The sequence below is a fragment of the Passer domesticus genome, chromosome W (assembly GCF_036417665.1).
Source record: "Passer domesticus isolate bPasDom1 chromosome W, bPasDom1.hap1, whole genome shotgun sequence".
Taxonomy (NCBI): Eukaryota; Metazoa; Chordata; class Aves; order Passeriformes; family Passeridae; genus Passer; species Passer domesticus.
The window spans coordinates 41,954,864-42,026,952 of NC_087511.1; the positions used below are offsets into that span (position 1 = coordinate 41,954,864).

At 44.2% G+C, this 72,089-nt stretch overlaps 1 long non-coding RNA gene across 1 annotated transcript; it reads right to left on the reverse strand.

The window, feature by feature from the left end:
- Positions 1–18,703: 18,703 nt before the first annotated feature.
- On the reverse strand, positions 18,704–54,632 carry LOC135288970 (uncharacterized). Its single transcript, XR_010351773.1, has 3 exons — positions 54,384–54,632; positions 23,199–23,270; positions 18,704–21,785 (listed from the first exon to the last, which is right to left on the reverse strand). It is a non-coding gene; the product is annotated as an uncharacterized LOC135288970 (long non-coding RNA).
- Between the last annotated feature and the right edge of the window lie 17,457 nt (positions 54,633–72,089).

Consider the following 72,089-nt stretch of genomic DNA (forward strand, 5'->3'; position numbering starts at 1 on the left):
TAGATGCTGTAGTTAATAAAGTTTGTTTCCTTTACTCCTAAGTTGGAGCCTGCTTTACTCTGTTCCTGATTGCATCTCACAGAAGCCACTAGGGAAAGTATATTTTCATGGGGGCACTGGCATTGTGCCAGTCTCAAACCATGACAGTTGTCAATGCAGTGTTCATGGTTCAAACAAGAAGTGGAGTTTGGACCAAATTTCTCCCTGAGGCTCTTTATGAACCTCAAGAATTGGAAATTCTTCGCTCAGTGAAGATGGATTTCTGTATAGTATTTAGTCTTCCTGGGTGTCTTGGTTTGAAAAGACAGGAGCCTGTGAAGGAAGGCAAAAAGCCTCCTGTGAAATGGAGAAGGTAAACCCCCTCCCTCCGAATTATCACAACTTCAGAATTAAAAAGGGCTCTCAGGCAAAGATATGGGAACGGGAATAACAGTTCTTTACTAGGAAGAAAAAAACTAAATAACAATGTAATTTAGTACAAGCAAAACAACCACTGGCAGAGTGAGAAAAAACCTGACACCCTGAGAAGTCAGGGTGCTGATAGCAGTCCAGCCAAAAGGTGGCTGCTCCTCCTGGAGCGGCGATCTGCAGAAGGGTGTAGATCCCTTCCGAAAATGCGGCGAAGGAGCAGCTGGGCCTTGGTTCCTGATTCCTCTCGGAAATCCAGCGAAGAAGGCTGTCTGTGGTCTCAGAAGTGCTTGTTTTATGGTGGCAGGGATGCTTGGCTCCTCCCTCTGGGTGGAGCATCTCTCAATGGGATGATGTAACTAATCTTACCAGCCACAGTGAGTAATTCAATAGCCCATTAGCAGGACATTGTCTTCCTGGCAGTGTCATTGTTCTTGAAAGAGATAAGAAAAACTGCCTAACCCCCAACAGATGGCAAAAAAGAATACATGCTTATTTTACAAGCCAGGACATTATATAGCTCATTAGCAGGACATTGTCTTCCAGGCAGTGTCATTGTTCCTGAAAGAGATAAGAAAAAAAAACTGCCTAACCCCCAACAGATGGCAAAATAGAATACATGCTTATTTTACAAGCCAGGACATTATGTCAAAACAAAATAAGGCTAAAATAACAGGTGTAACCCCAAATCACATTATATATAAAAATGCGACATCTTGATGCAATTTCACAGTAAGGATGATCACACCGTCCAACAAGGTTCCATTGAAATTACTGCAAGGAATATTTTTCATTTGTGGGTACAGAATTTGGCCCGCAATCCCATCCAGTGTCAAAGGTGGTCCATGCAGCATTGGGAGACTTTCTTTACTGACACCCAACATGACAATGATAATGGAACAAAGATGTAGAGGAAAAAAATCTGTCAGTCGATACAACCCCAGTTGTGATGACGGTGTTAATACATGGAAAAAAGGCCAGAAATTTATAACAGCTCTGCTTTTGCCACAGGCAGCTGCAGGAACAGCCTTGAAGCAATTGGATCAAATGAGCTGATGATTGAGTAAGCACTCTTATGCTACCTCTCTCACACTGAGCAATTTTTTAGCTGATGTTCAAGGTGTCAGACAGGTGACTCTGCAAAACAGAGCGGCAATTGATTATCTTTTGTTAGTGCACGGACATGGATGTGAGGAATTTGAAGGAATGCGTTGCATGAATTTGTCTGATCATTCAAAATCTATTCACGAAAGCATACAACAATTAGAAAGTGGAGTGGCCAAACTCGGGGAAGAGAATGGGTCATGGCTGGATGGTGTGTCCAGTTGGTTTAATCTTGAACCAGCATGGAGAAAATTTTTGAAGATAGGTGTGTATGTACTGATTGGTGTCGCACACCTTTTAATATTTGTGCCATGTCTGCTTTAGCGTATCCGACAGATGATGGATGAGGCTGTCAAAGGAGTGGTTCTGGTTCAAAGAGAAGGGGGAGATATGGAAACCCAGGGCACCGGGAATATTTCTCTGTCTCCTCTGGGGTGCCCTGACCCCCAGGGGAGCACTGACTTTGACCCTCATTCATGGAGAAAGTTTCCTAGATTTCAAGATAGACTAGAATCCACAAAAGTGTGAAATAGATTACAGAGAGTAGTGTAGGTGTATCACTTGGTGAGAAATTTAGGGTTTGGGATTTTTAGTATGTTGTGGATGGAAGCAAGATGGAGGGCACAGGGTGTCATCCTGGGTTTCTTCTTCATGCTTTTTCTTCCTTCTTCTTCATGGGTTTGGGTGGCATTTTGTAATTGGGCAGAAAAGTCCACATTGCGGGCTCTTTGGGATCAGTTATTGGGTTAAAAGGGAAAATAATCTAGGTGTCAGTTCTTAATTGGATAGTTTAGTCTTAAGAGACCTTGTAACAAGAGATTGTTAGCCATTTTGTGCCTTCTAATGAAAAGCTGCTGAACTCACAGTAATGAGACTGTTTTACTGATAAGAAATAACAAACACTTGAGTCCGAACATGAATTACTGTCTCAAGTGCCTTCAATCCAGACCCAGAGAAACCGACAACTGGTACCGCCACAATGTTGTTCCTTTACATGCTTGCATCTTGTTCTTTTCTCTCACTCAAGGGAGGATTGAAGCAATGAAAGAGTTAACATGTCACTTCGGCCCTTCAAATGGTCACCTGACCCGCCGGTAACTTGGGAGCTGCAGCCTGGGTTGTGTCAGGATGGGCTTTATGGTTGGTCTTTGGTTTTCTCTGCGTTCACTTCCGGCCGCAGGACCACTCTGCACGGGCTGCAGGGCCGCCTCTGGTCTCAGCCGCGCTGGGGGGAGGGGACCTGACGGCAAGATCTTAATAGCCGTGGCCAGCCCTGCTCTGGCCAGGGCTCCACAACCTCCCCCGCCTTCCTGCCTGGCAGCTGCTGTGGCCCGGCCCAGCCCGGCCCGGCCAGAACGGGGCTCAGAGTCCCCCGGAGCCCTCGGAGAGGGGCCCGCAGCAGAGCCGGCCCGGCCCAGGGCCCAGCGGGCTTCCCGGGATCGGCCAGGATGGGACCCCGTGGGCCCCGGGCATGTTACCTTCTTGCCGACCAGGAAAGAAAGAGGAAGTTCCCGGGTTTCTTTCGTCTTTAACATGTGTTTTTCACAGAGGCATGTCCAGCTTCTCAGTGGTTCAACAGACTGTCAGTTACACAAAAAGCTTTTACATCACTTCCCTAAATTCCTCTCATGTCAAAACCATTACAATGGGGTAACTATGGTTCTTGTTAGTAGATCCCTTGAGGCGAATTAGAGTGTAATGACACTGAATGAATGACTGGTGTTTATATATATATTTGTCAGGTTTATTTCAGAACAATTTGGTTGCAATGGAAAGGAGGGATGCAGTTGTTTTGGTTATCTATATATACATATAAAGATATCACATAATAAAATATATAAAGAAAGGACAGGACTAGATAGTGGAGAGCAAAGATCTCACCACCCATGGATCCAGCAACAAAATATTTTTAGTGGCTGTTCCTTGACCCCAGGTTTTGAGTAGGCACAATGTTGTTGTTTTGCGTGACTTCTGCTTTGTTAGCCTAATCTACGTACACAGGGCTGAGCTAGCATCCCACTTGCCAGTTACATCCTCTATCCACTTCTTCAAGGCTACTTTCTTCCCTTTTTTGGTAAGAGTAAAAATGTTCTGTTCTACTGTCCTTATCATTAACCAGATCTTGCCTTCCCCAGGCCTGGAATTAGTGCCTTTTTGTTGCAAATCCCTCCCTTCAGAGCTTATCTCAAGTTCCTGCTGTTGAGCTTATGGCAAGTTCTTTCTGTGGCCTTGACAGTGTTTGAGACAGGTAACTGCTCTTTAACTCCTAACACCTTCTTGGGTGACCCCTCCTTAACATCTCTCTTCCCTCTCAGTTCACTGACATGGGCTTCCAGCTGAAAAGTAGGTTCACCATCCCACTTCCTCATGTCCTCCCCTTGGTCACACAGAAAGAACCAGAGTGGACCATGCAGCCTGCACTTAGGGCTTCCTTTCCCTCTGGGCAGAGCAGAAGGGAACTTATTTCTTGGACTGCTCCTGACAGCCAAGAACTGGCCCATAGGGATGAGGAGGTTCCAAGATTTTCTTCAAAGTTTTGGAGCCAGGAAAACACTCTCTATTGTCGGTGTATTCATTTCCTGGTAATACAATGCTGCTAAGCTGTTGGAATATGATGCAGGAGTACTTTGAATTACCTTCCTCCACATGGCTTGTGTGCAAGGGACATCTTCTGGATCTTTAGGCACATTATCACTTTTTAGATCACTGTAGATGACTTCCAGCATTGATAATTCTCTCAGGTACTGGATACCTTTGTCTGTAGTGGTCCACTTCCCTAGGGAGTTCACAAGATCTTCCTTAAATGCATATCTTGCCCTCACACTTGAGAGGAGCTGTCTCCAGAGGCTGAAAATTGCTCCTTCTTTTTCAATTCTTCTTTCAATTTCCTGATCTCTAGCAAGGGATCCCAGCTGTTGGACTTTCTGACCTTCTAACTGTTGACTGTTGGCCCCATTATCCCAGCACTGAAGCAGCCAGGCAGAAATCTGCTTACCTGGATGGCAGCTGTAATTTTTCCACAAGTCTCAAAGTTCTGATGAGGTCAGGGACCAGGTAACTTCAGTTTCCTGTTTGATTTGCCTCCCCCCTTTCTTTAATTTCTTTGTTGAAGGACCAGCTTCTTGATCCGACCTTTCCTTTCCCGATTCTCCTTCTTCTTCTTCCTCCTTTCTAATCCATGATATGGGCCTGTAGCTTGCTTTATCATTTTTTTCTTTTTCACTACTGGGGCAATTACTGTAGTTGCTGTGGTTTGAGTCACTGTCTCAGCTATAGTGTCCTCAAATGCAATTTGGGTTCCTGCCTCAACTATAGTCCTCTGAGAGTATTGAACTGTGGCTTGATAGGCACAGGCCAGGCCCAGCCCCAGCAGAGGATGAGAAGATGCTGATTTTCATTGGGGTAGGCAAGGTACCTTTCTATCAGGTGGCACATCAGTTTGTCAGGGTTAGTTACCTGTTCAGGGATGAAGTCCCAGGTGATGGGAGGTGATAACTGCCCTAGAAACCTCCCAAAATCCTTCCACGCACCCTGCCACCCAGGAACTGGATGACTAAGGGTACATTTCAATATCTCCTCTCCTGAAGTTTGTTTTCTCTTGCACCAGTATGACACCAGATTCCATAAATCCCATAGTGTGACACCAGTATTAATTAAATTACAGAACATTATTAATAGCAATATTTAATAGTACTGAACAACTCACTAAGGATTAACAAGGACTGAGGGAACCTGCATAATAAAACCATCCACATCAATCCAGGAAAGGAAGAAGGAGATGTATTCCCTCATCTTCTCCACAAAATAGCTCTCACAGCACAACAAGGTCACCAATCTAAGGGCAAAGCACAGAACCATTGTTTATATTAGTATGTTCCCAAACTCATCAAAATAAAGGAATAAGAAGCATAGCTGATAAACTCCATGTCCCATACAGGAGCTTGATACTTGATTACTATAGCTATAGCACGCTTAATACATAACTTCTGTTGTCTCGCTTCACGATGGACACCAAAAAGGACTGTAGTGGGTGGACCTTGGCTGGACACCAGGTGCTCACCAAGCCACTCTATCACTCCCCTCCTCAGCAGGATGGTGGGGAGAAAACAAGGTGAAAAATAAGTCATGTGTCAAGATAAAGGTAGTTTACTAAAGCAAAAAGCAAAGATTGTGCACACTCAAGCAAAAAAAACCAAAACCAATTATTTTATTGTCTACTTCCCATCAGCAAGTGATGTCCAGCTACTTCCCAGGAAGCAGGGCTTCAACATACGGAGCGGTTGCTCCAGAAGATAAAACATCCTTATAATGAATGCCTCCACTTCCCCCTCCTTTTGTTGCCTTTTTCTCAACCTGGAAATGAAACTTGAGATAATTTTAGTAAGGAGGTAATATAAAAGGGGGGGATCTTTATTTGAAAGCCTTCAGATGCAGTTGTGGAAAGATGTCCACACAGGGTGAATACAGTTTTTATAAGTTTTAGGAAATTAGCATAATTGATAAAAAGCACCAATTAGGAGGACAAGTGGTGATTAAATTTTCCCCCAGGTCAAGCTCCTTCTCTGGAGTGCCCCCTCAGAACTAGCTGTACTTTGTCCATGAAAATGTATCTCGAAAAGCTGTTCTTGGCCTTGGTTCCCAGAAAGAACTGAGATAGCACGGGGGCCCTGCACCTCCCAGGGCTTGGAGCTCTGGAATTTGTTTTGTCTTTCTGCTTAGGGAAAGGCCATGAAAAAGTACTGGGAAAACTAGCTACTAATACAATAGGCTACAAAGCTACAAATATATGTGCAAAGAATATAGGGAACATATAAAAGGAAAAAAGGCAAAATCCAAATGACATCATTTTCTCTTAGCTTTTATATGAGTTGATGTCATATGGTATGGAATATCCCTTTGGTCAGTTGGAGTCTGCTGGCCTGGCTGTGTCCCCTCCCAAGTTCTTGCCCACCCCCAACCTACTGATGAGGGGGTTAATGCTGAGGGACAACACTGCTGCTGTGCCAGTGCTGCTCAGCAGCAGCCAAAACACCAGTGCGTTCTCAACACCTTTCTAGTTCCTAGTGCTGAGCAGTGCTGTGAGGGTTGCTATGGGAAAAGGCAACTGCATCCCTGCCAGACACAAGACACAAGACACTCTTCTACCCATATATGTTGGTGTTGTCTGGGATTGTGTTAACTTTTTTCCCTGTGTCTAGCATAGAGCTATGGTGTGGATTTGTGCTGGAAACAGTGTTGATAATACACAGATGTTTTAGTTATCACTGAGCAGGGCTTACACAGAGCCAAGGCCTTTTCTGCTTCTTACCCCACCCTATCAACAACTAGGCTGGGGGTAAACAAGTATTTGGTAGAAGACACAGCTGGGATAAGTGACCCCAACTGACCCAAGGATATTCCAGACCATATGACATCATGCTCAGTAAATAAAGATGGGGGAAGAAGGAGGAAGTGGGGGATGTTTGGAGTTATGGCATTTTGTCTACCCAAGTGTCTTGGTTTAAAAGACAGGTGCCTGCCCAGGAAAGCAGGAACCTCCCTTGGAATGGAAAATATGACCCCCCTTCTCTCCAAATTATTATAAAATTGAAATTATGGGATTTTCAGGCAAATATGTGGAAAAAGGAATAACAGTTCTTTACTAGAAAAAAATATATATATAAAACAAGGCAAACAAACAACAACAACAGCAGCAACAACAAATAAACACACCACCCCCCCGCCCCATCCCTGAAACCCAATAACAGCCTTCCTTTGGCCATCAAGCCTTTTCCCCTTCGACTGCAGCCGGCAGGGGCACTGTTGGTTCCCAGCCATCCAGGGCAGGTGCGATGGTTCCCCTGCACCTGCAGGGGGTGCTGTGGTGCGAGCTCAGATGCCTTTTCACATGGCGACTTGTCTGGTGGGAAAGAGAGAAAAATATATATTGATACTATTTATAAATAATTATAATCTCTAACAACATGCAGACGCTAATACATAAATGCTAAAGCAAATATTATCTGGTCATTTTTCACAGAATCTAGGTTATATTGGATGGTTAGGACAGTTAAAAGGTTGACATAGAGCCTGCAAAAGGTGAGAGGCTGAGGGCTGAAGCCCCAATATATCCTTGAGGCTTGACTGGTTTGGCTGATCTGGAATGTTTAGCTGCTAAGTAAAGAAACACTGCCTGAGAGATGTGAGAAGCTGATTATGTCTGCTTGACAACAAGGCTTTTAAGAACCTTGTAGCAGGGCCTTTGAAGTTCGTTTATGGGTTGGTATATGGTTGGGGGTTTTATAAGTACACTGGTAGCAAGAGAAAATTTTAAGTTTGGGGAAACTTAGAGCAGTTTAAGATGATTTTTGGGAAGTAGGGCATTGTGTAACTGATAAACATTTCTAACAGAATATCAGAGCCCAACTCAATAACAAGAGTACCTTATTATTGTGTAAATGTGTGTGAGGTGTATGTGTATGTCCCTTGTTTCGTGTGACTGACAAGTATAACTGCTGGATGAATGAGACGGGTTCGCTCAATAATAGCTGCTCATAAATAGCTTGCTTGGATTTTGGGATGGTAAACTTAAATTAATTTTGCTTGGTTTTTCTTGCTAGACCATGATGCAAAAGGTGCAAGGGTTGATCTTTGCTGTTTATAGCTTAGCTTATTCATTGTTATTTCATCTTTCCCTTATGGTACTGTCCTAGGGTGACGTTATAATGCTTGTATCCCCAATCGTCTGTTCTGTTTATGCTGGATATTATATTCTGTGCCTTCGAGACTGGTTCTGAGAGCAAAGGCAGGGAGAAGAAGAAGCACAGAGTTTGTTATCAGACACTACACTCACTCCTCTACATTCAGCCCTGGGACTGTGTTGTCTGGGCATGGACGGAGCAGAACAGAGCACTCCTTTGCTTTTTAGTTAGTTTAGCTAGCTGAGGCAGAAAAGTTTTCCCTGGACTGTTTTTTTTTTCTTTCCCTTTTCCTGGAACTGTTCAAACCTGCTCTGGACTGGGGACCCGTGGAGCACTGAGAGCTTGCACTTTGTGGCCCCCGGGGCCTACTCTGGGCAGCAGCTTTTCCCAGTGCCGGAGGGACTGATAACAGAGAGACCACCCACAGGAGAGATGTTCTGAATTTGTCATCTCTTCAGAGCTGCAAATGAGTTTTGTCATCTGGTATTGTTCATTTTTTGTGCTGGGGGGTGCTTTGCCTGTTAAATAAACAGGTTTTTTTTCCACTTCTCTCTGGCTTAGATCTGTGGTTCCATTCCCCGGACGGCTGGAGAAAAGTGAAGCTTTTGCTATATTGTTTTATAATAAAAGTTTTGTGTTGTTTGTATGAGTGCAATTTGGTGTTTGAGTTGTGGACCTGGATGTGAGCCTTGTGTCTTGTATGAGTGTAAAACTTGTCATAAGAGGTGGTACTGTACAGCCTCTTGCAGTAGTGCCTGGTGTCAGGAGTGTTGTGGGGCAGAAATGGGAATCAGATTTCAGGCAATAAATTTCTTAATTTCTGTAGGACATGAAGAAGTAGGTAGCCCAAAGATAGGAAAAGCCTGGAAGGAAGCAGAAGCTGAGTCACGACAGGCAGAGATCATTAAAGTGGTGTGCAGAAGATGGTATTTACTTCCCAGGATTTGGACTATATCTGAGGAGAACTGGGAGAAAACCTGCAAAGACTGCGTAGTTAGATTCACTTAGAAACTAAGAAAGAAGAAAGGCTACCGGGGTGGTGTGGGAGGTGCTGGAACAAATGAATAAGAATGGGACATAAAGCAAGTAAAGAGAAAGCACCCATGGATATACCTCCCCATAGCCCCCTGGAAATAAAATTGGCAGAGTGGGAGCATAGGCCTGACATAAAGAATAAAAATAAGATCAAAATGATACATTATTGTATGATCGAGTGGATCAAAGAAGAGATAAGATCAGACCATTTATTCTGGCCCCTACATGAGTCTTTTGAAAGGGAAATGTGCCAAGCTTTAAATACTTATATAAATAACAAGGAAGCTGTCAGCAAAGAAGAAAATGATTATGCCACTTGCTGGGGTTGAAAAGGAAGTGAGTTTTCGGGAAGTTGTAATCAAAACCAATCAATAGTCAGATTTAAATATTAGCAGGTGGTGTAGCCACTGAAGACATAGACTGCCTCTCAGAACACAGGGGGTTAAAAAGCAGAAAACTCCCAAGAAAACTCTCTTCGTTCCCGGTCCGTAAAAGAAGTCAAACCTCCCCTGCCCAGCCGCGGGCTGGGCGGGGGAGGGGAAGCCATGTGGCCAGAGTGAGGTAAGCCGGAACCTTAGACAGAAAAAGAAAGTGAAGACCTTGCAAGATGGAAAAGTAGAAGAGCCCTGAGAGGCATCGGGCAGCCCCCCCGGGAGAGAGAGAGAGAGAGAGAGAGAGAAAGCAAACCTGTACCTGTGCTACCTTGAAATTTAATATCATGTGCTGATAGCAAAAAAAAAAAGAAAAAGGAGTGCAGCATAAAAAAGTGCCCGGCAACTGTACAAGTTCTGAGCAAGCAGAGTCCAAAATTTTAACCCTTTTCTGAGATAATGGAAACCTTACAAATACTGATCCTCCTGAATCTAAATGAGAAGAGAGAAAGATAAAACAAGAAGAAATGAGCAAGTGTAGTGAAAGTTTGTGCAAGTAAAAGATGTCAAAAAGAGTTTAAAAAAATCCTAAGTAAGAGAAGATAATGGAGTAGCCTTTAACTAGACTCTTTTCTTGTATAACCATAAACAGACCCATTTTCCCTATAACACAAAAACTGCATTTAAAGAGAAGCAATAACCTGAAGCCAAGAGAGTGTGGTAATGTTATATAAAACAGTAGCATGAACAAAAACGGCTAAAAAGGGTGTAGTGATGCCCTCTATCTTCAGTAAAAAAGAAAATCTCTGTTCTTGAAACCCCTCAGCCCCAAAGAGTGAATTTAAAAGAGACTAGTTCCCCAAAAGTAAAAGACTGTTACTTTTTTAAAACTAAGCAAAGCATCCTTAAAAAAAGAACCCTAACAGCAATTCTAGTCCATGCACAGTAGTAAAAACACTAAACATAAAAAGAAGAAATCGCAAGAACAAATGTTCTCCAAGCAGTGCCGCGAATAACATAAAAACAAAAAATTTCAACTGCATTTCCGAAAAAAGCCTGCAATACAAAAAAACCTCCTCTCTCCTTAATAAACTAAAAATTAATTACCTAAAAAGTAATAATAGACTAAAAAGTAATTATTTTAAAAACTAAATTAAAAATCTAAAGTCTTATTTCATGTTGTAGTAAAAACTAAAAAAAAAATGTTTAAAAAGTTTTCATTCTAAGTTCTGTATCTATTCCTTTTTGTATATTATAGTTAATAAAGTTTTTTTTCCTTTATTCCTAAATTAAAACTTGCTTTACTCTATTTCTAATCACATCTCACAACAACCACTAAAAATATATATTTTCATAAAAACACTAACATTGCACCAACGTCAAACCATAACATGGGGGAAAGTAAACTCTGGGAGAAGTGAAAGTGTTTCAATTAAAAGAAGACAAAAATTGAGACCCCTTAGACTGTCTTCCACCCTCATATCCTCCAGCACCTAATGCAACCCCTCCACCCCCTAACAGGCCTAGTCAAAATACCCGGGGAAGAGCGGCTCAGCAGGAGGAATTAAAAAAGGAAGACCAAGCAGTGTCACTATATCCCCTCTGGGAAGTTCCATTGGGAGGGGCACAAGGCGGGATTGGGTTTGTCACTGTCCCACTCAATTCCTCTGAAGTGAGAGCATTCAAAAAGGAATTAAGAGGTCTACTAGAAGATCCTATTTGATTAACAGAACAAATAGACCAGGTTTTAGAGCCTAATATTTATACTTGGGATGAGATGCAATCTATACTAAACCTTCTGTTTACATTAGAAGAAAGATGATTCAAGCTGCAGGTATGACAATATGGGAGAGGGAACATGTAAATGGACCCCCTGGGGAGGATAAAATGCCATTACAGCACTCTATATGGGACCAGAATAACCCCTTGGGAAGGCAAAATATGGAAGAGTACAGAGCATTAATTATCAGGGGAATTAGTGAAGCAGCTCCCTGTAATCAGAATGCCCATAAGGCTTTTGCAGAGCAACAAAAGGAGGAAACTCCAACTGAATGGCTGGAGAGGTTAGAAAAGAACATGAGACAGTACTCAGGAATGGACACTGATATGGAGGCTGGACAAACACTGTTAAAAGTGACCTTTGTCACCCATGTGTGGCCAGATATAAGGAAGAAGCTAGAAAGATGGGAGGATTGGCAAGACAGAGGGTTGAATGTCCTGTTAAAGGAAGCTCAAAAGGTATATGTACAAAGGGATGAAGAGAAAGCAAAGGCAATAGCTAAGGTAATGGCATCTGCGATAGCTGAAGGAAACCACAGGAATAAGTCCCACTTGTTTAAAGAGGTGAGGCCCCAACTGAGCCAAAACAGAGGGGGCCAGGAGGAGTTTAAGGCAAACAGAGCTCCCTGGGGAAGGGGACCTAAGGAGGAAAAAAGGGAATTGAACACCTGGGGCCCAATTTGTCACTATTGCAAGGAAATTGGACACTTAAGGCAAAGCTGCCTGCAGAGAGAAAAAGATCTGAAAGTTTTTTGTGAGGCTTGAGAAATAGACGAATGGGGGGTTAAAGGGCTCTATCTCCTGGGGTCAAAACATCAGTAGGAGCCCTTGATAACTTTAAAAGTAGGTACCCAAGAGGAGGAACTTGAATTTTTAGTAGATACAGGGGAGGGGAGGACATGTATTTGTGAAATTCCAGAAGGGTGTGAAAAAAGCCAGAATACCATTCAGGTAGTAGGGATGAAAGGGGAAAGATTTAAAGCGCCGGTTATAAAACGTGATATTTGAAGGAACGAACAAGATAGCAATAGGGGACATTTTACTTGTACTGGGGGCAGGATACAATTTCCTGGAGAGGGATTTACAAGTACAGTTAGGCATCGGGGTGCTTCCAGAAGGGGATAAAATGGTAGTCAAACTTCTCCCATTAAAAGAGGAGGATCAAAAGCAAATTGAAGAAGTGGTGTAGGCTAAGTCTGGGAATAGGGGCAGGTTAAACAGAACCCCTATAGTAATTAAAATCACTAACACAAATTGCCCTATCCAAGTACAGCGATATCTGCTCTCCTTGGAAGGGAGAAAAGGGTTACAAACAGTAATGCCATGTCGGAACTCAGGACATTCCTCTGGCTGCCCTGGATGGCTCGAGACCCTAGCAAGGGGCTCAGAGACCTTGGCACGGAGTCAAAGACACCTGTGCCTTTGATTTTAACCCATGGAAAAAATTACCAGCTTTGCATGAAGATGTACAAGCCACGAGAGTTTAAGGAGAATGATAGCTAATCTGTCACAGGGTGAAAAATAGAATTTTGGGGTTTTAGAATGGGGGTTCCGGAGGTAAGATGGAGGGATTTGGGCATGTCCTGTCCTTCCTCTGTTTTTTTCTTAGCCTCCATCTTCTGCTGTGATGGTGGCACTTTTGGATTGGTTTAGAGTAGAGACAGATTGTCTAACATAGGTGATAGGTACTGGAAAATTATTGTAAATAAAGTACACATAGTTCTTAGTATAAAATGTTAACACCACCCCAAGGGCGGTCAGTGTGCCACAGCCAGACCTGCAGGACAGATCTCAGCAGGTCAGAGAAAGAATGTAATAGATAAGGAAAAATAAACAACCTTGGAAAGCAGAACCCACGCATCTTGGCTTCTTCTTCGGTCACGGGGCTGGGAAAAAGAGACTCTTTAATACCTCGTGAGCCATTTCAGCAACACAAAACTCGAGAATTCTGGAGTTAATTAAGGATGGAACTTTAGAACTGTGCATGTCTCCCCACAACTACCCCCATATTATCAGTAAGAAAATCAAACGGGACATAAAGGCTTGTCCAAGACCTAAGAGAAGTGAACAAATGGACTATAGATCGATAGCCAGTGGTACCTAACCCTCACATACAATTAAGTAAAATTCCTCCATCACACTGCTGGTTTAGTGTGATAGATCTCAAAGATGCCTTTCGGACCTGTCCCATAGCAGAGAAAGTAGAGACACATTTGCCTTTGAATGGGAAGATCCCAATACAGGGAGAAAACAAGAGCTTAGATGGACAAGATTACCTCAAGGATTTTTTGTAATCCCCTAACTTATTTGGACAGGACTTGGAAGAAGTCCTACAACTTTTCCCTATTGTACCAGGAATAAAACTTATTCAATATGTTGATGATTTACTTCTCTCAGCAGAAGATGAGAAACAAGTCTGAGAATTCACTATACCGCTACTAAATTTCTTGGGAAACCAAGGGCTTCAGGTATCAAAAGAAAAACTTCAATTTGTAGATAATTAAATAAAGTACTTAGGGCATATAATAAGTCAAGGAAGCCAGCGATTAAATCCTGAAAGGATCACAGAAATAACCTCACTCCCTTGTCCAAAAACTAAAAAGAAGATCAGAAAGCTTTTGGGCTTGCTAGAATACTGCAGAATCTGGATAGAAGGGTACACGCAAGCTCTTTAATTTCTATATGAAAAGTTAGTAACAGATGAGATTACATGGAGAAAAGATGATGACCAAAGATTTGAAAGTTTTAAACAAAAATTGATTAGTGCTCCTGCTCTAAGCCTCCCTGCTTTAAACAAAACTTTCTACCTATTTGTAGATGTGGAAAATGAGGTAGCCCATAGAGTCCTAGCCCAAGGGGGGGGGGGGGGGGGGATCTAGGAAACCAGTGGCTTACTTGTCAAAATTGCTGGACACTGTTAGTAGGGGGTGGCCTACTTGTATCCAGGCGGTAGCTGCCACTGCCTTACTAGTAAAGCAGAAAATTAACTTTTGGAGGAAGATTAAAAGTCCACACTCCACATGCAGTTAGAAATATTTTGAATCAAAAAGCTGAGAAGTGGCTCACTGACTCTCAAGTGTTGAAATATGAAGCAATTCTAATAGATAAAGATAATCTAGAATTAGTTACAGATAAATATCTCAATCCCTCAATCCTGCTCAGCTTTTATATGGAGACCCAGTAGAAGAATTAGTGTATGATTGCTTATAAATAATAAACTATCAAACCAAAGTAAGGGAAGATCTAGCAGACCAACCCCTGTCGGGGGGGGGGGGGGGGGGGCAATTTTTTGTGGATGGGTCCTCAAGAACATCTCAGGGGAAGCAGATGTCAGGATATGCTATAGTGAATAAAGAACTAATAACTATATAAAAGGTTACCTCCCAGCTGGTCAGCCCAAGTGTGTGAGTTATATGCTTTAAAATGGGACCTTGAAATATTAGCACTAGAAAGAGGGACCGTGTATACTGACTCCAAGTACGCCTTTAGAGCGGTGCATACTTTTGGGAAAATTTGGGGAGAAAGAGGACTGCTAAATTCAAAAGGGAAGGGACTAGTCCATGAAAGACTTGTCTCTGAGGTGTTAGAAGCATTACAATTACCAAAAGAAATCGCTGTTGTGCATATTCCAGGCCACCAAAAGGGAATCACCTTAGAAATACGGGGAAGCAATTTAGCAGACTTGGAGGCTAAAAGTGCAGCCAAGTCCAGAGAAGAAAGCATAATGATGGTTTTAACCCCCACAGAAGGAATTCAAGATATACCAATATTCAGTGAAACAGAAGAGAGAAAATTTCTGGAAATAGAATCGAAAAAGAACAATAAAGGGAAGTGGGTTCTATCTGATGGAAGATTATTATTAAATAAACCACTGTCAAGGAAAATATTAGACAGTCTCCATAATAAGACTCATTGGGGTACTCAGGTGCTGAGTGATCAGTCCCTTAGAAATTGGAGTTGCATGGGAGTTTTTGGAATAGCCAAGCAAATAACTGAAAAGTGTGCAATATGCCAAAAAGTAAACAGAAAAGTCATAAGGGGAACAAGCCAAGCAGGGCAAGAATTAGCCTTACAACCCTTTCAGGGTATCCAAATAGATTTCACAGAACTTCCTCAAGTACAGCGGTGAAAATTTTTGTTAGTAATAGTAGATCATTTAACCCATTGGGTGGAAGCAGTACCAGTGGCTAAAGCTACTGCCAATGTGGTAGGCAAAACCCTTTTAGAACTAATCATTCCCTGGTATGTGATAGTTAATAATATCGACTCAGACTGGGGAACTCATTTCACATCAAAAATATTAAAACAACTAGTTCAAGCTCTGGGTATAGAATGGGAATTACACACTCCCTGGCACCCACAAAGTTTGGGGTGGGTTGAAAGGATAAACCAAACTTTCAAGAGAACTCTGACTAAATTAATCATTAAACCCAATTGTCATGGGTAAAGTGTTTACTGCCAGCCCTATTAAGAATGAGAACACAGCCCAGATCAGACTTAGGAGTCTCACCTTATGAAATGATGTTTGGTCTACCTTTTCTGATTTCACTGAATAATATTGCCACTTATGAGGAAGGAGAGGACAGTGTGAAGAAATATGTCCTGTCTGTAGCACAAGGTTTAGAAGAACTGCGGGAAAAGGGAAAAATTCCTCAGATGGCTACCTTAGATTTCAAAATTCATAAGGTCAGTCTGGGAGACTGGGTAATGGTTAAATCATGGAAAGACCAACCTTTAACCTCCCTATGGGAAGGTCCTTTTCAGGCACTGCTGACCACCAAATCGGCTGTACGAACCGCAGAACGGGGATGGACTCATGCACGCAGGATCAAAGGACCGGTACATGAACCCTGTGACTGGAGGATCGTCAGTCTCTCAGACGGACTAAAAATTACTCTGAAATGAAATGTGCGGGCTCAATTTGGCAAGCAAACCACAAGCAACCACACATCACTCTGGACTAAGGGGGGGTTTCCTTGTGGACATTATTGACTGTCATATTCCCAAAGGCCAGAGGCTTTCCAAACTCCAGGGCAGTAATTTATTATCCCCAGTCGGGGAACCAGAGCTACATAAAATAACAAACACCGGGTCTATAGGCAGTCCTAAAGTTTTAATCTTAGCCTGTTACCTACAAAGAGAAAACATTAGCTCTGTTCTCTGAGACATCTCCCAGATTTATTCTTGATCACATACGAGACACTCAAGCTAGGTGCAATGTCAGTGTAAAATTGCAGCCAACTCTGGTGTGGCAGCTCTCCCAGGTAGCAAACAGGTTATAAAATTAAATAAATCCTCCCCAATACTCACAAGCTATTAAAAACTGAAAAGAGACTATAGTAAACTACAAATGGGGACCATATTTTAAGTGCAAACAACTCCATACGATAAAGTAGCGTGGCTGTATTCCATAAGTGAAAATAAATAAGCACTACCTGATGAGAAGAAAGAAGCAAAATACAAGGAAAGCGGGTGGCACAGATTATTTTGTGATAAGGAGACCAGAAGGCAAGACCAGATTAACCACTATACTCATCACCGAGAAGACCACATTCACATGCTGTCGTTAGCAACTCCATCAGGCATGGAAGGTGGGGGTACACATTTTACTGGGCTTCTGTTACTCCTTATTAGTCATGTCACCCTTGGGAATCCAGATGATCCTTGTCACAAATGCTACAGGCCACTATACCATGGGAAAATCCAAGGTTCTTACTTTAGCTTTCATACCTTCATCAGCCACCACTGCTATAACTCCTCTCAAGTAGACACCTGCATACAAAATGACCGAATGCATAAAGTTACCGAAATTTTAGGGTCAAAACAGGGGTGCCCACAAGGAGACAAATGGGTTTGTTTTTCCATGAGTCAAACCCAAGAATGGAAAAAAGAACAAGATTTGATACAAGATTTAATATGAGAATAAATAATGATAAGCAAACAAAACAGATACAGCAACCTGCCACCCCAAAGCCAACTCCACATGGAGATTTATATGCAAAACTCAGGCAACAACTAAAAAATGAAATAGAAATACTGAAATTAGGAAAGAGCTTGTTTGTAGATCTGGGAGAAAGGATCAGCAGAGAGCTAAATGTTACCAACTACTGCATTTGTGGGGGAGCTTTAATGTCTGAAGAATGGCCATGGAAGGGCAGTAGCCTAGGCCTGGTTGAACTTCTCAAATGGAACGGAACCAACATAAAAGGGGAAAATCTGTCAGAGGGATGGATATTAAGTTCAGAAATAATTGGAGAGGAGTGCCTCTGGTGTATGGGAAAAGAATTCTTAGACAATGTAGGACAGACCTCCTGTAAAATATATAAAGTTTATAATGGAACCTTCACATGGTGGATTCCTAAAAAAAACACACACCATATTGGGTCCAAAAGAAGAAAAAGAATTGTAGATATGAAAAGATAATTGAACTTTTTCTTACGTAATGACCCTGGGAAAAATCCCTATTACAGGATCCCTGAAATATCTAAAAATTGGGAAAACATGAATGACATAAGAAAAGAGTACTGGAAAGCACCAGATGGCTTGTTCTGGATATGTGGGAAAAGGGCTTATCCAAAACTTGGAAAAGAAGCTGTACTCTAGGAATTATACAACCAGGACTTTTCCTACTGCCAAACCAAGACAGCAATAATTTGGGAATCCCAGTATACGATGCCTTAAAGAGAAACAAAAGGGAACTACTTGGAGAAATTGGAGAGCACCAAAAGTGGGGCAATGAGGAGTGGCCTCATGAATGAATAATACAGACATATGGTCCAGCTACCTGGGCACAAGATGGGAGTTGGGGATATTGAACTGTGGCCGCAGCTCTCTCCACAGAGAGCAGCAGGCACAACTTTCCCAGGCATTGTCCTGGAGAACGCTGTGAGAAGATCAGGGAAAAGAATGATAAACAATTCTTATCTTTACTTGCTGCACCTGTTGTTGTGCACATGTGGAATGTGTTATGGAGATTTGTTTACCAAAGGGTGATTTCTTAATTGGCCACTGGTGATGATGTTTGGATTCAATTGACCAATCTTGTCTGTCTTAATAAGTATAGTATAGTATAATAAAGCGATTGATCAGCCTTCTGGAATCATGGAGTCAATGCTAATTATTACCTCAACGCGGACGCCATGCCACGATATCAAACCCCAATTTATATGCTAAATCACATCATACGACTCCAAGCAGTTGTGGAAATCATAACCAATGAAACAGCTGGGGCCATGGAATTAATAGTCAGTCAACAAAGACAAACCAGAGCTGCTGTATATAAAAATCAGTTAGCTCTGGACTATTTATTAGCAGAATAATGGGGGTTTGAATAAATTTAACATATCCAATTGTTGCTTACAAATTGATGATAATGGGGCTGCAGTTTTGGATATAGCTAAAAACATCTGGAAAATAGCCCATGTACCCATCCAGAAATGGGAATCTATAATGAATAAAGGATGGTTAGAAAACTTCTTTGGAATAACCTGGTGGAAGAAAGTGGGATTTGTAGTGTTATGTGGAATAACGAGCCTGATTTTCCATCCATGTTTAATCCCATGCCTAATCCGATTAATTCTCTATGTGGTTCAAATCATGCAAGTGATGACAGTCCCCACCAATCCAGAACTGGGAACCGTAGGGGGAAAACAAAACATTATGGTATTAAGAAGGGCAAAAGACGGCAGAAGCTTAGGAAAAGCATGTAGAATCTATGAAAAGTATCAATATGGCAAGAATATAGAAGTTCAAAAGTAGTAGCTCAAGCCAAATGCAGTAAGAAGGAAAAAGGGGAGGAACTGTTAAAAAAGAGAGCTGCAATATGATATTGGCTTTTGCATTTATATATTAGTTTTTGCATTGAGCATAAGTATTCAGATATAATATCATGTATGCCTTTATTTAGCTGTTTGTTGAAATAAATGGGCAGGAGATCTTTCTCCTTTTTAATGCCTTTATTAAGAAGAATCAGCTCAGGTGGGGAGAAATCGACGGGTCACGCCCACGCCGCCGCTGCTCCCAGGTGTGGCACGGAGAAGGAGGATGATGCAGCTTTGTCCGCTGGTCTGCAGACAGAGATGGGGATTCTGTCCTCACGGGAGAGTAGCAGATTCCTATCTTTTTTGTCTAACACCCCGGGGCGTCTCTTTAATCAGCATCTTTTCAGGTTAGGGTGAGAAGCAAAAAGGATCCAAGCAGGTACGGGACTACGCTCCCATCCTTAGACGTCACTTAGGTCACTTGTTGGCTCGTAATTTTAAGGGTTTTTCCTGTAAAAACTGTAAAACTGTAAAAATTCAGGGCGCAATGCATTTCTCATCTGCATACTGGCTCTGATGTCAATGCTATTCTCTTTGTACTTGGAGGGTCTGTCCTGGTGTCTCTCCCTGGCAAGCGGCCAGCATCAGGGGAACAATGGTTAATCACCGGCCATTAACAGGTAATTGAAGAGCTCCTCTTTATTAGTGAAACTAAAGAGGTCTGACTGGTCTGACTTGTTTTTAACTCTGCAACTAAAAAAAATACAACTTTCTATTCATAACATTTGTCAGTATAACAAAATCTGTAAGTATGTACTGCATAGTTTATAGAAATAGTAGTGGGGTGAATATACTATATTATAGGCCTTAGCTGAACACTCAGTGTTAAAATACCTCTATGTAACCAAACAAATGGTGTAAAGTGATCATGTTGTTCCCCTTTCCGTTGACTGAATCCTCCAAGTGATAACTGTGACACAATTTTCAATATGTCCAGCTTGTAATTGTTCTGTCACTAAGCCTTGCAGGGCAAGAAGCTTTTCAGTAGGCAGGGGCCACTGATCAATCCACACAGGCTTATCTGTCAGCCATATCAAGAACACAACCGGACGTTTAAAGCCCTGCATCCCAGTGGCCCCCACTAAAAATCCATTGTAATTTTAACACCCCATTGGGTTAAGCAGTCATGGTCCCATAAGTTAGGTTGAGCATTAGTAACATAAGGTCTGATGTTAGCTTGTTGGCCTTCTGGATGTGTTACAGTAATCACAATAGCAGATAAAGCACCAGCAGTTGACCCACCAAACCAAACAACTCCAAAGGTTGATTGAGTGAGGGGCCATGTTGGAGGCCAAACAAACTGTGAAATTATAGTTACATCTGTTCCTGTGTCAAGTAAACCGGATACTGTTGTAGTTTCTGGGTGACATCCCTTAGCAGTGACCAAACATTGTGTTACCGGACGGTCATCTGTCACCTTTTGAGTCCAAAGAACCTGAGGTGGTCCTGTAGATCCAAAACCTCCAGTGCCACGACTCCGGTCCACTACAGTTGGAACACAACTCATAAAAGGAACAAGTTGCGCAATACAAGTACCTTTTTGAATAACAACAGGAGGTTCACTAACAGACACCATAGCCTGAATTTGTCCCACATAATCAGAATCAATAAGACCTAAATGGACATTAATACCTTGAATAGTGCTACTAGATCTTCCCATCAGAAAAGCACTCAAACCTTGGCCTATAGGACCATAGGCATCAAGGAGCACTTTACATATACCTCTTGTCAAAATAGTCACTGTGTCAGCTACCAGTATAGCAATCCCTGCCGAGCCTCTTGTGGCCCCTGTGTATCGGTCACAAATGGAGAGCTTTGCAGTGCTGGCAGGGCTCGTGATTGTCGTTGGGGTATTTGTGTCTCCATGCACCCCTTCATGTTCCTCTTCCAGTTTGCACTTGTTGACCACATGAAAAAGATAGTGCTTTACAAAATTTAGCAATATGATCAAAGTTGTCACAACGATAACAAGGCACTTTACTGGTCCAAATTACGTTGGAGTGTGCACATTGTCCATCAGTATGAGGGCATTGTGTCTTCACATGCCCTGATTCTTCACAAGCAGAACATCTGGGTGAAGACTTCATGACTGTTGCCAAAGCAGCCATTTTATGCTCAACAGAGCCAACCTTTGAGCAAGCAACTACAAGGTCAGACAGCAAGGGATCTCGCAGTAAAGATTCAATAATTCTCCTGCAATCATCATTCGCATTGTCCCGTGCTAATTGTCTGCATAAAATTTGCCTCAACTTACCATCTTCTACTTGCTTCTCAAGGGCTGCAGCAACCCTCTCCACAAACTGCAGAAAAGGTTCCTTCACCCCTTGCTGGATGGTAATATACCTTGGTTTAGGAGCTGCCATCTCCATTGTTTTAAGTAAGGCACTCATACCCAGCTGCTGGGCCTGTGCTAGAACCAGGGGGTCCCATCTTGCCTGCAAATCTGGGTTAGAGAACAGTCCATTGCCCAGCAAGGCATCAACTCCCACAGCATTACGTGGATCGTGCTGAGGTAACTGCATGTTGTCCAATGCTACTCTTTCAACCATTTGTTTCCAGGTAGCTTGAAACACACCATACTGCACTGGCTGAAACAGAATCATAGCAAGGTGAACAATATCATAAGGCGCAAGTACATCAGCATTTAAAACACTAATCACTTGCATCACCTGTGAAGAGTTAACACCATACTGATCTACTTTTGACTGGAGATCCTGCACAACCCTCCATGCAAAAACCTGATGGCTATCTTGTTTTCCCAAATTAGGAGCAGCTTTGAAAACAGGAAAAGCCACAGGCCCACCAGAAGCAGCAGCAGCAGCAGCCATCTCCATCCTTTTAGGTGGACCTATTTTCTCTAACAAATTCCAATCTCCCACTTCAGCTGCTTTCATTCTGTCAACCTAAAACACATTCTCACATGCTCCCAAAATTGCAAAGGGTGTCAAGGAGTCACAGCCACGTGGCAGGGAGGCAGAGTCCAAGAAACAGCAGGCCTGGATCTGCTATGAGGTCTAACAGAAACAGGTTCCTGCATCTTTTTAGATGTACTTATAACCGACAGTTCATAATCAGAACTATCACTAGACAAAGAAGGACACAATGTTAAAGATTACATTTGTTCAACTAGTTCAGGAAGGAGGGGGGACAGTCAGCTCAACGGGAGGTGGAGCAGAGGCAGACGATTCAAAGGAGGGCAGAGGAGGGGCAGACGGCTCAAGGGAAAGTGGGGTGGGGGGGGCAGAGCAACCGAACCACGAGAGAGTGGGGGAGGAGCAGCCGATCCGTGGGAGGATGAGGGGGGAGCACGGGAGGGTGAGGGGGGAGCAAACAGCCCAGGGAGAGACAGAAGGGCCAATGACCCAGCCTGTTTTTCACTTCACTTCTTCTGTAACTCCATTTTGGCTAATTGCTGTGCAGGCGTAAGATACTTTGGTTTAGTACTCAATTCAACTAACTGCTGAGCAGGTGAAGTATACACAGGTTTAACATAGTCTTTTGATATGAATACTGAGGAACAGTCTTAGCCTGCCATTTGATTCTCACAATAGCAAACCCTGGGGGAATCTCCACAGCAACTGCAGCAGACTCCTCAGGGGGAGATACATAGACAGGCTCAGCCTCATCTTCCTCCTGTCCCTCTACTTCAGTTTCTTGCTCCAATTCCTGTTCCTCCAATTCCTCCCCTCTATCTTGTTCTGCTTTCCATTCCTTTAATGCCTCATACAACAGTCTCCAGGTAGTAGCCAAATCGACAACCATCTTACCCCCCTTAGATATCACTTCCCATAGTCTCTTCCCAACCTTTTTCCATGACCAGACACTGAAGGCAGTGTCAGCATCAGCTTCAAAGTCCTGTGATTTACACCATATCAGTAAACTATGAAGAGCATAATCAGAAGCTTGAACATTTTTCCTTTTCAATAAAGCTTTCCACATGGACAAAACAGTCTTTTCCTCACTTGATAAATTATTTCCCATTATTTTTCCCAATCGCTTACCCCGAATCAGACGTCTGAATTAGGTTCGGACCTCCGCAGCATCCTTGCTGCCTTCACTCATTTTTAGGGTACCTGTTGGGAAGGATGAAAGTTTGACAAGAAAGTCTCACAGATATGTATGCTTAGCAGAAAGATTTTTGAATGTAGAAGCTGAGGAAGGAATAGAGATGGAAGCAAGTTTTGATATAGAAGAAAAGAATTGCTGAGCCAGTCTTACTGGATAACCAAGGAGGCAAAGGGTATGTTAGTTAGAAGGGGGTTTTTATGACTCAGAACAAAGGATAAACCCACCTCAAACAAGATGTTTTTACCAGGCAGAAAGATAGCACAGGCAAACAAGTCAGCAAATGTTGCAAGTAGAAAAAAGGTCTCAGAATTTTCCACTGCAAGAAAACTGAAGAACAACTTCTAGCTTAAACTGTAATGTACTAACATTTAGTGATTGGAGAATACTAACATGAATATGGTAATTGTATTAGTTATGATAGGCTATAGATAAAAGTTAAGGTATAGATTGGTTCTACTGTATTAAGATGCTCGGCAAAGAAAAGGATATAATGCATTTGTAACCTAAGCTAAGGGTCTCCAGGCCTGCCTTCAGCTGCAGCTGACAGCTGTAGGCTCAGGCTCTGTCGCCCACGACCCTGGACTGCTCTAACATCTTGCATGGAATAAACTGCGTTTTGGAAAAGCCGCCTGGAGTCCCGCATCTCTCATTTAGGCTCTTACAGGTACCCTTCAACTTTTTCTCTCGCTTTTTTTTCCTTTCCTTTTTTACAGTCCACTTGCAATCATGGCAGGCAGCCACCAGATGTCGCTAGAGAGCGCAACATGGCGCAAGCACCAAGACTCCGATCAGAAGGCTGTATAGGGCCGTTTATTAAAGCAACATGTTGCCTTTATAGTTTTACAGGATATTTACATTTGCTTAAAAAACACATACACTGCCCATTGGTCATGAAAAAGAAACAAAACTCTCAATAGGTGAAAAGGAGCCATGTCACTCTGTGAGCCAACTAAAGTCCACATCTTTTAACTTTCTTTCTTCACATTGTCATGGTGATAGCTTTGGTACCTTCCTTGAGAGAGATATGAGGCTTTCCTGTTGAGAGCTTTGTAACAAGCTGGTTCCGAGCTAAAGGTCACAGTGAGATTAATTTGACCGAGATAGAGAATGAGGGGAGTTGCCATTCCAATTAAACTGTGTGTCCTTGTCCCACAGGATGAAGTAATGCACAAAAACAGGTGGTAAAGCAAAACAGCTTGGGAAAGTAGTAATAGTTGCACCAAAACAGCACGTAGATAGCTGATAACTAATTAGCCAATGGTGAGCTGGGATTTTGCACTATGCATGAGCTAATTAAAAGGTGTATAATAATTGGCAATTCGGGAATAAAGACGAGACTTGTAGACCATCATCTGGTGAACGAGTCTTCCTTCTCCGTCACTTTCCTTATCTTCAGGAAGAAACAGCACAAAAATTTCTTTCCTACAGTTCTCCACATTAATTGAAATTGTGCCTGGGCATGACTGATTACAGACAATAAAAGAGGCCTATTCCAGCAGACCAGATGTGAAGGACCCATCTCTAGAAAATCTAGATTCGGAACAGTACACAGAGGGAAGTAACTTCATGAGAGATGGTAAGCAAATGACATGTTGTGTCTGTCGGAAATTTCCCTCATTCTTTGCCTCCCGATCGTCGTGAAAAGACAAAAATCGGGACCACCGGGGAAAAGAAAGATTCTGTTCTGAAATCCAGGTCTGCCTGGTCCACCAAGCCAAACTGTTGTCTACAAGTGTGTTTGCACACCCCATGGAACACTGCACCCGAGAAGGGGCACTGTGCCCTCCTTTGCCTGCATTGCTTTGCAACACTGGTCCTGGAATTTTCCCCACCTCCCAACTTGGCTGGACTTTCTCTCTGGAATGACCTTTTGGTGGTCCCCATGAAAAAGACCCTTCATTTACCACACATCAACCACTGTGACAGATGGACTGAGATGGGAGAAGCCTCTCTCTCTCAAGGACTAAGACATGAGACCCCCTATGTGTGTGGAGGCCAGTTGATGTTTGCTGACCACTGGACCAAGAAGACAATGGTTCTGGCCTACTTTTTGTACCCTTTTTTCAGTAGACTATTCTATATTACATTTGATTCGATTTCAAAACATGTCCCCTTCCCCCAATAAAAAAAGACTATAATAGAGGTTAGAGCTGACCAGTATCTCCGAGATCTCCCCTGACGTGAATACAACAGGCTTCGTCGACTGGACTTCGAAGGACTTCATCATCCCACGTCTGGTAGCTATACACCTCCTTTCTTTTCCTCCCCTCTTTGTCCTTATTCTTTCCCTTTTCTTCACTCCCCTTCTCCCTAACGCATTTTGCTGTGGTCATTCAATAAAGGTACATTTGTTTTTTGATTATCACTGCAAAACCCCCTTGTTGTGTTGGTTTTTTGTACCCTGAGATCAATAAAACGGACCATCACAAATCTCGTCCTCAAGGACAGATCGTGACACGTTACGCAGTGACAACTACAAACAAGGTAATCAGGCAAAAGCCTTGCCATCAGATGTATCATCATAGAAAGCCGAACTGATTGCACTGACAAGAGCTCTAAAACTGAGCAAAGGAAAAAAGGTAAATATATGGACTGATTCTGAATATGCCTTTACTCTTGTCCATGCCTATGGAGTCATCTGGAAGGAGAGAGTGCTGCTAACCACTCAAGGTAATGAAATCAAACATGCTGAACAGATCCTCACACTCTGGCAGAGTATTTAGAAGCATACAGATGTAGCTATTATGCATTGCAGAGGTCATCAGAAAGGGAAAACAACTCCCAAACTGGGAAATTGCTTTGCTGATGAAACAGAAAAAGAGTTGCATGAAAAGTCATTCTTGCAGTGGTACCACAGAAAGATTTAGATTTGTTGGGGTTTACCTCAAAATATGATCAAAGAGACCACAAGTTAATTGAGTTTCTGTAGTGGTTTTAGTTTGCCAATTTAAGATTTTTCAGTTAATGTACTAATTAGTGTGGTGGGTTTAGTGTTGGTTAATTACTAGTGTACTCACTAGAATTCATCTTTTTTTGTGAGGTAAGATTAGGACAAAGGTAAAACAGGTTCAAAACTTTAAAATGGTATAAAGAAAAATTTACTAATAGTAACTAAAAGAAGGAGTAATAAGAATCAGAAGAAAGCCTTCAGGACACTTTTCCTCCCCTTACAACCTTTTCTTTCTTAATGACAATGTAAAGAAACAAAACCTAAAATTTTAGTCAGTTTATTACTTCTAGAGTAGTCTTTCTTCAGTTTATTTAGGTAGAGAAGGCCTTCTTGTTTATGTTATGGAGACTTCTCCACAAGAAAACAGTTCTCTCGTGGTTTTCAATTTTCATGAATAACAGCCACCCGGGAAAGTTTGTAATTATGAAATTTCTCCCATTTTCCACAAGCTTTTCTTGCAGTTGTGTTTATGGGTCATGTTAATTTATGGGGCATTATTGTATTTGTGGGGTGGCCCGATGAAGGAAGGAATGATAAACCTGACTCCATGTTCTCAGAAGTCTAATTTATTATTTTATGATATTATATTAAAGAATACTAAACTATACTATACTAAAGAATACAGAAAGGATACTTACTGAATGCTAAAAAGATAATAATGAAAACTCGTGCCTTTTTCCAGAGTCCTGACACAGCTTGGCACTGATTGGCCATTGAATCAAAACACTCACACCAAAAACCAATGAAACAATCGCCTGTTGCTAAACAATCTCCAACCACATTCCAAAGGAGCAAAACACAGGAGAAGCAAATGAGATTAAAAAAATGTTTTGTTTTTTCTCTGAGGCTTCTCAGCTTCCCAGGAGAAAAATCCTGGGCAAAGGGATTTTTCAGAAAATGTGAATGTGAAAGAGTATTGTTTTAAAGATGAGTTCTTCAAAGATAAAGGTTTTCATTATCTATTTTTGAAATCATCTTGGAGGTATAAGATTTTCATTACTCTTCTTTCTCTGTTCAAACTTCTTATAGGATCACAGCTACTTTGACATCTGTTTATTTAGTATGGAGGCCTTTGCTTGATATCTACAATTTGAACACCTTAATCTCCCCATACTTTCATGCGTTATAAGGAAGAAAGAGTATTTTCTCCATAGTTTTACAAGAGGATTTTAACCCCAAAATCAAGGCATCTCCTCATCCCTCCCATCTGGGATTTGACTTATTTTTCATTGACTTCAGTGTCTTCATGTTGCTCCTCTACTGTGTTTGCATTTTGTTCTTTTATCTCACTCGAAGGAGGATTGAAGCACTAAAAGAGTTAATATTTTGCCCAGGGCTTACAGATGGTCACCTGACCCTGGCCGGGTTCTGTAGCTTGCAGGGGGAACTGCAGCCAGGGGAAATGGATGGTTTCTCTTCTCCCCTACCCAGTGGTTGTAGGTGAATTTCAATGGTGGTAGAATCTTGGTCAAGCCGGCCCTATCCAGTGTTGTTCTTGGAGTCCAGTGGACTCAGTTCAGCCCCGGGCTGGCAGTAGGGAAGGGTTAAGTAGTAGTAAGATGTTAGAAATTGTAGCCATGGCCCAGCCCAGTCTCAGCCCCCCTGCACACTCCCCTCTCCCTGCCCAGCAACCAATAGGGGGGAGGGCACTCCAGGAAGGAGGCCTGGGCCCACAGCAAAGGCCACCCAACCTGGCCCCTGTTACCTCTTTACTGACTGGGAAAAAAAGAGATTTCCCAGGATTTTTTACATGAGTGTTCACAGAGGCATATCAGCTTTCTCTTTGAATCACTTCTGTGAATGCTTCCTATACAAAACCTCTACAGACCCTTAAGGCTGAAATCAAAGAAAGCAGGTGGGCTGTCACCCCAGTGGGATAGGTTGTAGTCCCACCCCTGCTCCTTCAGAAAATAGCACAGCGAGAGCATGAGAGTACCCATTGAGGGACAGAAAATCTTTTGAAACATCTGCGGAAGGTAGTAATACGAAGGGGAATGACAGATGCTGTACAATGTATAACAAGCAACTGTGAAATCTGTTGTAGAAACAACCCTGACACAAGCAAAAGAGTTGTGTTAGGAATAACAAAAGCAGGAGATATCCCTGTATGTCACAGCACAGCTAGTCTGTAGCTGAACAAGATAAATCTGGCCATAACAAATCAAATTTGGCTGACTTGGCTCATTCTAGAAAAGAATAACAAAGACCTCAGCCAACCCTGTTCAAGCTTAGATGCAGATATACCACTGGCCAGAGAGCTGGGTGGAGAGGTCTCATCTAATCAGCTATGTATGCTGGGAAATCCAAAACCCCTATAAAAAGGGCAGCCATATTAAACTCATTGCTTTTTGCTGATGACTCTCGGTGTTGTGTTGTGTGTGTGTCTCCAACCCATGACTCCACGTAACACCTGGAGATTAGTGGCAAATAGATTTTGATGAGTTACCATGCAAAGAAGAATAGAGGTACGCATTGGTATTGGTTAACACCTTCAGTGGATGGCCTGAAGCTTACCCCTGTCCTAATAACACAGCAAAAGAAGTGGTAAAAGTATTTTTCAATCATATAATTCCAAGGTTTGGGGTTCCTTTTGTGTTGTCCTCAGATAGGGGACCACACTTCATTGCAACAGTGGTCAGGGAAGTTAGGATTCTGAGAATTGCTTGGGGACCTGAACATACCATACAGGCCCCAAGCAAGTGGCAAAGTTGAACGTATGAATGGAGCCCTTAAAACCCAGATTAGTAAGATCTGTCAAGAAATGTCCATGACATGGGTTCAGGCTTTGGCTATAGCCTTACTGAGAATATGCATACAACCAAGGCGGAGGGGCAACATAAGTCCCTATGAAATATTATGTGGCAGGCCATATCAAATTCCACATATGCCAGGAGAAATTCATATGAGGGGGAAAATTGACTTACAAAAGTATTTAATGGCTTTAAGTTCCACTTTGCAGAAGCTCCAGAGATTCGTCATGTTACCCAGACCAATAGGACTGGACACACCTGCTCATCTGTTCCAGCCTGGAGACTGGATGTATGTTAAATGGATGCAAGCTAAATGGAGAGGACCATTTCAAGTCCTGCTGACTACCCTCATTGCAGTCAACGTCACTGGCAAGGGACTCTGGATTCACTACTCCAGAGTTAAAAAGGCTTCTGCTCCTGAAACCACCAGAAAAACAGACTGATATAAATCAGGATGATGTGGTTTGAATTGTTCTTTTTGTGCCTGTTATCTGCACAGTTGGAACCATGACTCAGGTTTGGTCCCAAAATTTGCATGTGACTGTAGTCCAAAATATATCCAAAGCTCTTCATAAAAACAGCTTGTTAGGATTTGTACTCAATTGCCAACCATGGATGGGAATGGTAGCTGGCCTCTGTTTGGTGTTTTGATGAAAGCAAACCATTCTGAAAAGTGGGAACAAGTCAATAAGGCCTATCAGCCTCCTATCTCCTGAGCAGTCTAATTGATCAGGAAAACTATACAGTTCCCTGCACAATCATTAATGCTACTGAAAAGATCATTCTTCATCTATATTGTATAAGACCAAATTTGTAGAAAGAGTAAATCCAAAATCTGTAAAAAAGATGGCACAGACACTGTGGAGACTAACTCCCCCACACAGGTCAGGGTGAGGGTGATATTGGATATATGAGAATGAGGCCTGGAAAGTTTTGCCTTTAGATAGAGATCGGGCCTGTGACCTTGGAGCTGTACTTCCAAACATAACAATATTTGATCATACTGAGGATCCAAATAGATGGATTAGGAGAACAAAAAGATTAATTAATCCCCTCGTTGAGCATCCCACACTTTTCCATAGTACAATCAGAGGTCTCATTCCTTCTTTGTGAGTAGCTGAACTGGAGAGAGTAATTGTTAACATCTTAGCCACTACTGAACATATTGAATGGCAAACTTCAGATGCAATTTCAGCCTTACAAGAAGAAATCCATTATTTATCTTGTGTGGTTTTGCAAAACAAAATGGCTCTCAATTTCCTACTAGCCGCACAAGGAGGAGTGTGCACAGTCATTTACACCAGTTGTTCTTATGAGGATCATAGTGGAAGAATTAAGAAGGCTTTGGTTGAAATTTGGACGTAAATTCAAATTTTACATAAGGTAGTTCTCAAAAATGACTCATTGAACTTTGAATATATCTTCCATACACTCACTTCATGGTTACCAAACTGGGCCTGGATAAAAGAACTGTTCATAGTAGCTGTAGCTATAGTTGGTTTCTGTATGATAGCTGGTTGTATAAGTCAGTACTGTGGTTAAATATATAGAGTAGAAACTAGACATGGTAGAGTCTTGTCAAGTCTCTAAAGGGGGGAATGATCCCAAACTGATTTTTGCTTTTATATATTCTTCATATATATTTGTAGCTCTGTAGCCTATTGTTGTATAACTATATAGATTTGTAGCTAGCATTTTTTCTACCTTGTTAGACAGAAGTACAAAATACATTCCTAAGACCCTATCCCAATCTTGCTTCTTCTGAGAACCAAGGTTGAGCCTCCTTCCCAAGACACGTTCTCATGTATATGACATAAACAAAGTAGACCTAGTAGCAAGGAAGGGGGTCGAACCAAGAGGGGGAATTACTTCACCATCTGTGTTTCTAATTGAGGATGCTTGTCAATTATGCTAATTTACTAAACTTATAAAACTGTACTTGCCCTGTGTCACTCGTGAATCGTTGGCACATTTTCAGCACATATTTTGGTGTGTTGTGCACCTAAAGGGACCTTAATTAAACTGTAACCCCATTTTATCACCTAACCTGGTCTGGCTCTTGTTTTTAGGGGCTGAAAAGGCAACACCTAAAAGTGGGTCTACCAGTCATGGTCAAATTACCCCAAACTGGGATCATACCTATGATTCTGATGGACAGTCAAGGACCAATGGCCTCGGTGGCTATTGATTCTAATGGCCACCAACACAGAATCAGTTCCTGATGGATATTCCACACATTCTTAAACTACAAGTTTATTTTATGCTCTCAGCAAAACAAAGGTTTGTCAATGAAGCTTTGTAAACTGCTCGTACATTGCCATCATCATGTAGTAGTGAGTATAGTGCTTTATTTGCAACTAGAGGCCAGAGACAGAATTGCTGTTGTAACTCTCTGTGGAAAAGATACCTTTATCATTGTGTATGTTCTGTTGTTTTAGCTCCTCTAATAACCTTGGATGTTCAAGTATATCCTCACTAGACACTAAACTGGGTGTATATCCAGACGTGAGACAAGGAGCTGCTCAAGCATCAGTGGAAAGGACTGCTGACTACCTAAACAGCTGTGGAAACTACTGACAGAGACTCCCGGACTCCTATAAGTGAATAAAGCCAGTTCTGGATACAGAGGAACCTTACTGGACCACACAGTAACTAATAAATCTGCTGTAGCTAAAGCTGCAACAGAATCAGAAACTCTAAAATAACACTCATTAAATGGTTTATCTTTTTATGTTTAAAAAACAATGCTTTTAATATTGTTGCATGGCTGTTTACAGTTGGATTTGTCAGCCATCCTTACAAGACTTTACAACTAACAATTATAAAAGAAAGGAGAGCAATGCCATTTTTCCTAAGGGCCACTCTAATATAAGACATAGAGCAAATACTACCTGACCCTTGGAAGAGAATTTCACACCTAAAGCTAATGCAGGCTGTGACAGTGATAACAAACCACAGTAACTGCTGGATTTGTTCTCAGTTTCCCACTCATTCAGATGAAAGTATTCATATGATGGGACTTCCAACACCAAACATATTTTCCAATGGTTTTCCTCCAGCTGGAGTGATGCTCCTTTTGGAAGGATAAACAACCCAAATCTCCAAAGATCAACAAATCCTGACAGTTGAAATAGCAGTCATTGAGACCTCCTGTGTTCACAGATGCCTAAAGAGACCAGGAGTAGCTTCCCATCAAAAAGTGGAGTTACCCGAGTGCAATCAAGAACTAATGGTAGGGGGTTATGCCAAGTGTTGCTCATGTAACAAGAATAGGCATTTTAGACAAATGTTGGTGGCCTATTCCAGACAATATGGGATATTACTGGCTTTGCAGAAATCAAGCTAGTAAAGCTCTACCTCCCCTAAATGGCAAGGAATACGCACCATTGGAATGATAATGCCAAAAATATATAGTATTGATAAATTGGAATTCCCCAGAGGACACTTGCAATCTTTTATAACAAGACACAAATTAAATTTACATCCCTTAGTTGAAAGATCCTCTGGATTCTACAAGTTTATGAGAGGATTCTTACCATGGTTAGGACTACCCAAAGTGGAAAAGGCTCCAGTGAACATATCTGGAATTATTGAACAAATAGAAAACCAGACAAATGATGCAACTAGCAGTTTGTAACAAGAAGTTACCAGCCTTTCAAATGTAGTTAAACAAAATTGAATGGCTTTGGATTTGCTTTTGGCTTCCAAAGGTGGTATGTGCACAGTTATCAACACCAGTTACTGCGTATACGTAGATGAGACTAAGAATACAGACTGATTTGGAAGAAATTAGAATGAGCACCAAAATCTTTAATGAAATTAAAAAAAATCAAGGAGAAGATATGTTTGATTGGATGACATAATGGACTCCAAATTTAAATGTGATCGAAAGAAAACTGATTGGCATAATTATCATAGTTCTGACATTAATGGCTGGTACATGGATTTTATTCCAAATCTGCAAAATAGGGTATAACAAGATGTGTAAATCTTACCTTTTTTTTTTTCTAAAAAGTCTCAGAAGGATGGACAACTACTTAACTTTGTTTATATAGTGTTTAAAATTTTGTTAAGTATTATTAAGGTGCTAGATAATTTGATCTATTTAAATTATTTTTATTAATATTTGTGTATGTTTTTTCTCAATGGTTTTGCAGTGTATGAGTTTTCTGTGAGTATTGCTTTAGAATGCTTCTATCTTTGTCACCAAATTTCCGAAATATCAAAATAAGACTCCTTAACACTAATTTAGTGTTAAAGAGGGCATAATTTATTCAGACCTGAGGTCCAGCAGGGGATGCTCTTAATCTTATGTGGACACCAGATTCTACAAGTGTGTTGATAATATACAATCACTACATGCATATTACAATTTATCCATCACCAGAACTCCCACCCCAAGTTCCCAGATCCAGTCCTTTGTTTTGTCTATCACTGCATTCTTGAGACAGATGTCTTCTTATCTTCCCACCATCCTTGCTGGAAGAACAGTGTTTGCATGCCATGTTTCTTTGCTAAAAGTTTCACAGGCACAGTAAAAACTGAATTAACCCATTTGGTATTACTGCCTACTGCTCCTTTGCCTTGCCTTGCCTTCCATGCAGGCAAGGCAATGCAATCGAAGTGTAGGCAATTCTTGGCAAGTCAAGGGAGAGGTAGAGAAGGCAAGGCAAAACCAGTCAGTGTAGCAGGCCCAGGGCCTGCAAGGCCTCCTTGGAGGTCAGAAGCCTGAGCTAGGAAATGCCAAGTCATGATGACTGGGCCTTAGAAGCCCCTCTCTTCTGCCTTTCGGACCCTGTTTATCTCTCTGTAAGCCTATAGGTCACTTTCTCCTGACCCTTACTATTGGACAATTTCCAAAACCCCTGTAAGGTATATAAACCCCTACTTCTGCCTGGTTTGGCAGAACAGCTGTCACTGAGAACCTTCGTAGACCAATAAAGAATTCTTCGGAACCTCACACAGCTTTCTCCTCTCCCTCCCGGCATCTGCTACTGCAGCACCTAGCAAGCTAAAGAGCTGAAATCACAAAGAGCTGATAATCACTAAGAGCTGAAATCACTTAAGCTTGCTTAGGTTGTCTGCGGCTGGGAGCTGCTTGGGAATTCGGATGCTGTGCTGAGCCCCACTGAACTATCCTGGCCAAGGCAGCCCACTGGGCATAGCCCAGCTGGAAGCCGCCTTTCAATAAGTCAGGAGAAAGTAAAGCAAGGCAATGGAGTGGTAGGCAAGAGAAGGCCCAGAAGTTGTAGGCAAGGCAGGGCGTAGCAAGGTAATTCCAGTGATGGGTGGGCCAGGCAGGGACAGGGAGGGCTAGGCAAGGAAAGGCTTGGCAAGAAAGCAATAGGCAAGTGAAGGCACACTGAGTATACAAGGCTATGCAAGGCAAGGAAGGGGTAGGAAAAGCAAGGCAAGGCAATGTGGAGAAAGGTAAAGCATGGAAAGGCATGTGAACTGGTTTAGGACAAATTAGGGAAAATATCTCCAAAGGAGCCCCCTATAGGAAACAAAACCCTCCGCACCTTCCCCCCTCCCCACCACTGGGTTCGGGAAGAATTTCTTCAGAGGGGAAGTGGAAAAAGCTTGTTTATTAAAGAACAACAAAAAAACACTCCCAGCACAAGAGAAATAGCCCGAGATGGCAACAGATGTTTCACCAGTCCAAGGGGTCGAGCCGTTTCTCTCTTCGCTGCGGAGGGTACGAAGCTTCTCTTGCAGACCCCGGACAGAGCCCCTTGCCCGGTGCCGGTCCGATATCTTCGGGGGGGGAAAGGGGGGGGGGGGGGGAAAGGGGAAGGAAGGGAACAACAGAAACCGGGGAAAGGAGGGAAAAAGAAAAAAATGGCGAAAAAAAACAAGCGAGCTAAAAAAGCAAGAAAAAAAAGAAAGAGAAGCGAAGCTAGAAGAGCAAGCAAGCAGCCAGCCGGCCAAGCAAGCATGCAAAAAGCCCAGCCCCAAGGCAGGGGGGGGGGGGAAGGACAAAAACGATAGACACAACAAACGGAGCAGGGGACAGAAACCACGATTTGGGATAATAAGCATGAAAATGTCCTGTCCCCACGACATTCCACCCCTTATCCCATATCGTGAACATGTTATTGAACAATGTAAACTTTCTTCTCACTTGCTCCAACCTTCCACACTTACACGTTTTCTTTCATTCTTACTTGCTCAGACCTTCGACACTTTCATATTTCCTTCTGTTTCATGTCTGTATGATCTAATGTACAGACAATGGTGGTCACGCTTAACAAACAATGATATCATCCCACAATCAGATCTCCCTGAGGTACGCAACGGGTTGTCCCATCTTTCTGCATTATCCACCAGGTATAACCTGGTCCTTGAGCAAAGACAATCCCACGAATGGGTTTGCCTGTACTCGAGGCAGGATTAATCCATACTGTCTTCCCCAACAAACCTCTGACATGGGCCACTGGGACTTTATCTCCATCTACTATATTGAGGGACTCAGACTGGGCAGGACCTGCTCGGTTGGTGGAACCTCGAGTGTTAACTAACCAGGTGGCCCTGGCTAAATGCTGCTCCCAGTTCTTGAGAGACCCCCCACCCAATGCCTTCAAGGTGGTCTTTAACAATCCATTGCATCTCTCCACTTTACCTGCAGCTGGTGCATGGTAGGGGATGTGGTATACCCACTCAATGCCATGTTCCCTAGCCCAGGTGTTAATAAGATTATTTTTAAAATGAGTCCCATTGTCTGACTCAATCCTCTCAGGGGTACCATGCCTCCAAAGGACCTGCTTTTCAAGGCCCAGGATGGTGTTACGGGCGGTAGCATGAGACACAGGGTAGGTTTCCAACCATCCTGTGGTGGCTTCTACCATTGTGAGCACGTAGCGCTTGCCTTGGCGGGTTTGAGGCAGTGTGATGTAATCAATCTGCCAGGCCTCCCCATACTTGTATTTGGACCACCGCCCACCGTACCATAGGGGCTTCACTCGCTTGGCCTGTTTGATGGCAGCACACGTCTCACAGTCATGGATAACCTGAGAAACACTGTCCATGGTTAAATCCACCCCTCGGTCTCGTGCCCACTTGTAGGTGGCATCTCTACCCTGATGGCCTGAGGCATCATGGGCCCATCGAGCTAGGAATAACTCTCCCTTGTGTTCCCAATCTAGGTCTATCTTTGACACCCCTATCCTCGCAGCCTGATCTACCTGATGATTGTTTTGCTGCTCTTCATTAGCTCTGCTTCTGGGGACATGGGCATCTACGTGGCGAACCTTCACAGGTAGTTTCTCTAACCTGGTGGCAATATCTTTCCATTCTTCAGCAGCCCAAATTGGCTTTCCTCTACGCTGCCAGTTAGCCCCTTTCCATCTCTCCAGCCAGCCCCACAGCGCATTGGCTACCATCCACGAATCAGTGTAGAGGTAGAGCTTTGGCCACTTCTCTCTTTCAGCAATGTCCAGAGCCAGCTGAACGGCCTTAAGTTCAGCGAGTTGGCTTGATCCACCCTCTCCTTCAGTGGCTTCTGCGACCTGTCGTGTGGGGCTCCATACAGCTGCTTTCCACTTCCGTTTCATTCCCACAATGCGGCAAGAACCATCAGTAAAAAGAGCATACCGTGTTTCTTCTGCCGGCAGTTGGTTGTATGGTGGTGCTTCTTCCGCTCGTGTCACTTCTTGTTCTTCTTCATCAGCGAGACCAAAATTCTCACCTTCAGGCCAGTTTGTAATTACTTCCAGAATCCCAGGTCGATTCAGGTTTCCAATACGGGCACGCTGTGTGATGAGAACAATCCACTTGCTCCATGTTGCACTGGTGGCATGGTGGGTAGAGGGAGTCTTTCCTCTGAACATCCACCCCAGCACTGGTAGTCGGGGTGCCAGGAGGAGTTGTGCCTCCGTGCCAATCACCTCCGAGGCGGCTTGGACTCCTTCATAGGCTGCCAAAATTTCCTTCTCTGTAGGAGTGTAGCTGGCTTCAGACCCTCTATAGCTTCGACTCCAGAATCCTAATGGTCGGCCTCGAGTCTCACCAGGCACCTTCTGCCAAAGGCTCCAGGACAGGCCATGGTTCCCGGCTGCAGTGTAGAGCACGTTCTTCACATCTGGTCCTGTCCTGACTGGGCCAAGGGCTACAGCATGAGCAATCTCCTGCTTGATCTGGGCAAAGGCTTGCTGCTGTTCAGGGCCCCAGTGGAAATCGTTCTTCTTGCGGGTGACCAGGTAGAGAGGGCTCACAATCTGGCTATACTCCGGAATGTGCATTCTCCAAAACCCTATGGCGCCTAGGAAAGCTTGTGTTTCCTTTTTGCTGGTTGGTGGGGACATAGCTGTGATCTTATTGATGACATCGGTGGGAATCTGACGCCGTCCATCTTGCCACTTCACTCCAAGGAACTGGATCTCTCGAGCAGGTCCCTTGACTTTGCTCTTCTTGATGGCAAAGCCGGCTTTCAGGAGAATCTGGATTATTTTCTCTCCTTTCTCAAACACTTCTGTTGCCGTTTTCCCCCACACAATGATATCATCGATGTATTGCAGATGTTCTGGAGCCTCACCCTCCTCTAATGCAGTTTGGATCAGTCCATGGCAGATAGTGGGACTGTGTTTCCACCCCTGGGGCAGTCGGTTCCAGGTGTACTGCACGCCCCTCCAGGTGAAAGCAAACTGAGGCCTGCATTCTGCTGCCAGAGGAATGGAGAAAAATGCATTAGCAATATCAATAGTGGCATACCACTTCGCTGCCTTGGACTCCAGCTCATACTGGAGTTCCAGCATGTCCGGCACAGCAGCGCTCAGTGGTGGTGTCACTTCATTCAAGGCACGATAGTCCACCGTCAATCTCCATTCCCCTTCAGATTTACGCACAGGCCAGATGGGGCTGTTGAAGGGTGAGTGGGTTTTGCTAACCACCCCTTGGCTCTCCAGCTCACGAATCATTTTGTGGATGGGGATCACGGCATCTCGATTCGTTCTATACTGCCGGCGATGCACTGTCGAGGTCGCAATTGGCACGAGCTGCTCTTCTACCCTCAGGAGTCCTACTGCAGATGGGTTTTCTGTCAGTCCAGGCAAGGTGTTCAATTGCTTAACATTCTCTGCCTCTACAGCAGCTATGCCAAAAGCCCATCTGAGTCCCTTTGGGTCTTTGTAATAACCGTTCCGGAGGAAGTCTATGCCCAGAATACACGGAGCCCCTGGGCCAGTCACAATGGGATGTTTCTTCCACTCCTTCCCAGTCAGGCTCACCTCAGCTTCCACCAGGGTCAGTTGTTGTGATCCCCCTGTCACACCAGCAATGGAAACAGGTTCGGCCCCCACATGTCCCGATGGTATTAGAGTACACTGTGCACCAGTATCCACTAAAGCGTCATATTTTTGTGGTTCTGATGTGCCAGGCCATCGGATCCACACCGTCCAAAAGATACGGTTTTCCCATGCCTCTACCTGGCTAGAGGCAGGGCCCCTCTACGCCTGTTTATCCTTCTTTCCTGGGGCATATGTCTTGGAGGTTCCCTCAAGGGGATCAGACATGTCATCATCATCATCATACCTGGCTGTTCGGCTACGGGCAACTGGGGCTGCTTTCCTTTTCTTACCTTCCTTCAATTCACGCACTCGTTGTGCCAGAACAGCAGTAGGCTTCCCATCCCATTTCCTCATGTTTTCTCCAGACTCACGTAAGAAGAACCACAACTCAGCTCGTGGGGTGTACCTTCTCTCCCCAACAAGGGAACGTCTGCGTTGGGTACCAGGGCCTCTAATTTGTACAGCTGAAATTTGGAGGAGGTCTTCCTTAATCTCTTCCCTGAGTTTCTTGCTGCTTTTCTCTATTTTGTCTTCTAGTTCCTGCAGTCGTGTTTCCACAGCTGCAATTCTGGCATGAGTCGGGCCATGTACAGCATCCGCATATGCCCGAAGTTTCTTCGCCATATCGAGTACAGTCTCATATACCTCCTCCCGCTTCATTATTGCTAGCGCAGAAGCATATTCAGGTGGCCCAAGTCGCACCAGTTTCCTCCACATTACAGGTGTGCATGGTACAAAGTCTGGATTCCTAGTTGTTACATCGTCTGAAAAAATGATCTCCACCACTGCCATCTCCCTCAGGCGTTGGATCCCCTGTTCTATGGTCTTCCATCGTGTCTGCTGAACATAGAGGTCATCGGCACACAGATATCTCTGTGCCACGCTGTCCAGGACCCGTTCCCAGAGGCTGTGAGGGCTAGCCCCCCTCATCATGCCTTGGTCGATGACGGGATCATGTGACAGGGATCCCAAATGCCTCGCTTCAGTGCCATCCAGAATGGTAGCCTCCCCTGCCGCATCCCAAAGGCGGACCAGCCAACTAATTATAGATTCGTCGGGCTGTCGCCGATAATCCTTCCTTAGGCCTCGAAGGTCCTTCAGGGAGAAGGAATCAATAGTGGCCTCTGATCTTGTGCCAGTTGCTCTGACTCCTGATTTTATGTCAGGAGGTGTTGAGGGTCCTTCTCCTGCATCGTAATCATCATCATCCTCCACTGGTCGGTCAGTCTTATCTGTACACTTTCCACTTCTTGTACTAGTAGCAACAGCCCTTGGCTGAGGCTCACTGTCTGATTTAACTGCTGGCTTCGAGCCTGGGGTGTTAGCTGCAGCCTGAGTAACTGGGATAGCTGCTGATTTATCTCCCTGCCCCCCTGCCTCTGTCTGCTGCCCTACAGTATCTAGCAGGGTACGATAAGCATATGCCAGGGCCCAGCTCACTGCAAGGATCCTTTTCTCCTTAGGGTTATCCTGGCATTTCCCTTTCAGGTACTTCGCCACCTCAGCCGGGTTCTGAATTTGTTCAGATGGAAAGTCCCAGTCTACCGGATCAGAAAACTCCCTTAAAATTTGGCCCATATCCTCCCATTTCCCACACCACTCAGGACTTTTTACCCTTGGTTGTACCCCTAAATCAGGGGTCTCACCAGCCCCTCTAGAAATTTCAGCCTTCATCTTATATAAACTGTAGACAGTATAGAGCAAGGTTGTTAAATTAAATAACAGAAAGATGGTGTCCTTGGCAGTCAGGGAGAAGTGATCATTTTCTAATAGAAATGTAAACAATTCGGAGGAGGAAAAGGAAAACAAAGGCTGAATAACCTCCTCCCCCATAACAAATTTAACACACAGCCGCAACCACGAATTATACATTCCTGGAACCGATAACAACATTTTTATAAGCCCCTTGCAAAATATCACACCCAAGCCCAGCCCGATGAATATTCTGGTTAGTGCCCCTCTGCTACAAAAGCTACGTATTAGGGACAATACCGGAGCTATTTCTGGATGAGAAAATAACCCCAGTGACCATAAGGCTATGAAAACTTCAAAGAACCCTAATGACCAGAGATAGAGGCAGGCTTTCACTCCAAATGACATTACAACTTTAAAAGGAGACATACCAATATTTCCACAAACAGTTAAAGCCAAAAAATATTATTAGAGTAAAGCTTTTTCCACTTTGTCCTTTTCCCCGTACGGGCCACCAAATTATTTGAACTGGTTTAGGACAAATTAGGGAAAATATCTCCAAAGGAGCCCCCTATAGGAAACAAAACCCTCCGCACCTTCCCCCCTCCCCACCACTGGGTTCGGGAAGAATTTCTTCAGAGGGGAAGTGGAAAAAGCTTGTTTATTAAAGAACAACAAAAAAACACTCCCAGCACAAGAGAAATAGCCCGAGATGGCAACAGATGTTTCACCAGTCCAAGGGGTCGAGCCGTTTCTCTCTTCGCTGCGGAGGGTACGAAGCTTCTCTTGCAGACCCCGGACAGAGCCCCTTGCCCGGTGCCGGTCCGATATCTTCGGGGGGGGGAAAGGGGGGGGGGGGGAAAGGGGAAGGAAGGGAACAACAGAAACCGGGGAAAGGAGGGAAAAAGAAAAAAATGGCGAAAAAAAACAAGCGAGCTAAAAAAGCAAGAAAAAAAAGAAAGAGAAGCGAAGCTAGAAGAGCAAGCAAGCAGCCAGCCGGCCAAGCAAGCATGCAAAAAGCCCAGCCCCAAGGCAGGGGGGGGGGGGAAGGACAAAAACGATAGACACAACAAACGGAGCAGGGGACAGAAACCACGATTTGGGATAATAAGCATGAAAATGTCCTGTCCCCACGACATTCCACCCCTTATCCCATATCGTGAACATGTTATTGAACAATGTAAACTTTCTTCTCACTTGCTCCAACCTTCCACACTTACACGTTTTCTTTCATTCTTACTTGCTCAGACCTTCGACACTTTCATATTTCCTTCTGTTTCATGTCTGTATGATCTAATGTACAGACAATGGTGGTCACGCTTAACAAACAATGATATCATCCCACAATCAGATCTCCCTGAGGTACGCAACGGGTTGTCCCATCTTTCTGCATTATCCACCAGGTATAACCTGGTCCTTGAGCAAAGACAATCCCACGAATGGGTTTGCCTGTACTCGAGGCAGGATTAATCCATACTGTCTTCCCCAACAAACCTCTGACATGGGCCACTGGGACTTTATCTCCATCTACTATATTGAGGGACTCAGACTGGGCAGGACCTGCTCGGTTGGTGGAACCTCGAGTGTTAACTAACCAGGTGGCCCTGGCTAAATGCTGCTCCCAGTTCTTGAGAGACCCCCCACCCAATGCCTTCAAGGTGGTCTTTAACAATCCATTGCATCTCTCCACTTTACCTGCAGCTGGTGCATGGTAGGGGATGTGGTATACCCACTCAATGCCATGTTCCCTAGCCCAGGTGTTAATAAGATTATTTTTAAAATGAGTCCCATTGTCTGACTCAATCCTCTCAGGGGTACCATGCCTCCAAAGGACCTGCTTTTCAAGGCCCAGGATGGTGTTACGGGCGGTAGCATGAGACACAGGGTAGGTTTCCAACCATCCTGTGGTGGCTTCTACCATTGTGAGCACGTAGCGCTTGCCTTGGCGGGTTTGAGGCAGTGTGATGTAATCAATCTGCCAGGCCTCCCCATACTTGTATTTGGACCACCGCCCACCGTACCATAGGGGCTTCACTCGCTTGGCCTGTTTGATGGCAGCACACGTCTCACAGTCATGGATAACCTGAGAAACACTGTCCATGGTTAAATCCACCCCTCGGTCTCGTGCCCACTTGTAGGTGGCATCTCTACCCTGATGGCCTGAGGCATCATGGGCCCATCGAGCTAGGAATAACTCTCCCTTGTGTTCCCAATCTAGGTCTATCTTTGACACCCCTATCCTCGCAGCCTGATCTACCTGATGATTGTTTTGCTGCTCTTCATTAGCTCTGCTTCTGGGGACATGGGCATCTACGTGGCGAACCTTCACAGGTAGTTTCTCTAACCTGGTGGCAATATCTTTCCATTCTTCAGCAGCCCAAATTGGCTTTCCTCTACGCTGCCAGTTAGCCCCTTTCCATCTCTCCAGCCAGCCCCACAGCGCATTGGCTACCATCCACGAATCAGTGTAGAGGTAGAGCTTTGGCCACTTCTCTCTTTCAGCAATGTCCAGAGCCAGCTGAACGGCCTTAAGTTCAGCGAGTTGGCTTGATCCACCCTCTCCTTCAGTGGCTTCTGCGACCTGTCGTGTGGGGCTCCATACAGCTGCTTTCCACTTCCGTTTCATTCCCACAATGCGGCAAGAACCATCAGTAAAAAGAGCATACCGTGTTTCTTCTGCCGGCAGTTGGTTGTATGGTGGTGCTTCTTCCGCTCGTGTCACTTCTTGTTCTTCTTCATCAGCGAGACCAAAATTCTCACCTTCAGGCCAGTTTGTAATTACTTCCAGAATCCCAGGTCGATTCAGGTTTCCAATACGGGCACGCTGTGTGATGAGAGCAATCCACTTGCTCCATGTTGCACTGGTGGCATGGTGGGTAGAGGGAGTCTTTCCTCTGAACATCCACCCCAGCACTGGTAGTCGGGGTGCCAGGAGGAGTTGTGCCTCCGTGCCAATCACCTCCGAGGCGGCTTGGACTCCTTCATAGGCTGCCAAAATTTCCTTCTCTGTAGGAGTGTAGCTGGCTTCAGACCCTCTATAGCTTCGACTCCAGAATCCTAATGGTCGGCCTCGAGTCTCACCAGGCACCTTCTGCCAAAGGCTCCAGGACAGGCCATGGTTCCCGGCTGCAGTGTAGAGCACGTTCTTCACATCTGGTCCTGTCCTGACTGGGCCAAGGGCTACAGCATGAGCAATCTCCTGCTTGATCTGGGCAAAGGCTTGCTGCTGTTCAGGGCCCCAGTGGAAATCGTTCTTCTTGCGGGTGACCAGGTAGAGAGGGCTCACAATCTGGCTATACTCCGGAATGTGCATTCTCCAAAACCCTATGGCGCCTAGGAAAGCTTGTGTTTCCTTTTTGCTGGTTGGTGGGGACATAGCTGTGATCTTATTGATGACATCGGTGGGAATCTGACGCCGTCCATCTTGCCACTTCACTCCAAGGAACTGGATCTCTCGAGCAGGTCCCTTGACTTTGCTCTTCTTGATGGCAAAGCCGGCTTTCAGGAGAATCTGGATTATTTTCTCTCCTTTCTCAAACACTTCTGTTGCCGTTTTCCCCCACACAATGATATCATCGATGTATTGCAGATGTTCTGGAGCCTCACCCTCCTCTAATGCAGTTTGGATCAGTCCATGGCAGATAGTGGGACTGTGTTTCCACCCCTGGGGCAGTCGGTTCCAGGTGTACTGCACGCCCCTCCAGGTGAAAGCAAACTGAGGCCTGCATTCTGCTGCCAGAGGAATGGAGAAAAATGCATTAGCAATATCAATAGTGGCATACCACTTCGCTGCCTTGGACTCCAGCTCATACTGGAGTTCCAGCATGTCCGGCACAGCAGCGCTCAGTGGTGGTGTCACTTCATTCAAGGCACGATAGTCCACCGTCAATCTCCATTCCCCTTCAGATTTACGCACAGGCCAGATGGGGCTGTTGAAGGGTGAGTGGGTTTTGCTAACCACCCCTTGGCTCTCCAGCTCACGAATCATTTTGTGGATGGGGATCACGGCATCTCGATTCGTTCTATACTGCCGGCGATGCACTGTCGAGGTCGCAATTGGCACGAGCTGCTCTTCTACCCTCAGGAGTCCTACTGCAGATGGGTTTTCTGTCAGTCCAGGCAAGGTGTTCAATTGCTTAACATTCTCTGCCTCTACAGCAGCTATGCCAAAAGCCCATCTGAGTCCCTTTGGGTCTTTGTAATAACCGTTCCGGAGGAAGTCTATGCCCAGAATACACGGAGCCCCTGGGCCAGTCACAATGGGATGTTTCTTCCACTCCTTCCCAGTCAGGCTCACCTCAGCTTCCACCAGGGTCAGTTGTTGTGATCCCCCTGTCACACCAGCAATGGAAACAGGTTCGGCCCCCACATGTCCCGATGGTATTAGAGTACACTGTGCACCAGTATCCACTAAAGCGTCATATTTTTGTGGTTCTGATGTGCCAGGCCATCGGATCCACACCGTCCAAAAGATACGGTTTTCCCATGCCTCTACCTGGCTAGAGGCAGGGCCCCTCTACGCCTGTTTATCCTTCTTTCCTGGGGCATATGTCTTGGAGGTTCCCTCAAGGGGATCAGACATGTCATCATCATCATCATACCTGGCTGTTCGGCTACGGGCAACTGGGGCTGCTTTCCTTTTCTTACCTTCCTTCAATTCACGCACTCGTTGTGCCAGAACAGCAGTAGGCTTCCCATCCCATTTCCTCATGTTTTCTCCAGACTCACGTAAGAAGAACCACAACTCAGCTCGTGGGGTGTACCTTCTCTCCCCAACAAGGGAACGTCTGCGTTGGGTACCAGGGCCTCTAATTTGTACAGCTGAAATTTGGAGGAGGTCTTCCTTAATCTCTTCCCTGAGTTTCTTGCTGCTTTTCTCTATTTTGTCTTCTAGTTCCTGCAGTCGTGTTTCCACAGCTGCAATTCTGGCATGAGTCGGGCCATGTACAGCATCCGCATATGCCCGAAGTTTCTTCGCCATATCGAGTACAGTCTCATATACCTCCTCCCGCTTCATTATTGCTAGCGCAGAAGCATATTCAGGTGGCCCAAGTCGCACCAGTTTCCTCCACATTACAGGTGTGCATGGTACAAAGTCTGGATTCCTAGTTGTTACATCGTCTGAAAAAATGATCTCCACCACTGCCATCTCCCTCAGGCGTTGGATCCCCTGTTCTATGGTCTTCCATCGTGTCTGCTGAACATAGAGGTCATCGGCACACAGATATCTCTGTGCCACGCTGTCCAGGACCCGTTCCCAGAGGCTGTGAGGGCTAGCCCCCCTCATCATGCCTTGGTCGATGACGGGATCATGTGACAGGGATCCCAAATGCCTCGCTTCAGTGCCATCCAGAATGGTAGCCTCCCCTGCCGCATCCCAAAGGCGGACCAGCCAACTAATTATAGATTCGTCGGGCTGTCGCCGATAATCCTTCCTTAGGCCTCGAAGGTCCTTCAGGGAGAAGGAATCAATAGTGGCCTCTGATCTTGTGCCAGTTGCTCTGACTCCTGATTTTATGTCAGGAGGTGTTGAGGGTCCTTCTCCTGCATCGTAATCATCATCATCCTCCACTGGTCGGTCAGTCTTATCTGTACACTTTCCACTTCTTGTACTAGTAGCAACAGCCCTTGGCTGAGGCTCACTGTCTGATTTAACTGCTGGCTTCGAGCCTGGGGTGTTAGCTGCAGCCTGAGTAACTGGGATAGCTGCTGATTTATCTCCCTGCCCCCCTGCCTCTGTCTGCTGCCCTACAGTATCTAGCAGGGTACGATAAGCATATGCCAGGGCCCAGCTCACTGCAAGGATCCTTTTCTCCTTAGGGTTATCCTGGCATTTCCCTTTCAGGTACTTCGCCACCTCAGCCGGGTTCTGAATTTGTTCAGATGGAAAGTCCCAGTCTACCGGATCAGAAAACTCCCTTAAAATTTGGCCCATATCCTCCCATTTCCCACACCACTCAGGACTTTTTACCCTTGGTTGTACCCCTAAATCAGGGGTCTCACCAGCCCCTCTAGAAATTTCAGCCTTCATCTTATATAAACTGTAGACAGTATAGAGCAAGGTTGTTAAATTAAATAACAGAAAGATGGTGTCCTTGGCAGTCAGGGAGAAGTGATCATTTTCTAATAGAAATGTAAACAATTCGGAGGAGGAAAAGGAAAACAAAGGCTGAATAACCTCCTCCCCCATAACAAATTTAACACACAGCCGCAACCACGAATTATACATTCCTGGAACCGATAACAACATTTTTATAAGCCCCTTGCAAAATATCACACCCAAGCCCAGCCCGATGAATATTCTGGTTAGTGCCCCTCTGCTACAAAAGCTACGTATTAGGGACAATACCGGAGCTATTTCTGGATGAGAAAATAACCCCAGTGACCATAAGGCTATGAAAACTTCAAAGAACCCTAATGACCAGAGATAGAGGCAGGCTTTCACTCCAAATGACATTACAACTTTAAAAGGAGACATACCAATATTTCCACAAACAGTTAAAGCCAAAAAATATTATTAGAGTAAAGCTTTTTCCACTTTGTCCTTTTCCCCGTACGGGCCACCAAATTATTTGAACTGGTTTAGGACAAATTAGGGAAAATATCTCCAAAGGAGCCCCCTATAGGAAACAAAACCCTCCGCACCTTCCCCCCTCCCCACCACTGGGTTCGGGAAGAATTTCTTCAGAGGGGAAGTGGAAAAAGCTTGTTTATTAAAGAACAACAAAAAAACACTCCCAGCACAAGAGAAATAGCCCGAGATGGCAACAGATGTTTCACCAGTCCAAGGGGTCGAGCCGTTTCTCTCTTCGCTGCGGAGGGTACGAAGCTTCTCTTGCAGACCCCGGACAGAGCCCCTTGCCCGGTGCCGGTCCGATATCTTCGGGGGGGGGAAAGGGTGGGGGGGGGGGGGGGAAAGGGGAAGGAGAGGGAACAACAGAAACCGGGGAAAGGAGGGAAAAAGAAAAAAATGGCGAAAAAAAACAAGCGAGCTAAAAAAGCAAGAAAAAAAAGAAAGAGAAGCGAAGCTAGAAGAGCAAGCAAGCAGCCAGCCGGCCAAGCAAGCATGCAAAAAGCCCAGCCCCAAGGCAGGGGGGGGGGGAAGGACAAAAACGATAGACACAACAAACGGAGCAGGGGACAGAAACCACGATTTGGGATAATAAGCATGAAAATGTCCTGTCCCCACGACAGCATGGTAAGGCCAGGGAAGAAAGTGATGCATTTTCACTGGTCCTAAAATTATGAGCCAGACAGTGAGGTGATAGGAAGGGGCTACCTTTATAAGGATCCTTATGGTGCACAGCACGCTGGATGGAAAATGCCAAAGATGCACGTGCAACATAAAGCAGTTACAATTTTTATATGTTTAGCAAATTAGCATAACTGACAAGAATCCCCAATTAGAAACCTAAGTGATAAAGTAATTCCTCCCTGGTTCTACTCTTTTCTGAATCCCACCCCCCTTCCCCTTACATAGGAACTAATTTTGTTTATGAAAATATGTCTCAGAGAGCTGGTTTAAACCTTGGCTTCACAGACAATCAAACCTTGGACCCGAGCGCTTGGAGCCACTGGGAATTTATTTTGTCTTTCTGTCTAATAGAATAAGTAAAATGCTAGCTGCAAATACAATAATAGGCTACAGAGCTACAAATATATATGTAAAGAATATAGAGAATATAGAAAAGCAAAAAGGACAAAAATCAATTCAGCATCAAAAGGAGTAGGCAGGTAAAGGCAGGGGATGGGTATGAAAAGTAATGCAAGGGAAGGGAGGGCTAGGCAGGGCAAGGCAAAGCAAGGCAAGGCAAGGGGTGGGTTTGCAAGGCAAGGTAAGAGAGAAATAGGCAAGGTAATGAGAGTCATTGGATAAGCAGGCAAGGCAAGGCCAGGAGAAAATGGACATCAAGGTGGCCTATGGAAGGAGCAAAGCAGTACGAGACAATTGAGTGGTAAGAAAGGAAAGGGGAAGGACACAGTGGTTGATAAGGCAATGCAAATTTGAGGAGGAGGAGAGGAGAGAGGAGAGGAGAGGAGAGGAGAGGAGAGGAGAGAGGAGAGGAGAGGAGAGGAGAGGAGAGGAGAGGAGAGGAGAGGAGAGGAGAGGAGGAGAGGAGAGGGATATGCAAAGGTGATGCAAAGCAAGACGGGGCAGAGCAAGGCAAGGGGTGGATTTGCAGGCAAGGTAATGGAGTGATATGTAATGAAAGGTGTCTTGGTTTGAAAAGACAGGTGTCTGCTTAAGGAAGGAAGGAGCCTCCCCTGAAATGGAAAATGTAAACCCCCTCCCTCCTAATTATTATGATTTTGAAATTAAAATGCTTTCAGGCAAAGATATGGGAATAAGAATAACAGTTCTTTACTAGTGAAAACAACAAAAAAAAAAAAAACCAAACTAATGTAATAGTACAAACAAAAAAAACCCTACTGTCAGAGTCAGAATGTGACCTGACACCCTGTTAGGGTGTTGGTTGCAGTCCATTTGAATGGTGGTTGCAGTCCTCCTGGAATGACAGATGTGGTTCTGTTGAAGCAGTGATCCTGTAGAAGGGTGTAGTTTTCCTCTGAAGGTCCAGAGGTGGTGTAGATGGGCCTGGTCTTCCTCTGGGAATCCAGTGGAGAAGAAAGCTGCTCCTCTGGGAATCCAGTGGGAAACTACTGCTTGTGGTCTTCCAAATCTCTGATTATATCCAGGTAGGAATGCTTGGCTCCTCCCTCTGGGCGGAGCATCTCACAATGGGATGATGCAATTTTTATCAGTCATGTAGTGAGATTCAATGGCCCATTAACAGAAGATATCTCCCCAGAGGGAGGATTGGGTTGTGGAAGAGATAAAGAAAACTGCCCAATTAAGAGAAGATAACTGTCCCCACCTCTAACAGAGGAATAGAATACCCCTATTTCCAAACTAAGACAAAGGCAAGGAAAGGCAAGGGAGTTATAGCCAATTCAAGGCAAAGCAAGGAAAGTACAGGCAAGGCAAGGGGAGTGATACACAAGGAAAAACAGGTCAAAGGAAGGCAGGACAAGCAAGGTAAGGCCAGAAAAGAAAGGAGAAGGGAAGTCAAGGCAAGGGATTGGTATGCAACACCATTCAAGGCAAGGTAGGAAGAGAAGGAAAGGAAAGGAAAGAAGGAAAGGAAGGAAAGGAAAGGAAAGGAAAGGAAAGGAAAGGAAAGGAAAGGAAAGGAAAGAAAGGAAAGGAAAGGAAAGGAAAGGAAAGGAAAGGAAAGGAAAGGAAAGGAAAGGAAAGGAAAGGAAAGGAAAGGAAGGAAAGGAAAGGAAAGGAAGGAAAGGAAAGGAAAGGAAAGGGAAAGGAAAGGAAAGGAAAGGAAAGGAAAGGAAAGGAAAGGAAGAAAGGTGGTGAATGGATCTGTGAGGCAATGCAAAGTTGAGATAGGCCTGGCAAAGGCAAGTCAAAGGCAGGGGAAAGGTATGCAAAGCAAGGTAGGCAAGGGAAGGAAATTAAGTGGAAGGTAAGGCAAGTCAAGGGCAAGGACACAGCCGGGGGGGGGGGGGGGGGGGGGGAAGGCAAGACGAGAGAGCTAGGAAAGGCAAGACATGTCAAAGGGAGAGGAATGCAAGGTGAGGCAAGGCCAGGGAAGGGAGGGCTAGGCAGTTAAAGGCAGGGAACGGGTATGAAAGGCAATGCAAAGCAAGGCAAGGGAAGGACACGAATGGCAAGGGAAAAGCAAGCTCTGGTAGGAATTCAAGGCAAGACAATAGAGTGGTAGGCAAGATAAGGCCCAGAAGCTGTAGGCAAGGCAGGGCAGAGGAAGGCAAGGCAAGTCACTTGCAGGGCAGTAAAGTGATTTGCAGAAACAAACTCCACAACTTTTGTGAAAGTTGTAAAGCCAGTATGTTTATTACAGCGCTGGATGCATGTGGGACTTGTTCTCTTAAAAATGACATGCATACTTTTGGGAACTCCAGACCTCTTTTTATCCACACTCTCAAATACATATGCATGCAATTTTACAATAGGTTTTATACATATTTATTTTACTGATTTTGCGTGTGACATTTGCTGTTAATTCTTTTTTATCAGAGAAAATTCCTGGGTCAGAGTATTTTCTTTTATAATATTTCATAACAATCTTTTTGTTTGTTTCCCTTATCTTTCTTGTCTTTCAGCTGCAGCAATTTCTCTGCACATAGGCTTTTTACGAGGACAGGCAGTTAGACTAAACAGCTATGTTTTTAAGCTACAGACCTAATTTAAAAATGTACATTTCACTTAAATCAAAATGGATTTTTACTCTGGAAAATTTCTATTCTGTCTCATTTTTCTTCCTTTCTTAAAAATAAGTAATTTTTTTTTTACTTAATGCAAATTCTTATGATTATAATGTCTCTTAATGCTTTATCATGTACGTTTGATAAAGAGGTTAACACAGCTACTCGCTGTAGTATTCTCCAATTCTAAATTGGCAATATAAAGGATAACTTTAAACTTACTCCAACTAATATTAATAAAACTACAATGGGATGACATAACTTATTAAAGATTACATTTGTAGTTGGTGACTATCTAAAGATTACATCTTACTAGTGATGATCTGCATTTTGTTTTATTCTTTGCAGAATTTTGTTTATTTCTTTTGTATCATGTTGGACAGTAATTAGGGTTTTTTCTTTGCTTTCTTGGATTTCTTTCAAGATTTCTAGTATGTCTTGGTGTTTAATTAATTGCTTTACTAATGTAAGGTCCATTCTAATAGGAGTTGGTGATAGTTTGTGATGCATTTTGTAATTGGTTTTAATCAACTGGTGGGATGTTACTGGGTCCAAATACAAAAAATCACACTTGATAATCTTAACAAAATTACAAATACAAAAGTTAGAATGATTTCTACTAGACAAAATAACATTGTTGTTATCAATTTTTACAGTAGCACAAGCAGTTTTCAAGTATATACAACTTTTACTAGTATATATGAGTACAGTTTTTGGATCAGTGACTGGATGAATCTTGAAGTTGCAAATACTTTGTTTGGTGTCTAGACATACATCTTGAGCATTAATAGTATTGCTTTCACAAATGAATCTTAGTTGTTCTGTAGTAATACAGGATTCTTTTGTCTACTGGAGATTTCTGTTTCTATTGGCAATAAGAGCATAGAGGGGTTTGATGAGTAGTCCATAATTATAAACTTACAGCTGGCACCACCCTGGCATGCCTAAGAAGGTTCAGAGTTCCTTTATTGTCTGGGGTTTCGGGGTTTGGCATATGGCTTCTTTGCAAGCCTGCCCTAAAGTCTGTTGCCCAGCACTGACCTCGTACTCCAGGTAAATTACTTTCTGTTTCACTACTTGTGCCTTTTTCTTTGATACTCTGTATCCTTGGAGTCCCAGGAAATTCAAAAGGCTTACTGTCTAGGCCACACATTTCTTTTGTCCACGTACTGCAATAGCCTTCCTACTTCTTGTAGAGCTTCCCAGGACTCTAGATCTTTTGCAAGTTGCTCCCCCAAACAGAGTAGGGGAATTTTTGGAATTTTTGAAGCCTTGAGGCACATAGACTATGTGAGCTGGGTTTTGCGCCCGCTTTTAGGGCTTTCTATTAGAATGCACAAATTTTCTGGCTGGCTTTGTGGATAGGGAGGCAAAAGAAGGGCATCTTTGAGGTCTAAAATGGTAAACCAGGTTAGCTCAGGTGTCAGAAAAGTTAGTAAAGCATATGGATTTGCTACCACAGGATATAAATTTTCTGTTACTTTATTGACAGCCCTCAAATTCTGTACTACCTGATATGACCCATTAGATTTCCAAACGGGTGAAATGGGGAGTATTGAAATCAGATTGGCATTCTTTCAATAACCTTAACTGCAGAAAATTTTCAATTATTGGGCTGATTCCTTCTTTGTCTTTTTTTTTTTTTTTTTTAGGGGGCATTGCTTAATTTTCACTGGTTGTGTCCCTTCGTTAAGCTTAATTACTATGGGGGAGGCATTTTTCACCCTCCCTGCTACATTGGAGGCCCACACCTTGGGAAATACTTGACTTAATATCTCTTTACTGATTTCTTTCTTAATTTCAATGGCTGTTAATGTTAAGCTTAACACCTTTATGTACTTTTGATCATTTACCTCTAGAGTAACTTCTCTATTTTTGAATGTAATGGTTGTTTGTAACTGCTCTAACAAATTTTTCCCTAAAAGTGCCTTTGGAAAAGTGGGCATATACAAGAACTTATAAATACCCTATTGTTTTCCCAATTTATACCTTAAAGGTTTGCAAAAATATGCCTTTTCAGACTGGTCAGTTGTTTCCTACACTATAATATAATTATTCTTCACATGTACTAAAGCTTTTTTAAAACTGAATATATGGCCCCTGTATCAACTAAAATTCCACTCTTTTCCTTTCTTCTGGTCTCACTGCCTCTCAAAGAGGGGTCTGTTATCTCCTAGTTCTGGATGAAATTGGACTGCCAGGAGGGGGATGGGTGCAAATTGGTATAGTTTTGGAGCTTGAATCCTCTTCCCTTTTGAGGAGTTCTTCTTTATCCTCCCTTACCTTAGGAGGAGCCTTTAACAAATCATATGTACTCATTTTGCAAGTTGTAATCGTTTTGCATTTCAGCATGATAAACTTGTCTGATTTCATACATTGCTATCTTACACTACATGCTGAACAACATGCTTGATTTACTTTCTCTTTGCTTTATTTTCTTTTTCAAGAGCTAACACCAGTGGGTCAGAGGGAGCTTTGAACCCACAGTTACTCTGCCATTCTGGGTGATTTTTTAAGGTGAAAACCATATCATCATACGAGACTTCATCTTATTTGCTTTCCAGTCTTAAAACAATATGGTCCAGTCTTCACTGCAATAAGGTATTATAAATCTTTTTATTTTCTGAGATGCCCCTACTGGCGGCTTTCTCCCAGTGAGCCCCTCCTAAAGGGGCTAGTTCAGGAACTTCTTTCTTTTTGGTTAGTTTCTATTATCTCCTTCTCCTTATACTACCTTGTTTCCACTCAAGTCTCACAGTGTCTTTTCTCAGTTTTTCTCACACACAGACCTCCAGGTGGCAGGTATCAGATGCGATCTTCCACACATAACCTTTAAGATCTCAGATTCTGAATCGGCTTGATCAGGAACCTTCAATTTACACTTGGGGGCCTAGAACAGCAATACTGTCACTTCTCACAAACTCTGTATTGCACACAAGGTGCCAGCCTCTCAGTGCACTAAAAACTCCTGGGAATTGCCTGCAGGCTGTTCCATTTATCACTTCGGTGTTTATCACTTAACTTCTATGGCGGGCTGCTTTCAGTCCAGACTTACTATATTACCAGCTGAAGTCCGATAAAGCTTTTTTAAATGAACTCATTCATCTCTTCTATCTAAACTCTGTTTTACAAAATCTCAGTTTTTTCTAGTTCTCTTCCTGCACAATCTAATTAAAGCATTGTTTCTACTGACACTTACTTTACTGCCTTGCAAGAGGCTACGCCTATTACAGCAAAAACTTTGATATGCCCACAAATATAGACACATACACCTCGCCCCTTATCTCAAATTTACGAATCAGGGCTTGAATTGCGGGGGGGGGGGGGGGGGGGGGGGGGGAATTCCTGGAATTCCTTTAATTCATTTTACCACAGTTAAACATAAATCACTATACTGTAGTTCTTCTGTGTAAAATGCTACACTTGTTGCAAACAAAATCTTAAAATCTCCACAAACACAACCATACAATCCTGAGAATAAATTTACCACAATGCAGGGGAAGAACCACACAAACTCACTGGGAAAGGGGATATCTCTCAAAGTGCCCACTTTTCTCAACACAACACAGCATACAATACTTCAGCATTTACCTACATCAGCTTTTTCTTGTCGTTACACACTCTGGACACAATCAAAATAACAGCACACAGTAAAATTCCAGGGATCAAGTCCAAACTACTAGGGCAGAGGAATCTCCTGAGTTCGTCTAGTCATGGTTAAAATGTGCACAATCTACACAAATCACTACCTTTAAACACAATAAATGTCCTTACCCACATTTCTCCACCTGTTCTACTACTCTGCAGGGTACTCCCTGCCCTCACAGCCTGCCCCAGCTGGTGCCTCAGGCCTCACTCGGCTGCTTCAGCCACGGGTAGAAACCTCTCCACACGGTAGGTATACTCACTTGATCGCTCTCTTTTGTACACCATGCACTCACACAATTACAAACACACTAACATTAACCACACAATGCATTAACCTTACAATGTCCAAACACCACAAACACACACAGGTTCACTCGACCCACCCCCAGGGTCGCTAGCAGTTGCTCTATCGAACAATGAACTCCGTCTCTAGTCTAGTTGCTCTATTGATTGGTCCGCCTGCAGGCACAGGAACGAGGCTGAGCACTCAGATGTCTCTGAGTGACTTATTCAGCAGTCCTATTTCTCTCCTCCGGGGCCCTTTGATATACATACCGTATCTTTCCGCACACCAGCAGGTCCTTGTCTGTCTCCGCAGGAGGCAAGCTGAGACAAGGGGAGCTCCTCCGGGAAAATCCCAAGGTGCGCCTCAGGAGGTCCGTCTTCCCCTCTGCCCTTGCGAGGACAGAGATGGTCTCCTGGCTGGCTTGCCAAAATGATTTGCAGAAACAAACTCAACTTTTGTGAAAGTTGTAAAGCCGGTATGTTTATTACAGCACTGGATGCATGTGGGACTTGTTCTCTTAAAATGACATGCATACTTTTGGGAACTCCAGACCTCTTTTTATCCCACTCTCAAATACTTATGCATGCAATTTTACAATAGGTTTATACATATTTATTTTACTGATTTTGCACATGACATTTGCTGCTAATTCTTCTTTATCAGAGAAAATTCCTGGGTCAGACTGTCCTGTCTTATAATCTTTCGTAACAGTCTCTTTGTCTGCTCCCTTTATCCTTGTCCTTCAGCTGCAGCAATTTCTCTGAGCATAGGCTTTTTACGAGGACAGGCAGTCAGACTAAACAGCTATGTTTTCAAGCTACAGACTTAACTCAAAAATGTACATTTCACCTAAATCAAAATGGATTTCTACTCTGGAAAATTTCTATTCTGTCTCAAAGGCAAAGCAAGGGACAGGGAAGAAAGGGGGTAGGCAAGTCAAGGTGGAGGATGAGTAGTAAAGCAATGCAAGGGAAAGGAAAAGTAGACAGGGCAAGGCCTGCAGTGGGTTTGCAAGGCAAGACAAGGTTGAGGGAGGCAAGGGAAGGCAAGTCAAAGGAGAGGCTTGCAGGGTAAAGCAGGGACAGGTTAAAAAAGTAGGAAAGTTAAGGCTGGTGATGGGTGAGTAAAGCAATGCAAAGCAAAGGAGTGGTAGGAGGGGCAAGGGAAGGAGATGTGTCAGTAAGGAAACGCAAGACTGGGGAAAGAAAGCCAAGGCAAGTTAAAGAAGGAACAGGCAAGCCAAGGCAAGGGCAGGAAAAAAGGGATAGGGCCCTGGGAGGTCAAGGCCAGCCAGACCCATCTGTCCTGACAGCTTTTGTCTGGGAACAATCATTGGATGTATTCAATTTTTCAGGTACAATCCAAATTTCAGCCATGGGGTCCTGGATGAGTGTGGATATGACAGTCTGGTCAGAAAGAGAGAAAGCTAGATAAGCTTTCCCATGAATCAGTCTGGGAAGCTTTAGGGAGCTGGAGAGAAAGAATGACAATCAAATGGTAAACAATCTGCAGGTGGTGTTTTTAACAAGTTGTTTTTCTCATAAAGAGGGTGTATTCTTAATTAGCCAATCATGTGAAATGTGTTGATTAAATGACCAATCAGGTCCACCTGTAGCAGACCAGGATCTAAAAGAAGAGGTTTCAATAAACACAGGGCTGCTTCTAGCCTCTAGCCTTCTGATCTGAGTCTGTGTCATTTCTGACTCAACTGTGACAGATGAGAATGACAGTTATTTTCCATAGGAAGGAAAACACGTAGCCCAAGTGTTACAGGTGCAGATGGGAGGCAGCCCAGAGGAGGTCAAGGCCAACAAGATCAGTATGTCTTGGCATCTTTCATCTGAGGCCAATCCTTGAATGTGCCTCTCACTTTCCTTGCCTTGTAAATGGAATTTACTTACCTTGCCCTGCTGACCTGATGTCTTAGGTTACAGTGAAAGATGTAACCAAAAGTATGTATTCTATCACCATCTCCGTAAGCTGTTAAAACCAGGTGGGGCAGTGTTCTTTGTCTCTTTCATTACTCACCCCTGATAACTCCAGGGGAGATCTTCTGTTAATGGGCCATCAAGTCTCACTGCATGACTGATAAAATTACATCATCCCATTGTGAGATGCTCTGCCCAGAGGGAGGAACCAAGCATTCCTACCTGGATATAATCTGAGATTTGGAACACCACAGTCAGCCTTATCCACTGAATTCCCAAAGGACAAGAGCTCCATTACCACCACTGGACCTTCATAGGAAGATCAAACCCTTCTATAGGATCACTGCTTCAACAGAACCACATCTATCACTTCAAGAGGACTGCAGCCAGCATTTAATCGGACTGCTACCAACACTGACCAACAGGGTGTCAGGGTGTATCCTGACTGTCAGTGTTTCTGTATTATTGCATTTTTAAAAATTTTCCTATTAAATTGTATTTCTGATTTGGGATCTCCCACTGGTTTGCTTTTAAACTAGTACACCCGCCCTTTCCTTGCATTGCTTTGCATGCCCAGTCCCCCTTTGACCTGCCTACTGCTTTCTTCCATGGCCTTGCAGTGCCAGGCCTGCACCTCCTTTGCAATTCCTTGCCATTCTTACCCAACCTTACATTTCACTACCATTCCTATCCTTTCCTTTTCATAATGGAGACATCCATGGTCCTTCCCTTGCCCTTCATCCAACACTATTGCTTTTCATTGACTTGCTCACCCATCCCAATGTCAACTTCCCTACCCTTTTTTCCTGGCCTTGCTGTGCATTGCCTGTTCCTCTTCTGACAATCATTGCCTTGCATACCCCTCCCTTGCCTTGCCTTGCCTTGCCTTGCCTTGCCTTGCCATTTCTCCCTAACCTTGCATTTCCTTGTCATTCCTGACCATTCCTTTGCTTTGCCTTGCTTCCCCACACCTTGTATTGCCTTACAGACCCCTCTGTGACTTTCCTTTGCCCTTCCTTCCATCCACTGCCTTGCACTGAATTTCTCACCTATCCCCCAACTTGACTTTTATACCCCTTTTGTCCAGGTCTTCCTGAAGCATGGACAGAATGACTCTCCAACCAATTAAAGTTGAAAATAAGGGTATTTATTACAGTGCTGGGCACAAGCAAAATTATTTCCAAAGGCAAGTGCAAGGAGTTGCAGACTCCTGCTCTCTTGTTGCGGTGTAATGTCATGGTTTGCCTCAGATACCCCGGGTTTCTCCCTGAAGATTCCTTCCCCAGGTGTGTCAATCACCTCTCCTTTCCCCACCCTGACCCCTGCTGAGTACTGTCTGTCAATCCTGGAATTCCAGAAGGGCATCGAGTGATTGGGCAGATTCAAAAGATGCCCTCCACCCTTGGGGGGCATTGGGCCATCCAGGTGTCCTTTGTCCCTTGAGACCTCCTCTCCCATACCTGGTTGGTGGCCCCCCAATTCCTTCCCTTCCCATCTCCCCCAGGTAAAAGGGCAAGCAAACCATGCAGTCATGAGTTCTGTTGGAGCTGTTGCTAGATTCAGAGGCCTGCGGGCCAGAATAAAAGCTCTGGATTGAAACCCTCCATCAGAACTGACTCCTTTCCTTCATCATTGCCTTAAAGCTTTTCCGTCAGAGGGAATCTAAGGGGTGGACCTTCCATGGGAGGAAGCTCTATCTCGCCACCACCGGAGCTATGTGCCCAGCGGCAACTCACAGCTAGCCAAAGGTGTCTCTGGGGTGAAACACCACAGTTGCCACTATTTGGTTCAGCAGCAGGGGCCAGACAAGCTAAGGCATGTCCCATCTGCAATATTGGTATATACCAATATTTTGGCGCCCACAGCCTGTGGCTGCTCTGATCCTGCAGCCCCGAAGGGACACTCCAGAGCTCCCGGAGCCTCAGAAGACCATGAAGAGACTTTAAGGCAGATTGATGTCCACTGGCAGAGCTTTGATGGCATAGCTCTCTCCAGCAGAGACTTTGGATTTATTCCATAGAAGCCTCAGGGATGGTCTGCAGCTCCTTTTTGGTGAGCAGACCTTCCAAGAGGAGAAATAGGGTGGCTTCTCATGCCCTGAGAAGTCCTATTAAGGTGAAGAGAAGACCCCGCCGTACCACGGCACCGATCGCACTGATTTGGGTGAGTATCACTGCTCCAAAAGGGGGTGGGGAGCTCAAAAACAGTCTCTGGGGAAAGACTTGTTCTATTTCGCTTTTATTCAGAGCATAGAAAGGCTGTGCAGCCCTGCAGGGTCGGGAGCAAGAACACAGGTTTAGCCACAAGTGGCAAGGCTCTGCTGTTTTTAGAACCCGCGTGACAGTGGCGGTGGCACGGCCCTGGCTCAGAGGGAGTGGGGGAGGTTCTGCCTACTCCGCCCCTTCACAGCAGCTTGGCGCGGCAGCCGCAGCGAAGCAGCTTTCGGGTTTCCCACAGTGCAGCGCAGGCGGGGTGGTCCCGGCTGTATGTAGTGGTGGCATGCGACTACGAGAAGGTGCAGTGCAGCACGGGCAGGCTGTGCCCCTCGGCGTGGGGAGTTCGGACTCCGTGCTGATGCCAGGAGCACTTTAAAAAACTGTACAGGCTGCTGCGCGGTGCGGAGATAAAATCTGTGTGGTTTCGCTTCTTAACCGTGATTTTTAGAAATCAGCAGCGAATTCTGTTTTGTTTTTTGGTTGGCGTGGGATTGTACTGTGCTTTTTACATTTAAAATGTGGTCTAATCTAAGCACGGCACAGAGAGGAGTGTATTATCAGATTGTAGGAATTTTAGTTAGTGGGTATGTTTCGTTTTCTAAGGGAAAATTGAAACAGCTTATACGCTGGCTTTTCCTACACTTCCCACAAATTTCTCCTGAACAAGTCCACAATATCCAATTTTGGGACAAAGTAGGAAATTAATTGATAACCTTGGGAAGGTCTGGAGACACATCTGCAGCTAAATTTGTGTTCTGGAGTTTACAAGTTCGATCAGCTTTGCTCAAGCAAAGGAAAGTGAAGGAAAAGCCAAATAACAAGGGACGTACCTCTGCTCTTCCTATTTCTCCCCACCCCAGCTCTGAACCCTCTACCCCAAAATTCAGTATTTTAAAGAGAGCAGACTCTGCTCACTCCCAGAGAAGCCGGCTCCCTGAGCATCATAAAATGCCCAAGTTCCACTGTCCACAAAATCCTGGCCAGACCGTGTGGAATCCTCCCTGATCTCCCTTGTTCCCAGCTCAGAAACTCCAAGCATGTGTCAGTTTCTCGGAGACCAGTTATCTATTTTTTTTAAGGTTGCAGAGTAAAACAAGTTAGTCCAGTGCTGTTAAGTTAGCTTCATTGTTAAGAGTTCTTCTTCAATTACCTGTTAATGGTTGGTGATTAACCATTGTCCCCCTGATGCTTGCCAGGGACCCTGCAGGTACCAGGAGAATGGGAGTGGCATCAGAGCTAGTATGCAGATGAGAAATGCATTGCACCAAATGTTGCAGTTTTCCAGGAAAACCCCTAAAAATCAACGAACCAACATAGAACTAGGGGACCTAAGTGATGTCTAAGGATGGGAGCGTAGTCCAGTGCCTGCTTGGATCCTTTTTGCTTCTCACCCTAACCTGAAAAGATGTTGACTAGAGAGATGACCCGAGATGTCGGACTGAAAAGGCGGAATCTCCTAATCTCTCGTGAGGACGGAATCCCCAGCTCTGCCTGCAGACCAGCAGACACAGCTGCATCACACTCCTCCTCCGTGCCACTCCTGGGAGAAACGGCACGACCTGTTGATTTCTCCCCACCTGAGCCGATTCTTTTTAATAAAGGCATTAAAAAGGAGAAAGATTTCCTGCCCATTTGTTTCAGCTTGGGTTCTCGTCCGGGATAAGCCACGCCTGAAGAGGACACCAGGACTGGGACGGCCACCCACCCTGGACCTGCAGGACAGCTGGCTATCAGGACCAGAGAAGATCGGCTTGAGACAGTGACACAGAGGAGCGCCGGATTGGTGAGAATATCCAGCGGCGGGAGTGGGAGGCGAGCGAGTTGTGTGTGAATGAGACGAGGACCAGCAGCTTGGCCCCTCGAAGCGAGTGAGGAACCCTCAGTACCACGGTTCCACACCCCCGTGAGGGGGCCAGCCGGGAACAGCGGGAAGCAAGTGGAATTGGTGATTGAGGCACCTCCAAAGGGGTAAAGAGGACCCCCCTCCAGGCGTGCGGAGGAAATACTGTGTGAGTGGCACACACCCCAAAAGCCCTGATACACGTCCTAACAAAGGAAGTTAGGCGATTTAGAAAATCAGGCAGTTTTGTTTTTAAGTCCGGACGATGAAGGTCAGGCATGAGGTCTGGCAGAGGAAGCCTATCTCGAGTTTTTCCAAGCCCTGAAGCGTAAGTCCTGACGGGGGAAGGTCAGGCAAAGTGAAAATCAAGCAATACTTTTGTTTTAAGTCCTGACAAGAGAGGTTAGGCAAACTCACACGTCCCGAGAAGGATTCGGGAAAGTTTAAAAGCCCTGCAGGCAAACAAAGTGCTGACGAAGGAAGTCAGGCATACAACCTCAGAGGCCAGGGTCTTGAGGTTTTGTTGGTTGAGTCTTGGCGAAGGAGGCCGAGATCTCTCTAAGTCCCGACGAAGGAAGTCAGGCATACAAACTCAGAGGCCAGGGCCTCGAGAATTTTTTTTTGTGATTTGTTTGTTTGTTGAGTCTTGGCAAGAGAGGCCAAGGTCTCAACAAAGTCCTGACAAAAAGGGTCAGAGAAATTGGAGTTTCGGCAGAGGAGGTCAGGACTTCTTAAATAAGATATATTTCCTTTAGAGTAAAGGCATCTTTGTGATTTTTTGAGGCCGAAAAAAATGGGAGGGTGCAATAGTAAGAAAAGTGGCCAGAGACTGAGGAATATACCTCCCCACAGTCCCCTAGGTGAGCTATTAGAGAGATGGGACTCTATAGAAGGCACAGAAGGATTAGATAAAGTTAAGATGATTCACTGCTGTTCAGAAGTGTGGCCAGAATTAGATGTACAAGGAAGATGGCCGTGGTGTGGGACAAAAGACAAGTGGATGTGTCAACAGCTGAGTAGCTATCTGACAGCTCGAGAAGATACCGATCCCGAGCAATTATTATATGTAGCTTGTTGGTTGAATGCCATCAAGGACGAAGGAGTGTGAATTTGTAAAGTGCAGAGCAAGAAAGAAGGGAATGAAAGAGGGGATGCTGGAGTTAAAGAAATTGGTAAAAGGTGGGACCCCCTAGACTACTTGCCTCCTGATGCCCCTCCACCTTATAATCCTCTCCTTCGAGCACCTCAAAGAGCAGATCCAGTTCTTCTCCCGGCTGCTATGGGGGCTATTCCCTCACCACCCCCTTTGACTCCTTTAGCTGCTTCTGCACCACCACTAATACCTACTCCACCTGCTGCATGCTCCACCCCTTCTCCAGCTACACTTAACATGCACCCAAGCTCTTCTCCCCCTCCTACTGCTGTCCCTCTACTTCCTCCTAACTGGGACACAACTGCCTCCTCACCTAGTAACCGCTTATCACCAAATACAGCTGCGGACCTACAGAAGGTCCAAGTTAATGCTAATACCCAAATGAGTAATCTTGTGTCTGAAGATGGGCCATACTGTGGTACCCGATCCAAGACCTCCAAGGTAGAGAGACTTTTTCCACTTAGAGAAGTTCCTATGGGAGGAGTAGCGGGAGGTGTTGGTTTTGTGAATGCTCCTGTAACTGCTTCTGAGGTGAGAAGATTCAAGAAGGAGTTAGGGAATTTAGTTGAAGACCCCGTGGGCATTGCTAACCAAGTGGATCAGTACTTAGGTCCAAATTTCTACACTTGGGGGGAGATGAATTCCATTCTAAATATATTATTTTCCCCAGAAGAGTCCCGAATGATTAGGGCTGCTAGCATAAGAATTTGGGAAAAAGACAACCGTCCAGGACCCCAAGTGCCATCAGGTGAAGACAAACTGCCACTAGTCGATCCTAATTGGAACCCTAATCAGGAGGAAGGGAGGAAAGCCATGATGGAGTACAGGTCTCTGATAATTCGAGGGATCAGAGAATTAGTTCCCAAAGGAACTAATACAAAACTGGCATTCGAGGGCGCACAAGAGAAGGATGAAACTCCTGCTACTTGGCTTAATCACCTAAAGCGGAACTTTCAATTGTATTCTAGAATAGACCCAGACACCAAAGAGGGTGAAGTGCTATTAAAGGTCCAGTTTGTTACTAAATCTTGGCCTGATATATGGAGAAAACTAGAAAAGATTGAAGATTGGCAAGAAAAAGATATTAATGTGTTATTGAGGGAAGCATTGAAGGTGTATTTAAGGAGGGAAGAAGAAAAAGCAAAGGCCAAAGCTAGGATCATGGTCTCTATAGCTAGAGAAAGTGTGGGAGCAAACAACTCTTTCCTACAGTACAAGGCCACAAAAGAGTGGGGGAGTCCACCACCAGGAGCAGGTGAGGATAGGCCAGTCCCATCAGGTACAAGAGGAACAGAGAGGCCTCAAGTCCCTTTAAGTGAAAGGCGTTGCTATTACTGTGGGCAGACTGGGCACATTAGAAGGTTCTGTAGAAAGCTGACTCTTGATGAAGCAATAGCCAAAGAACAAGAAGCCTTAGAGAAAATGCTTAGAGGCAACGATTAGGGGTGTCAAGGGCTCTATACTTTAGGGGACCCGATGCAACACCTAGAGGAGCCCTTGGTAAAATTTGAAGTGGGACCCCAAAATGAGGAATTTGAATTTTTAGTTGATACAGGAGCAGATAAGTCCTGTCTCAACAAAATACCAGAAGGTATGGTAATTGGTAGAAAATTTTGTGAGGTATTAGGGGCTGAAGGGAAACCATTTAGAGCCTCAGTGATCGAGAATGTAAAAATAATCGGAAACTCAAGGCAGTGTGAAGCAAATTTGATCTACCTGCCTAAACTAGAAAGAAGTTTGTTAGGGAGAGATCTACAAGTTCATTTGGGAGTAGGAATTGTCCCGAGAGAAGGGAAGGTGGTAGTACAAATAATGAAGTTATCCCAAGGTGATGTTGCTGAAATAAGCCCAGAGGTGTGGGCTGAAGGAGGAAAGCAGGGCCTTCTGGACATTCCTCCAATAACAATAAAAACACAAGATGGTACTTCACCCATACAGGTCAAACAGTATCCAATTTCCCTGGAAGGAAAGAAGGGGCTGGCCATAGTTATTGAACAATTGTTGCAAGAGGGAATTTTGGAGCCCTGTATGTCACCACACAATACCCCTATACTGGCAGTTAAGAAAGCTGAAGGGAAATACAGGCTGGTACAAGACCTAGGAGAGGTAAACAAAAAGACCATTGCTAGACATACGGTTGTGCCCAACCCGTATAATCTTCTAAGCCGAATTCCAAGAGAACATGCTTGGTTCACTATTATAGACTTAAAAGATGCTTTCTGGGCATGTCCTCTGGCAGCAGAATGTAGAGATTGGTTTGCCATTGAATGGGAACACCCAAGTACAAAAAGAAAACAACAGCTAAGATGGACCCGATTACCGCAAGGGTTTACTGAATCACCCCACCTCTTTGGACAAGCCCTAGAGGGTTTGTTAGAACAGTTTGTTCCTGAAGAAGAAGTACAAATCCTGCAGTATGTCGATGACCTGATGGTATCAGGGAAAGGAAAAGATCAGGTCAGAACAACTAGCATTAAACTTCTGAATTTTCTGGGAGAGAAAGGATTAAAAGTTTCCCAAGAGAAGCTACAGTTCGTACAATCAGAAGTAACATACCTTGGGCACATAATAGGAGAGGGATATAAGAAATTGAGCCCTGACAGAATTTCAGGCATCCTATCTCTCCCAGCTCCACAAACAAAAAGAGATGTGAGAAAGCTTCTAGGCCTGTTCGGATACTCCAAGTTATGGTTGGATCAATACTCACAAAGTGTGAAATTTTTATATAAGCTGGTAGCCCCAGATCCCATAATTTGGACAGCAGAAGATGATCAACAACTAGAGAATTTAAAAAAGAAGTTGTCTTCTGCTCCAGTCCTAAGCTTACCAGACCTCAAGAAGGGCTTTGATCTGTTTGTAAGTGCTGAAGGAGGTATAGCCTACGGTGTACTAACTCAAGAGTGGGGAGGCTGCAGAAAACCTGTAGCTTACATCTCCAAATTGTTAGACCCAGTGGCTGGAGGCTGGCCAGTTTGTATACAAGCCGTAGCAACAACTGCTATTCTGATAGAAGAGACCCAAAAATTTACCTTACAAAGAAAAATTAAAGTACATACCCCTCACGATCTTAAAACAGTGCTGAGCCAAAGAGCTCAACAGTGGCTAACCAATGCAAGAATATTAAAATATGAAATAATACTAATGAACACAGATAATTTAGAATTCATCACATCAAACACCCTCAATCCAGCACAATTCCTTATGGGGGAACCTATAGAGAGTTTAGAACATGATTGCCTTGAATTGATCAGTCTCCAAACCAAAGTAAGAGAGGATTTAGAAGATCAACCTCTAACAACTGGCAGAATTTTTTTTATAGATGGCTCTTCAAGGGTAGTAGATGGAAAAAGAGCTTCAGGTTATGCCATCATAGACGGACAAACTTTACAAATTAATGAAAAAGGAAAACTACCCCAAACCTGGTCAGCCCAAAGCTGTGAAATATATGCCCTTGTGGGAACTCAGTACATCACTCCGGATGTCCAGAGCTACCGAGACAACCCTTGGGGGGCTCGGAGGTCCTGGAATGTTGCCAAAAGTACCTGGTGGCTTGACTTTGATCCTTCTAAAGAAATGACACCTGAATGGGAGGAAATGAGAGAATTTCAGGCCTGAATGGTGAGGGGATGATATTCACTTGATAAAATTTGAATTATAATGCACTGTACAGGGGGGTTTTATATGTTGTACAGGGGGGTTTAGAATTCTGTGCATGGGTCAGGAGTCCCAAGATGGAGGAATTTGGGCGTGCCCTGTCTTTCTTCTTTCTTCTCCTTGGCATCCATGTTCAGGATGATGTTGGCATGTGTGGATTGGTTCATAGAGAAAGTGCACTTGCCAACAAGGGCGAAAAGTATTGGAAATTAAAGGTAAATATCTAATACGTAGTTTTCACTATAAAAGAGACAACCGCCCCGTGGGCGGGAGAGAGTGCCCTTGGCTGTCTTGCTGATCAGACCTCGGCTGGACAGACAGAAAAATTTTGTAGATAAGGAACAATAAACTCAACTGAAGACCGAAAAGCAAGAGTCCAGACTCCTTCTTCGAGAGCGCGGCCTGCCCAGAACCACTTTTTCCTGTGCTGGGGCAGAGACCACTGGCAGCCGACCCCGGCATGCCCTGAAAAGAGGATTAGACTTATTGGAGGGAGACCGGGGAACCAGTTATACAGATTCCCAATATGCATTTGGGATAGTACACACATTTGGGAAAATATGGGAGGAGCGTGGATATCTAAGCTCAAAGGGAAAAAGCTTAGCTCATGAGAATCTAGTCAAGTCTGTATTGGAATCTCTACAGAAACCAAGAGAAATAGCAGTAGTCCATATAAAAGGGCACCAAAAAGGACACAGCCTTGACGTTAAAGGAAACCAACTGGCTGATCAGATAGCAAAGGAAGCAGCTTTAGAACCAGGGGATCTAGTAAAAGTTTTTAAAACAGAAACCACACCCGAGGAGGACGAAAGAGAAAAACCCATATTTAGTGAAAAAGAATTAAAGGCTATAAAAGATTTAAAGTTACACCAAGGGCAACGAGGGGAGTGGTTAACATCAGATGGACAGACGGGTGTTTTTAAACAAAGCACTTGCTCAGACAGTGCTAACAGAACTACATAAATTAACCCACTGGGGAGTCCAAGGACTATGTGATCATTTCCTAAGAAATAACGTATGCATAGGTGTATATGACCTAGCAAAAGCAATCACAAAAGGGTGTTTAATTTGCCAAAAAGTAAACCAGAAAGTCATGAGAAAAGTAACACCTGGAGGGAGGGAACTAACTCTAAGACCTTTCCAAAGCATACAAATAGATTTTACTGAGATGCCCCCAGTACAAGGATACAAACATCTACTAGTTATAGTAGATTATCTCACTCACTGGGTAGAAGCCTTCCCAACTAAAAGGGAAACAGCCCAAGTCGTGGCAAAAGTAATCTTAGAAAACATTATCCCCAGATACGGAATGGTGAATACGATAGACTCAGACCGAGGTCCATATTTTGTGGCCCAAACATTGCAAAATATAATTGAAGCTTTAGGAATAAAATGGAGAATACATACTCCATGGCACCCCCAGAGTTCTGGGAGGGTGGAACGAATGAACAAAACTCTCAAAAATGTATTGACTAAATTAATTGAAGAAACAAAAATGAATTGGCTAAAGTGTTTGCCCCTAGCGCTCTTGCGCATCAGAACAAGACCCCTGTCTGATATAAGGATTTCACCCTATGAAATGATGTTTGGACTGCCATTCTTGTTAACACCCTATAGCACAGGAGACTGTTTGGAAGGAGAAGAAGCTACCAGAAAATATTTAGAAGTCATTGGAAGAACCCTAGAAGGACTTAGAAAAAGAGGATACCTCCCCCAAACCTCCCCTCTTGACACAAAAGCACGTCATCAACCCAGGAGATTGGGTTTTAATAAAATCCTGGAATAGTAGACCATTAATGCCTAAATTTGAAGGCCCCTTTCAGGTACTCCTCATCGCTAATTCTGCTGTGCGAACCAGAGAAAAAGGTTGGACCCACATCACGAGAATTAAAGGACCAGTCCCACCCCCGAGCATTGGACAAGATTCTTCAGTGTCTCCCTCTGGTATTGGACCAGATTCCACACCACTCTCACCCCCGAGCATTGGACAAGATTCTTCAGTGTCTCCCTCTGGTATCGGACCAGATTCTACACCACCCTCACACTCTAACTCGGGACAGGATTCAACCGCATCAGGAGTTAATTCAGCTGAATATACTATTATAAAAGGACCAAATGACTTAAAGTTGACACTCAAAAAGAAGAACCAAAAAGACTGATGAACTGCATAAGAAAAAAGTTGTAGAATCATAACATGTCTTGAAGTGTTTTAAGAAATTTGTAAAAGTTAAAAATTGTTAATAAGTAATTCTGGTTAAGTCGTCCCAACTTAGTACCAAAGACCCCAGGTTAATCTTCTCTGGAGTGCTCCCCTAGGAGAGACCAAATTAGCAGGGACAGATCAAGAGAGGTTTAACCAGAGGAGCAAGAGACTCTAAAGAGCTTGGATACTTCTTCTCAGTAAAATCCTCAAGAGGCAAGGCCGGGTGGGCAGGCTGTGCAAGATGACCCATACCGTACTCTTGGGAAGGGTAGTAGTAATGGCTCTGATTGCTGGTGGTGCTCTGGAGAGCCCAGGAGAGCTGTGCAATGTGTACTACCAACCTCTCTATGAGAAAGAAATAAGTTCCTTGCTGAGAGTCCACAATAATTTAAACTATAATTGTGTTAACCTCTCCCAATTGATCCTTTATCAAGAGAATGAGAAAATTTATTGGATGGCCCAGAACACTGCCACCTTTAGGCAGTCACTCCTGGGAGAGCACCCTGTAGGAGAGGCCTGGTGCTGCTTTGAACGTGTTACTACTAAAGCAAGCCTGGTAAATCTGGTCAAAGGAAAAGGTATTTCTAAATATTGGGAGGGCACGACAAAAACTATTATATTTCGGGAAATCCCTAAACACCTGTTTTGGGTCAATGGTACCACAGCATCCACTAAATTGCCAAGAGACTGGTCTGGCGGTTGCATCATTAGAATTATAAAACAGACAGTCTTTATATTACCCAAAGAATCTGGATCAAGTTTAAGAGTTCCTATATATGATGATTTAAGAAAAACAAAACTGAAGAAGCAACGTATGTTAAACAAAATTTTGAAACTACAATCAGAATTAGAAGTAATATCTAACCAGACCGCATTAGCTCTTAATCATATTAATGACCAACTCAACCAAACCAAAACAGTAATTTATCAAATCAAATTAATTGTAGCAGTCATTAGAAACACCTTAAACGAAATAAGAAAACTAGCATATTTAAGAAATCAAAGGACTCCTACACTTGATTCCAGTTGGTGGGATAATCTATGGACTTTCAAAAAAAGTTGGAAAACTATAACCTTCACTGTGTGTACACTTGTTAGTTTGTTCTTATTTCCCTGTTTAATTAAAATAGTGACATCTGCTGTACAGAATAACCTAAGGATCTCTAAAGAGATTAACCTGAAAAAACCAAAAAAGGTAATGAAGTTGGGTAAATATGATCACCAGAGTGCTCAGGAAATTTAAAATCAGTACAAAAAATATAGGAAATTCTATGTTAATGAGCCAAAAAAATTGTAAGTTGATGCAAGCTTAAGCTTAAGCCTGATCAAAGAAAAAGAGGGGGGACTGTTATGAATAAAAGGTTATCTATTTTTTTAAGGTTGCAGAGTAAAACAAGTTAGTCCAGTGCTGTTAAGTTAGCTTCATTGTTAAGAGTTCTTCTTCAATTACCTGTTAATGGTTGGTGATTAACCATTGTCCCCCTGGTGCTTGCCAGGGACCCTGCAGGTACCAGGAGAATGGGAGTGGCATCAGAGCTAGTATGCAGATGAGAAATGCATTGCACCAAATGTTGCAGTTTTCCAGGAAAACCCCTAAAAATCAACGAGCCAACATAGAACTAGGGGACCTAAGTGATGTCTAAGGATGGGAGCGTAGTCCAGTGCCTGCTTGGATCCTTTTTGCTTCTCACCCTAACCTGAAAAGATGTTGACTAGAGAGATGACCCGAGATGTTGGACTGAAAAGGCGGAATCTCCTAATCTCTCATGAGGACGGAATCCCCAGCTCTGCCTGCAGACCAGCGGACAAAGCTGCATCACCCTCCTCCGTGCCACTCCTAGGAGCACCAGCGGCGTGGACGCGACCCGTTGATTTCTCCCCACCTGAGCTGATTCTTTTTAATAAAGGCATTAAAAAGGAGAAAGATCTCCTGCCCATTTATTTCACCAGTGAAACCCAAAATGGCTCCCAGGCCCCAGAGAGCCAAGAAAATGGAGGAAGCTATGTGCTGCCATTCACTACCTGGCCTTCTTCCCATGATTCCACTCAGCATCCAAAAAATCCCTCCTTACCCCTCACCCCCCCCTCCGATCCTCGTGATACCTTCCCTCCCCCCCCCTTACCTGTCACTCCCTCAGCTCCACCCCTCTACCCCCCCCAGGGGGTGTCTGCCAACGTGATGTCACCAGGTGTCCCCACCCCCTGCTAACCCCCTGTCCCCGCCCCCTGTTCCCACAGTATCCCCACCCCCTCCCCAGGTTCCCACGGTGGGGGCACGCCCACTGCTTGTCCCTATAGCTGCACCACTGATCCCAATGCCTCCAATTCAAAAGATAAGGAGCAGGGAACCGCAGACCCAATACAGGGTCCCACTTTCTCATTTGCCCCTGTTACATATCAGCATGCAGGGCAAGGGGGAGGAGCCACAACTGCTAATTGGAAAATTTTTCGGCAACGAATGATAAAAGAGGTCTGCAAAGCACACAAAGAGTATGACCCACATAGCCCATACTTCCGTGGCCTTTTAAATGCCAGTCTGGGTAGGACTGTAGTAGTCCCACATGATTTAAAACAGCTTTTTTCGTGCCTCATGACCTCTACAGAATTCAAACTATGGGAATTGGCATGAAAACAACTGCTGAAAGAGGCTCTCCCAGACTTGCATGCTGATCCAAACACAGCAAAAGATGTCAATGGTATGCCAATTACCATTGAGCATCTGTCTGGTGAGGGCCAATGGTGTTTGGCCCCAATCCAAGCTGCAGCAATCCCTATGGAAGTCCTTGAGAGAGTCAAAAATGCAGCTGAAAAAGCTTTCTTTACCCTTCAATCTGATGGCCCTCTCAAGCCATATAGTAAAATCAAACTGCTACCATCAGAGCCTTTTTTGAAATTTGTGGAAATTTTGTTAACTAGAGCTACTGAAATGCAAGTTAAGAAAAAGAATGCAAGGGAAGAGGTTTTAGAGGAAATGGCATTTACAAATGCAAATTAACAATGTCAAACTGCAATTCTAAGCCTACCTTTAGAAACCCACCCCCCCACCCCCCCCCCCCACCCCACTAAAATATATGCTTCTAGTTTGTAACAGGAAAGTGCCTCTGATGAGTGTGGCTCAGGACACCAGACCAAAGCTGCTGCCAAGACCACCACAGGGAGTCGCCGTTGCCAGCCCAGCGCCCATTCCATCAGCACAGTGGCACACTGGGCAGCAGCAAAGACCAGCAATGGTTGACCCCACAAAGCCATGCCTGTTTTGTAAGAACCTTGGTCACTGGGTTAACCAGTGTCCCCTGAAAAAGCAATTTGATTAATTTAAAAGTAGCAGGGGAAGAGAACTACAAGTGCTCCCAGGGGGTCAACAACAACAAAAAAACTCAATGGGGACCAGGCCAAGGGAATGAGGAAAGTGAAAAAGACCAAGCGCGTGGTAACATCCCAATTTCTGTAAGTGAAGCAGATGTTTCAAAGACCACTTATGCTGGTCCACCACCAGACGTGACACTGAATAACTTTTACTATGACTTAGGCGAACCTATTCTAACCATGACTTCTATTAATGAGCCTTTCAGGTTGCAGCTGACAGAACCACTCCACCTGAAAGACAATGACTGGCATTTTGTCTCCATCAACCCACTACAGCAGGGTACTTGGCACCAAATTCGCTGTAAGTACATCCTCCTTGGGGACACCAGACACACACCACTAGAGATCAAAATTGCTCCAGGCATGATCACATCAGCTCCTGAGCAACTCGTTCTCTGGCTGCACTGTTTCCACCCACCCCTGTTTCTTCCCAAAGGACAAATCGTAGCACAAGCTATCCCAGTACCGAGTCTACCTGAAGGCACTGAAAAACAAGGGCCTACAGTCATCCGGGTCCAAGCTACTAGGAAGGACAAACCCAAAATCTGGTGTAATGTCAGAGGGAGTGGGGAGTCAAAACGCATTGAGATGCTTGTAGACATGGGTGCGGACTGCACAGTAATCCCAACACAAGATTGGCCAGCACACTGGCCTTTGCAAAACGTGGCTGGTCACGTTCGAGGTATAGGGGGCATGCAATTGGCGAGACAATCTAAGAGCGTGGTCCAAATCGAGGCGCCAAATGGACAATTGGCAAATCTAGATTATTCAGAATCCTTGTTAAGAAGAGACCTAATGGCACAATGGGGAGTCACAATTGACATTCCAGACTCTCCACAGGATTTTTGGGCAGCGGTCACTGAAAAGCACCCTACCCAAAAACTGAATTGGAAATCAGATACACCAGTCTGGGTAGAGCAGTGGCTGCTGAGTAAACAAAAACTGAAGGCACTCGAGGAGCTAGTGGAAGAGCAGCTGAAAAATGTCACATTGTGGAGACCACATCTCCATGGAACTCTCCAGTGTTTGTCATCCAGAAGGCTGACAAAAAGAGATGGTGGCTCCTCCACAACCTCCGACAAATTAATAATGTCATTGAAAATATGGGCTATCTCCAACCTGGTATGCCATCCCCAGCAATGCTCCCCCACAATTGGAATTTAGCTGTCATTGATATAAAGGATTGTTTTTTCCAAATTCCCCTACACCCTGACAATGCACCGCGTTTCACATTCTCAGTCCCCACTATCAACAGGGAAGCCCCGAGAAAAAGGTACCATTGGAAAGTTCTTCCTCAGGGACTAAAGGCCTCGCCATCGATCTGCCAATGTTATATCTCTTCCTTACTGTCCCCAGTGCATGCAGCTGCAGAAAAGGCCATAATCTATCATTATATAGATTATATACTTGTGTGTGCCCCCAATGATTATTTACTTACCCACGTGCTTGACCTAACAATCAATGTATTGATTGTTGCAGGGTTCAAGCTCCAGGAAAAGAAAATTCAAAAGATGCCACCTTGGAAGTATTTGGGCTTAGAAATTGGAAAGAGGACCATTGTTCCTCAAAAATTAAAAATCAAAAAGAGGATTGAGACCCTTGCGGATGTCCACAA